At 34.1% G+C, this 62,762-nt stretch overlaps 7 protein-coding genes across 19 annotated transcripts; 4 read left to right on the forward strand and 3 right to left on the reverse strand.

Moving 5' to 3' along the window:
- Positions 1 to 3,880: 3,880 nt before the first annotated feature.
- Positions 3,881 to 4,498, reverse strand: LOC114732957 (probable transcriptional regulator RABBIT EARS). Its single transcript, XM_028920359.1, has one exon. It carries the CDS (start codon positions 4,496 to 4,498, stop codon positions 3,881 to 3,883), a length of 618 nt encoding a protein of 205 aa, XP_028776192.1.
- Positions 4,499 to 10,814: 6,316 nt separating this feature from the next.
- On the forward strand, positions 10,815 to 14,121 carry LOC114732958 (uncharacterized). The gene is made up of 3 exons (XM_028920360.1): positions 10,815 to 11,636; positions 12,896 to 13,444; positions 14,002 to 14,121. The coding sequence occupies exons 1-3, from the start codon at positions 10,815 to 10,817 to the stop codon at positions 14,119 to 14,121; spliced, it is 1,491 nt and encodes a 496-aa protein (XP_028776193.1).
- A 504-nt stretch (positions 14,122 to 14,625) lies between these two features.
- Positions 14,626 to 21,402, reverse strand: LOC114732932 (ARF guanine-nucleotide exchange factor GNOM). Of its 3 annotated transcripts, XM_028920325.1 has the most exons (4): positions 21,246 to 21,402; positions 19,490 to 20,310; positions 15,170 to 18,881; positions 14,626 to 15,089 (listed from the first exon to the last, which is right to left on the reverse strand). In XM_028920325.1, the coding sequence occupies exons 2-3, from the start codon at positions 20,222 to 20,224 to the stop codon at positions 15,219 to 15,221; spliced, it is 4,398 nt and encodes a 1,465-aa protein (XP_028776158.1). In that variant the 5' UTR covers positions 20,225 to 20,310; positions 21,246 to 21,402; the 3' UTR covers positions 14,626 to 15,089; positions 15,170 to 15,218. The 3 variants fall into 3 exon arrangements, with proteins under 3 accessions (XP_028776158.1, XP_028776159.1, XP_028776157.1); XM_028920326.1 differs by having other exon boundaries at positions 14,626 to 18,881; positions 19,490 to 20,307; XM_028920324.1 differs by having other exon boundaries at positions 14,626 to 18,881.
- Positions 21,403 to 22,390: 988 nt separating this feature from the next.
- Positions 22,391 to 25,951, reverse strand: LOC114732933 (thylakoid lumenal 15 kDa protein 1, chloroplastic). The gene is made up of 8 exons (XM_028920328.1): positions 25,830 to 25,951; positions 25,589 to 25,723; positions 25,337 to 25,432; positions 25,161 to 25,233; positions 24,728 to 24,789; positions 23,859 to 23,940; positions 22,896 to 22,956; positions 22,391 to 22,805 (listed from the first exon to the last, which is right to left on the reverse strand). The coding sequence occupies exons 1-8, from the start codon at positions 25,923 to 25,925 to the stop codon at positions 22,754 to 22,756; spliced, it is 657 nt and encodes a 218-aa protein (XP_028776161.1). The 5' UTR covers positions 25,926 to 25,951; the 3' UTR covers positions 22,391 to 22,753.
- Positions 25,952 to 28,063: 2,112 nt separating this feature from the next.
- On the forward strand, positions 28,064 to 32,502 carry LOC114732934 (signal recognition particle 19 kDa protein-like). Of its 2 annotated transcripts, none has more exons than XM_028920330.1 (4): positions 28,064 to 28,301; positions 29,767 to 29,947; positions 30,105 to 30,204; positions 31,974 to 32,502. In XM_028920330.1, the coding sequence occupies exons 2-4, from the start codon at positions 29,771 to 29,773 to the stop codon at positions 32,105 to 32,107; spliced, it is 411 nt and encodes a 136-aa protein (XP_028776163.1). In that variant the 5' UTR covers positions 28,064 to 28,301; positions 29,767 to 29,770; the 3' UTR covers positions 32,108 to 32,502. The 2 variants fall into 2 exon arrangements, with proteins under 2 accessions (XP_028776163.1, XP_028776162.1); XM_028920329.1 differs by having other exon boundaries at positions 28,065 to 28,280.
- An 8,680-nt stretch (positions 32,503 to 41,182) lies between these two features.
- On the forward strand, positions 41,183 to 44,573 carry LOC114732963 (AT-hook motif nuclear-localized protein 15). Of its 10 annotated transcripts, none has more exons than XM_028920366.1 (2): positions 41,183 to 41,635; positions 41,879 to 43,686. In XM_028920366.1, the coding sequence occupies exon 2, from the start codon at positions 42,208 to 42,210 to the stop codon at positions 43,198 to 43,200; it is 993 nt and encodes a 330-aa protein (XP_028776199.1). In that variant the 5' UTR covers positions 41,183 to 41,635; positions 41,879 to 42,207; the 3' UTR covers positions 43,201 to 43,686. The 10 variants fall into 10 exon arrangements, with proteins under 10 accessions (XP_028776199.1, XP_028776198.1, XP_028776207.1 ...); XM_028920365.1 differs by having other exon boundaries at positions 41,892 to 43,686; XM_028920374.1 differs by having other exon boundaries at positions 42,180 to 43,686.
- An 11,832-nt stretch (positions 44,574 to 56,405) lies between these two features.
- Positions 56,406 to 58,660, forward strand: LOC114732965 (AT-hook motif nuclear-localized protein 15-like). The gene is made up of 2 exons (XM_028920375.1): positions 56,406 to 56,781; positions 57,205 to 58,660. Exon 2 carries the CDS (start codon positions 57,334 to 57,336, stop codon positions 58,321 to 58,323), a length of 990 nt encoding a protein of 329 aa, XP_028776208.1. The 5' UTR covers positions 56,406 to 56,781; positions 57,205 to 57,333; the 3' UTR covers positions 58,324 to 58,660.
- The last annotated feature ends 4,102 nt before the right edge of the window (positions 58,661 to 62,762 follow it).

The following is a 62,762-nucleotide window of genomic DNA, read 5'->3' on the forward strand; positions in this document are numbered from 1 at the left end:
ATTTTTAATCAATCTCCTCTTGTTGTGCCATTGTAACTTTTTTCTTTACTTATTTTTTTATGACTCATCCCTTCAAAACTTTGGGGACTTGATTAAAAATTAAGAATGCAAATTAATATTTTTGGTACATGTTTATAGATTTTGCTGACTAAAAAATTCACTCTTTCATCAAAGTCACCAAAATTCTACGTCCCAACTACCGAACCTATGATCACATTTAACATTAGAAATAATTTGCATTCTTGTCGTTTCAGTTTCCTATTTGCATGACTATAAAAGGTTGACTCAGTTAAAATTCTGGAGGGAATAATATTTTTTTAATAATTAATACTATGGATGCGTTGTCGATTAATCAGGCACCGTGGCCAAAGTCAACGTAAAAGTTACAACTTCTCTCCAATCTACGACACGTTTCGTGGCTTTCCACGCTAAAGAAGAAACGTGAGCTGGCATGTCCCCAAACACATCTCTTTGCGACTTTTAGGGAGATTCTTTTCTTCATTTTCCTAAAAAAATAAAATCTCACAAAATAATGCAATATACAATTTGGACATCAAATATTTATCCCCACACAAACTCGGAAGCTATTGTCTTATTAAACTCATAAATAAAAAGGATTCTACGAGTGATTCCCGACTGACCCGGTGACCCCCATTTTATTTTTGTATATGTAACCATAAAATTCTTCAATTAAAACCTGATAAGTATAAAATCCCGCAATCATGTCAAAATAATGAGATATATATTGAATCAAATCATTTAATGACGATATTTTTATAAAATTTATATACTTAATGTATTTTGATTGAAAAACCCATCACTGCCAGTAAATTTGAGAAATTAAAATGAGATCGTTAATTTACAACATTTTATGTGATATATTATGCTTACAATGACAAAGCAGGCGTACTTTTGGGCCTACCAAGCAAGCAAGGCCCAAATGCCACAAATTTTCCAACTCCACTGCAACAAGGTTCTAATCTGATTGAGACAGATGTCCATATTTAGTGCCTGACAGTATCTCAAATGGGATTATCTCTAAGAAAAAGATGCCTATGTTTTAGCAGTAGTAGTAGTAAAAATAAAAATGCGGATTAGCTCCCTAAGAAGCAAAAGGAAGATATTGATAATAAAACGAGCCATGCATATCCTGATAAATGTAAATTACTCCTATAATCATCCATTTTTGTGCTGGTTAATCTATCACTTAGCATAACCCAACAACAGAAAGAAAAAAACAGAATCATCAGTGAGCTCTTATTCCTTGAATTTATATGCTAACTTCTAGGCGGTTGGTGATGTGATTAGTTTATCTTCCTCAAGAAGTGGCATATATGTGTTTTTGGGTTTTGAATTCTAAGATTGAGCTGATTTAGGCGTTCAACCAGGAACATCAAGGCGCTAACGATCGAAAGCAATTATTGGCTTTGAAGAGTGTCCAGAACATGCATTTAGGTGCGTATATAACTGATATAATCCTTTCTCCTTTTTGTCAAAGGAACAAAAAATGGGACCATGCGGAACATGCTATTATATTACAACTCATTCGAGGTTCTGGGACTTTGAGGTTGAAAAAGATAGGAAGAAGAAGAAGCTCGTGAAGTGTCATTCATGATTCATGCATATCAAGGGTGTCTTTCATTACCCCATCATGCAGATTAATTATATGACGAAATGTCTGTGTAGTTGTTTTCACAATTCAAAGCTCTAATTAATATCTACACACACACGTGCTATAGCTATAGCTATGAACTTGCATTTGTCAAACCCACCCTCTAGACTCTCTCCGGGCTAGCCAGATATATAGAGATCAAGCTTTCGTCTACTTCGACAGGTACGAAATATCCACTTCATTCTCCAAAGCATCCGAAATAAAGAAACAAAACTTGCCATAACGTATATATCCCCAATTCCTCATTCTCATATCTGAATTCTTCTCTCATTGATGCCCCAAAAGAGACATTGAAAGCACACACACATCATCATGCCCCATGTGAGCTCCCTGACTAAATCTGCGAGCCACACATAAGATACACTCTCAGAATCAGACCCTGTAACCCCAACTTTCTATCTTCTTCATTAATCACTCTTTCTCCTATGTGTCTCTATGTGAACCCAGGTAGAGGAAAAGTAAACTCGTATAGTCAGAGGCTATAATGGGAAAAATATTTTGTGAAGGGGGTATATTGAAATTATGGCAGGAATTATTAATTCCATTTACACAGAGGAATGCCTCTCTCTCTGTTGTTTTTCTCTCTGCAAACTGAGAGAAGAACATCAAGTCAAAATAGATGTTTCATCAAATTTCCTTACAGAGAAAGATTGAAGAAACAGACAGTAGTATGACGTCGCTGTGTATTCTCTACGAACCGTCGGTATCATACTAAGGTGGCTAACACTGTTTTTTACATTACTATAAGAAGAAAAGCCTCGAGCTTCGAAACATAATGAATATATGGACATTTTCAGGCTCCTACCTAGTTTGTTGGTTGAGGCCTTTGGCCGGTGTAACAAGAGAAATTCTTAGTAGCTACATAGAAACTCACTCAAGTGGATATATGTGCTATCAATTACCATCCGAAACATTCATTTCACCAGCGCACTTGATTAGATCATTGTATAATCTGCTAGATGCTACATTCTTCTTCTGTAATTATTTGTATGGATCTGTTTTAATTTAGAGCATCCGAATACAACACGGATATATACAAATCGCGCCAATGGTGAAAACAATGACTCGCTAATAAAGCCAATGATGTGATATATATTGTCCTCTCTATGCCGAACTAGCCAGCTAGCTAAATTAATATTTCTGTACTCTTTGATATATTATATTCAATTTGATTCCGTGTGGTTGGTTGGAGTTTTGGAAGCGTTAGGAAAGAGTGGTGGGATACAAACAGCAAGCGATATTGCAACTTAATTATAGGAACGAACAACGAAGTCAGGCATGTGCATATTTGATAAAGATAACCTGTAGTATAGTAATACATACAACTGTACACGGGTTATTCATTTTTTGTATGTACTGTTAGTTTTCTGGAATATATCTATGTAGATATATGGCTGAAGTGACTTTTAATTGTCATGTACGTACTGTCAGTTCTTTATCCTACAGTCAAAGTTCCTTCCTTTTTGATCACTTTCTCACTTCTGTCTAAACTTAAACTAACAGTTAACTGCGGGTATCGTAACTTCTTGGTGTGAACTGTACTTGAATGCAGAAGCATATGCGACAAGACGCAAAGAAATCTTTCACTTAGTTTTGAAAAACGAATTAAAAATTAAATATCTCTCCACTTGATTCATATATGCATTTTTTATAAAAAAAAAATCCATCTTGGGTGTTTCTGAAGGCTATCTTTTGTTCATCTTTCTTGGCATCTGTTTCTATTTGGAAACCCTAGGGAGCGGATTAGAGTTGTCCAATTCAATATTTCGTTATATTTTCAAATAATTTATACATGTTATTCCAATATTTCCACGCAGTGAGATGAGCTGGAAAGGAATCCAGTCTTTATAGTTATATAGCTAACTTCTTATTCCTTTGTCTTTTGCCGTCACTGATCTGCGCGCAGTTACCATACCGATGATTCTATGCTCAGAAGCAGAAAAGAGAAGACAACTATATAGATATGTACATGCAAGAAAACAATATAGAGATATGATGAGCGAGCTGGAAACAGAAATAGTCTGCAAACATTTACAGAAAGTAAACCTTATCATGCTATTCAGGTTTAGTTTTGGAAATTATGAGTTCCAACCCACATAGAACTCAAATTGGAAAAGAGAAAAAACAAAAACACAGAAAGATAGACTAGGAGTTGTGGAATTACATTATATAACACCAACAAAACATAATGTGTGGTGTAACCTAATATCACTTAACTTTCTGTGGCTTCCCCAGCCTGAGTTCAAGATCCAAGTCTTCCATCTTAGGCTTATTAACTCCGATTACCATTTCTGCAGATTGGAAAACCAGGCTTGCGTGATCGTTCGAGAATGGTTTGATGAGGACAGGAAGCTGTACTGAAGAAATATTGGAAGTCTTGGGTTTCTTGCAACTTAAAGCTTCTTCAGCTGATGCAGGTAGTAATCCCACGGACAGGTCTGTATCAACATAATTATTATTATTATTCCCATGACTGAAGCCTGCAAAATCTTCTTCCCTTCCATTGACGACGATTACATCTGAATCAGAAGATCCCTTAGGAACACTTTGTTGGCTCTGTTTGAGCCTAGCTCTATCCCTCCTGTGAACATTCATGTGACCCCCAAGAGCTTGTGCAGACCTGAACTCTCTTTTGCAGAAACTACAAGAGTAGGATCTCGGAGGCCAAACGTACCCACCAAGTATCCTAGCTGCGTCTTCTGCAAAAGCCCTCTCTTCCCATGGTCTAGCCGCTTCAATATGTGACCTCAACATTTGCTTCCTCTTCAGCCACATCAAATACTGATGATGATGGTGATGATGATGATGAAGGTGAGATCCCTCCATTATTCTGAAGGTGAAAATGTAAGAACAAGGTCTAATGATGGAAGCTTTATATAGGGAAAAATAGATGGAGGGGAATTGAATATATGAAAGCAACTTAAGAGTGTAGCTATATACAAGAGGGGGAACGAAAAAGCTGAAGAGGTCAGAAGGAAGGAAAAGGTGTGTGGCGTTGCAATAAGCTTTGCGTCTCTTTTGGCTTTTCTAGTGAACTATAGTACTGTTGGTTTTTTGTTGGGTTTGCTATAGTTATAGAGAGAGCCCCTCTTAAATTAATTGTATTATTTTTGGAAATGTACACAGTGGGGTCCCATTAATGAGGCAACTGTCTTGCATCACACGAATGAAAGAGAACCCTAATTGTTTAATTATATATATCATTGCAATAAGAAAAATTGAGTATATATGATGATGATGATGATGATACTGATGATGCAAACTGCTTCCTCTAGGCTTTCACCAACCCTACAAACACATTCAGATTCTCTCCATTCGCAATTAAATGCAGAAAATACATATATTCAAGGAAAAGTATAGATAAAAATATGAAATTCTCTTGTATTATTTTCTCTCAAATTAAACTGTATGAATATTTTTTTGGGGGGGGGGGGGGAGAATATATCACATGTCCACGCTAAATATATGAACATTAATTGGAGCATTTAAATCTGTGCCTACTGTTTCTGTTCCATTACAGTATCATGTATATTAGAGGGCACGTCTGATTTGTCTGTTCCTTCTCTTGACTTTTTGGTTCAAAATAAAGATAAATGGCACGAGAAAGAAGCCGAAGCTAGCCCAAGAGAAAATAAAAGGGGGAAAAAAAAAGAAAGAAGCAAATATGTAAACAGAGATATATACTGCAGGAAAAAACTCGTTTGCATGTGATATTTCAAAGTGTTGCAGTGATTCCTTTTCCATATGAAAGAAGCCTCTTTTTTTTTGCTTGTAACCTTGACTTTGTTCTTTTGTGATTAATGAATATACTGTTCAAAAAAATTAAATTTAAAACATGAAGTTTATGAATGTTTTGTTAACGTTTTTTTGTTAGTAATATTATAATTAAAATATTAAAAAGATATTTTATAAAATTAAGAGGTTAAAATAAAATTTTATGTAATTTCAAAAGAATAAATATATATACAGGTGGATTCATTTAAAAGGAATTATTTTTTTAGTATGTTATGATATGTGGCAAAGCGCAGGAGGGTCGATGTAGTGAAGCAACAAATTACTTGTAAGACTTAAATTTGGATTTGGATATTAAAAATTTACTCCCTTCTTTTAGATAAAAAATCTAGACCTTCCTAGCTAAGTACTCCCTCTGTTCCTTATTATAAGAGACATTTGATGTTTATGGCGTGTTCCCATATATAAGAGACACTTAAAAGTTGTCTCTATTTTTTTTGTGTATTGATTTCCTATTTTACCCCTATTTATTTTGTCTCCAACTCATACTCTCTCTCCCTCCCACTTCTCTTTCTTTTAATAATTTAATTGTTCTCTCTCATACTCTCTCTCCTTATTAATGGGGGCATTGTTGGAAAAAATATTATACTTTTTACACATTAATTGTCCTCAACTAATTTTAACTGTTTTTTTTGTCAACGTAATTTGTTTATTTGTCTCTTATAATAAAGAACGGAGGGAGTATTTCATTTCCTCGGGATCCTTACTTGGATCTTAAATTTGATTTTGATTAGAAAAAAAACAAAAATTTATTGTTCTACACCAGTTAGTTAATCAGTAAAACCTTTGATGGTCCTAAAAAAATGCGTCGCATAATATCTTCAAGTAGTAATTAAGAGGCGAGAAATTTGAGAAAAATCTCCCAGTAAAATTTTTATTGAACCTAAATTAGAATAGTAGTATATTGACAGTACAAAATTTACATGTTATCAGTATTTTCTCTGTATAAAAAATTATAATATTTTTTTCACTAATGAAACTTTTAGTGGAGAATTTTTCTCCGGTTTTTTCTTAACAGGCCAGTCATCAAATTTGATTTTGTTTTTTGCTCAAAAAAATCAAATTTAATTTTTTAAAAGGAATCTTTATATTCGTTCCTAATTAATGAGCTAGGTAATTAACTAGTTAGACAGTCTACCCATATACTTAGAAAACAAAAGCTTAATAATGTTGATGAGTGTGATTAATGTTTTCTTATCAAATTTTGTTATCTGTAAGCATCACATACAGTAGTCAACTTGCTGATAAAAAGTTGGCAAAAGCTAGTTCTTGTCCGTTTTTATTATAAACTTAGTGGACTTTCGGAGACAGAAGAAGAATATTATAATAGCAAATGGTCCATTATATATTTATTGATTAATCAGAGCCATTCCCTTTAACTGGCTTAACTACTAGGAGTAATTAACTAAATATAATAAACCTGTCAATTTGTTAAATGTTAATTATTCCTAATCCTAGCGGCACATAGGCCACAATTAATTAATTATTCTTGACAAGTGATCCAATTAATATTAATATTTGTGTCCATGACATAATGCAACTGGACGTACTCACGTATTTATGTTCCTGTAAGTGCATATTTCGAATTCAAAACCAATCATTACGCGACAGATATGTGATCTTTATTTAATATTCACACTCTTTGACTATTCAAGCCCGAGGCAGCTAGTTCCTTCATCTTTAGCAGTAATTATTATATATTATCATGAATGGTTTATGTACCAGATATAAATAATTGGTGGGGCGACAATTGAATGCCTTATAATTACCTGGTTCCCAAGCTTGAGGTATATTCGTAACCATATATCCCAGTTACTTATAATATTTTAATTAATTGTTTCAAGTCTTGATGACTGGCAAAATTAGGATTACCCACATTGTGTTTAGTATATAATTTTACTATTCAATTAGAGGAATTAGGTTAACTATCATTTTCATATTGCACGCAAGAGTCAGAAAGGAAGGGTTTGGATTCCACGAGCAAAGTAACACGTGTCACAATTGCATCCATGAGATTTCATCAAAGCTCGAGAATTGATCTGTGACCCGGAGAATTAAGAAAGAGAATTAACCTGTCTATATTCTTATATATTTTTTATTCCTTTTTATCATGTAGTTATAGTTTTCCCTCAATAGGAACCTAAAGACTTGGAAATTAATTTTTTTAGAATTAATGTAAAAGTATAATTCAAAACCCATCTATGTAATATATCAGTATTTTATACATTAATATTTATAGTAAACCACAATTTTTCAGTCCTAAATTCCAGAAGAAAACGTATGTAGTTTCTAAAAATAAGGTGAAAAACACATATATATGGTGTAAATATTTGCATATACGTATGTAAGCAAGAACATGCACAAGAATGGAAGGAAAAATGAATTATTTTTCTGATGTTGTGAAGGAGATGTATTATTTGACTCAGGAGACTAAAATAATATTACTGTTTTGAAAATTTCTCTATGTGTGTCTTCTTCGCCCTGTCTCACAACTTGATGATAATAAGAGAAACTGAAAAATAATATAGGCATATTAAATTGATCAGAAAACAACAGAGCATGGTTTAATGCAAAAGACAACATATATATATAGAAGATTAAATTAGTGGCCAGTTTGTCATTGGAGGATAATCATAAAGATTCATATGAGTGGGTCCAAATGCATGATTTTTGTATGGGTTATTTAATAAAATAATAAAGCTACCAAGTAGAGATGTATGTGTGTTCCATACATTTTTATCTCTTCTTAATTACCCAATAACTTATTCATAGAAATCGTCTTGACAAAAATATAGACAAAGGAATCAAAATTATGTCACATTAAATAATCACATATATATTAAGGATTTTATAATTAATTAATAAAGGTATTCAAATATTACTAAATTTCTTTCAAGTAAGATGAATGAGAAAAAATTGATTTTTAGGAGAGTTGTTTCAATTTTCAATTGGGTTTAGCAATATTTAAATTTAATTTAACAACATTCTGTATTAGACAATCGTTTTGAAAAATTGGCAATCAAGTTTTGGCAAAATACAGATGATCAAACAAGCCTATATGAATATGAAAACATCATTATTGATAATTTAATAACATACAAAGACAAGTTACCTGCAATTCTAGTCGTTACGTTGCATATAATAACAAGATTAGTCAGCATGGACTTATCAATTTTAAACTCAGCATTAATTTATATCTTCTGCCTACATTATATAGTAGTATATACTAATTAATTTATATATAGTTGTTTGATTATTGATATAGATATCTTCTTGCTCAATTTACATACATGCTCCAATAATTTAGGTATGCTACAAAATGCAGCAGCATCTAAAGTCTATTTACAATATTAATTAAGTAAGCAAGCTACTGATAGCTCCAAGTTCGAACTTTTTATTAGTATATTGGCCTGCATGGATGCTCATCTATCATCATCCTCCCCGCCAGAAGGTCTCTGGGTTTTCAAGCCAGCCCATCGTTTTTGTTATTTTGTATTTTATCATTTTTGTATTAGTTTTATTTTTTTGGCAAGAGAAAATAAGTTGATTTGAAATGTCTTTTTTTGGCAGACAAATGCCTTTTTTTTTCTAAACAGAAATCCCAACTAACTTAATTCAACCACTTTGGCAAATAAGGTCCAATCTCGCTTATATTTTAAATTATTAGCTTGTCCATATTAGTTTTTTCTTTTTAAAAAAAGAGGTTAAAAGGATATATTGTTCTTCATCAGGATTAATTCAATACATTTATTTTTAAATATAATGGCTTACTTTATTTATTAGAAAAAGGCCACACAAAAAAAACAAAAGAAGCTGGAGAGAAAGGCTAGATCTCTAATGTAATCCACTAATAGATGAATAACTAAAGTGAACTAATTCTAGCAAAATGAGTCTAATCTATTACAATATGACAAATTAAGATGTGAATATATGTTAAAAGATATGTTTATATTTAGTGCCTAACAGTATTTTGAATAGGATTATCTCTGTAATTGTACCAAGCTGTGCTCGGGACATATGTCAACAATCCACAAACTCAGGATGTGGAAAGGACGACCCACCTCTTCAAAATTAAGCTTCTTCCTAAAAAAACAAAAATATTTGGGGTTGGGGGGTATCAGAGGAGATGTGGGGCATAATCCATGGTAACATTACTTATTAATAAGTTTAAAAATCACAAAAATTCAAAATGATTAACTTAAAGAAGGAATAATAGTACGAAGCATTAAAAAAAAACGAAATTCTTCATTAAAAAAAGGAAGGAGGTGGATATGTTATTCCATGCGCATGAGAATTTAGCTTATCATCACAAGGTTTGACATTTTAAGTTAGGCTGTGTTTGGTACAAAAGTTGAATTTGAAGTAATGAAAAAGGTGAGGGAAATGATTTTCATTACTACATTTTATGTGGATGACAAAGTGACTTTCTTTTGGTGGTGGTGGTGTTTTTTTTTTTTTTGGGGGGGGTTTCATGCTCATTCTCACTTTGTTCTAGTAAAAAAAAAAAAGAGTATATTACTACTTTTGTTTGGTGGTGTTTTTTTTTGGGGGGGTTTTCATGCTCATTCTCACTTTGTTCTAGTAAAAAAAAAAAGAGTATATTACTACTTTTGTTTGTAGTCTTAGTCTACAAACAAAGTCTTATAAATAAGACAGGAGGGAGTATATAAATGTGTACATAAATTATGCAGTCCAATTAGGCGCCCAGTAATTTACTATTTAAATCTGGAGAGTTTGGCCGTTTGGCCAAATTTGCCGGCATATTTATCGTATTAATAATGGCTTCGTCTTCCTAACATCTCAAGTATAGGTTCCACTTTTAGAACATGCCCCTTGCAGCAATTGAATTCTGAAACTTCTTCCCCCACCTCTCTAATCATTTCTAAATTACTCACAAGAACGAATCATATGGCAGAAAGAAACCTTAACTATCTTTCACGTACGTAATCATATATTGGTCGAATCGATCGTGACAGTTATGGAAGAAACACAAGCTTCGATGATGGAATCACTATACGCGTGGACATGAAGTTGCATGCATGCATTTATATATTCATATTAAAAGGCCCTTCCTTTCCTACGTTATCACGCGGAAACCTGGGAGAACTAAGTTTGTGTAACGATATAGGTGCAGAATTAATGGAGATTCTATAGCAGTAACCAGAAGAAAAACATGGCAAAGACCAAAGACAGAGGCAGGGAACACATTCGTTCGCTTCTTCCGATGTTGTGAAGTACGTCGTCGATCGATCCTATTAAAATGTTTTTCATTTTGACTATGTGTGATTTTTTGTGGTATGGTTATCTGAGTAATTAACTGTCTGGTTTCATGTGATAATGGAACAGGAACATGAGTCACAATCGGTTGCAACAATCTAGTCCAGACCAAATTAAAGCGCCTAGATTCTTTCTAATCTCCGAGAACCCTCGTGATATCTTCGTAATTTTGATTAGGTTAGGGGTTCTGGTGTGTCTTGTCGTCTCCATTACGCTCGCTCTCTACTCTGCATTCTTCAAACCTTCCCGTTGGTTCTTCCCCGACCGCCTCCAGGCCAACGCCCGGGCCGCCGCCGAAGATGAACGCCCTGCCCCCACCAACATCTCTCATATCCTCTTCTGCATCGCCGGGTCGGAGAACACGTGGCAAGAGCGCAGCCGCTTCAACAAGCTCTGGTGGCTCCCGAATGACACCCGAGGCTTTGTCTGGCTCGACAAGGAGCCTCGGTACGATGTGTCCGGCGCCATTCCGTTCAAGATCTCGAACTACCGGTGGAAAAGCTTCGTCCACGGCCAGGCTGCCGTACGGATATCTCGGATATTCAAGGAGAGCTTCAAGCTTGGCCTTCCGAACGTGAGGTGGTTCGTCATGGGAGACGATGACACCGTGTTTTTTCCGGCGAACCTGGCGACGGTTCTGGGGAAGTACGATCACAGAGAGATGGTATATATTGGAGATAATTCGGAGAGTGTGGAGCAGAATCTGTACCATGGGTTTGCCATGGCTTATGGCGGTGGTGGATTTGCGATCAGTTCAGCGTTAGCGATTAAGCTATCAAGGATCTTTGATGGATGCCTTCGGAGGTATTACTATTTCTATGGCTCTGATCAGAGGGTGTGGGCTTGTGTCAATGAACTCGGCGTAACTCTCACCAGAGAACCGGGCTTCCACCAGGCATGTAGTACGCATATATTACATATACACTCGTTTTATTTTTTCTCAATCATAATCTTATGTTTAGGAGAATAGTGAGCCAAGACAGTGAGATTATATTGGTGTGTGTGTCCACGACCTATTTCTTGTCTTGTCTTTACATCGATCCCATCCCCTCTCAAATTGTTTCACCTTCATAAAAAGGAGCACATATATAGAAACCACTGGGAGAAGGGGAGAAAAACAGATGATGATGATGATGATATAAGATATGGGATATGAGTCTTGTTAATACATTACTATCTTTTCATATTTAATATAAGAACTAGTTAAAGGAAAGGAGGTATTAGCTGCCTGTAACCCATCTGGCCCTTCATTTTGGAGCCCTTTCCAAATATTTTTTTAAGCTTCTTTTCATCATTAAATTCTGAATGAGTGGCATTTTAATATTTTATATTTGTAAAAAAATAGTTTAGTTTTCAAATTTTTAATGATTTTTCAAAGATTTAACACTTTAAGTTAAAAAATATCACTAATTTTATGTAGATTATTATTAGCTAAAAAAATATTTGGGAAGTGTTCCAAAATTGATTGGTAGCTACCCATAGTTAGAGGGTTGGGTTTGGTCATAAAAACCTTAATCCACTTCACCTTTCAAACTCATAGTTTTTGTTTTAAAATATCCCTATTGATTGTAAGGATTTTTTACCAAATGATAGTTTTAATACACATAATTAGAAGGATAATTTAGAAAAGTCATCACACATTTGTTACAACAAACCAACCTAACTGATTTTTTAAATTTCTTTAAATTAGTTGTCTAACTGTTATAATAAGCATAGACGAAGGCGGTATATACTCAAAATCTTGCGTCCCCATCATTTGGTTCCACGTACATCCTCCTCCCCTTCAGAAAGCAGGCCTAGATTATGTATATAATAAGCCTCATAAAATCTGTGACGTGGGTCTCATCCTATTTTTTCCTCCCTATATGCATGCCCCTATATATCAAGTTTAATTTCTCCTGTAGGGCTTTGGGTTACACGTATAGAGAGAGAGAGAGAGAGAGAGAGAGAATTAGGTATGGTGGGCGCTCTGAAACTCCTATCTTTCTGGAGAGACTTCTCTTATCATATACACTGTGACTGGATCCAAATTCATGCTTTAGTGCAGTTATTCTTGTTGATATCTATAGGAGATATTGATGCAAGTGTAATCTTAATTAAAGTGGGCATGAATTATTCACAGTGCTGTTTCATTCTGTGCTTATGGCTCATCAGCTTGACATAAAAGGGGACCCATATGGGATTCTGGCAGCACACCCACTGGCGCCATTAGTATCACTGCACCACCTTGACATGCTAGAGCCAGTGTTCCCAAACATGACCCAAGTGGACGCCATACACAAGCTCATGGCTGCCTACCTCATAGACCCTTCCAGAATATTGCAGCAATGTTTCTGCTACGACCATAAGCGTCACTGGTCGGTGTCCATATCGTGGGGTTACACGGCACAGATTTATCCAACGTTGTGGACTGCTAAGGATTTGCAGACTCGGTTTCGTACGTTTCGAACCTGGGGAACTCTTAGTGATGGGCCTTTCATGTTCAGCACTCGGCCCATGGGCCCTGACCCATGCGATAAGCCCATTGTATATTTTCTGGAGAAGGTCAAGAGGATGGGGAATGGTGCATGGAGTTTCAGTAGCTATAAGAAGCATAGGGAGGGTGAGGATGCTAGAAACTGCACCCGACTGAGCATCACTCCTGTGGAAGTGGACAGAGTTAGGGTTGCTGCTTTGAAGCTTGACCCCAAATACTGGAAAAAAGTAAGTTGCTTCATGGCTTCTCATTCTTACTACCTTCTACTCTCAATTTTATGAGCAAGATAAGGAGTTTGTTTTTATTATAAATATATAGAAGACCTCAATTTACTTTGACTCTAAATTTATAATTTTTTTTGTCAAAATATTGCTATTGAGTGTGCATGGTAATGAGGTTTTAATTAAGGGGAAGTTGCAAATAACTAACAAATATTTGTTACAAATAATTAGCTTAGCTAATTTTCTTAATATTAACAAATTATTTACTTAGTTCTTCTATTAAAAATCAAAAGAAGAATTTGGCTCTTGAGACTAATCTTCATTATAAAAGTGCTCATCATCATAATATCTTGGAAAAATTTAGTTTACAAAAAGGAATGTAATTTCTTAAAAACATTTAATAACAAGTAGTAGTATGAACCTGTTATCATTTATTACACTAACACTTATCATTTCGTAATTTTTTTTGGGTGTGATTACACTTGTTTCTTATAACCTCATAGTAATTCTCCCTAATATTTTTGCTGTTGCCAAACAACTGTGTCATATCTATAGAGTAATAGGAGACAACTGACAATAATGATGTTGATTTGGGTGGGAATGAAGCAGGCCCCAAGGAGGCAATGCTGTCAAATAATGAATGGAGGCGAAATAAGGAATGGGACACTGCGGCTCAGGATTAGGAATTGTGGCCCTCGTGAATCTGTTACAATTTAATGACTAGGGATTATTTGCTCCCCTCCCCCCTCCCCTCATGGGCGGATTGCTGTAAATTGATGAGAGCCTTGCTGATATGGCTTATGGCCAATTACATTACCTTTGTAATTTTGTAGTTAGAACAAAATCCATATCTCATATTAAATCGATTTTTTTGACAACCATATTATTAATATTATTAAAAAATATCAGGAAACAAAGTCAGAGCCATATTATTAATGTTATTAAAAAATATCAGGAAACAAAGTCAGACTTGATATGGATAGATTTTCCACTTTACACTCATACTATTCTGTTCTCTCTCTCTGTGATTGCAAGTTTTCTACCAACACATACTGCCACAAGCACATATGAAGACACATTAGTGTTGATGAATCAGCTTCACATATATAAATACAACCTCGCTTTTTAATTGAAAGAAAGCAAGAACAACAACAAATTGTATTTTCGCACATCTCTAAGCAGAGGTGTTAAAAATGCAATTAGACCTTTATATAATATTTGTATTTTCTACAAATTTTATGATCCACATTGAGGGGCTTTTTGCCTGAGATACTGTAGGGGAGATTTGAAGGCCACAACTGAGAACTCTTTCCCCAAGGGAAATACATCTTTCAGTGAGGAAAAATTTCTAATTCTGTACAAAAAGATTATGCTTCTAAATATGGCAGTTAGCTGTCCCTGGCGTAGCGCTAACGGCATAGGAAATCTCCATGGTACCCTATTAGAAGGGCAGAAATCTAATGGTACTCAAAGCTATAACTATCACATATACTCATTCAGGAGTTACAGTAATCTCAAGCGTCCGTGAGGCAAATACAAGGGGGAATACCAATTAACAACAACTATCATTACATGGTTTCCCTCCTTTACTAGTTTGAACTAATAGCTCCAGCCAAAATTAAGATGTGAATGCAATCCACAATATTCTGCAAATTCAGTATAAGAACCCAGACAACCTTTAATGAGAAGTTAAAAATTACCAAGGCACGGATGGGATCATGAATTCATGCAGGCAGACAGCAAAATTGGTTCCGGAAGACTTGCCATTAATATGCTATAATTAACCAACAAGGGCAGAATCTTCACGTTTGGCTGTGTCATTGGGACTAACAGAACCCACTTCAACAGGCTCCAAACCTTCATTCGAACCACCCTTTTCATGTTGCAAATGCTCAGAATCCTGCTCAGGATACACCTCAGATTGCAATGATGGAGCAATGTTATTCACATGTAGCCATGTCAATTCCCATAAACTATCACCGCCTAAGGCACTCCTCTGCACCAGAATGCCCCTTGTCTTCATTACAAGTAAGGTATTTTTTAGAAGCTCAGGCACTAGCTCTTGAAGCTTCTCACTCTTCTTACCCCTAACTTTCACTTTCATATATTTTTCCATTCGGCTCAGCACCCCCAACCATATTTTGCAAAATGTTGACAGCTGTGATAGGTCTTGGAGTAACTGAAGATATACTTTAGACAAGAGCTTCATCGCAAAGATAAGGGTTCCTTCCATGTTGCGGTAATCCTTTTGAGACTGTCCTTGTGCAATTTCAAGTAGATCATCAAGCACAGTGAAGATGACCAGATCAAAACACTGCAACCACACACTATGCGAGAGATAAATACCATCAACTCCAGTCAAGCACTTCTGCAGTGATAATATAGCATGGTTTCTAACCTCCTCTCTCTGGTCTAAACACACTTTCCTTAGTCCCTGCACTAGCCTTAACCACATCTCTCCAATGTCCTGAGACAATTTTGACACTTCCTCCTCCCCCATTGTCTGTGTAGCCTCACTAGTCCACTGAACTAAGCAATCGACAGACCCTGCCATAAGATCCAGTGCCCGTACAGACCGCTCTGCCTGTCCAACTCGAGATTCAGCAAAGTGCCTAGCAGCTTCTACACAGAGAACATAATTAGCTGGTAGCAAGTGGGCTCCATCTGACATTATGAACAATAGTGCCTCAAACCCAACCTCAGATGCTTCTAGGTGCTTAGCTGTGATGGAAAGTAGTGATGTAATTGTACGCCATCCTAACTGTGATCTGATATGAGAAGCATTTGCCTTCACAAGGCGATTGACTTCCTGTGTAATCTGTTCACAGTACGCATCAGCAACTCGAGCATCAAGCTTCAAAACTAACTGCAGGGACCTCAGAAGTTCATCAGCAATGCTCTCCTTGTAGGGAAGCAACCGCTGGCAAATCTTTAGAAGTCCAAAAACAGCCTTCTCTACCAGTGCACAAGGCATTACAGTTGACTGAACAATATTGGAAATATGCTCGTACACACCCTGCCAAAGTGTTCCAATTCTATCCCTATTATTCAAAGTGATTGCAATCAACAACTCCAGGCAGAACACAGCAGTATCTTCATCCTCAGGTGTGCTACTCCCCTTTTGAGGAAACCCTGCTGCCCATATAAGTGCTCTTGCAAGTTGCAATAGAGATTCAGCTTGCAAAAATTTACTCTCGGTGAATATGCTGTCAATGTGACATTTCTGTATTGTTTGCAGGGTTCGCTGATGAGCAGCAAGTTGTTGTTCAGTAGGTTGTGACCTTGGCTCTTCAGTTTCAAGAGACAAGAGCTGACTAAACCTCCCCATCAATCCTGAGGATCTCCTCGGAGTACCAATGGATGGCATATGAGCTGATGACAAAGAATTTGCTATAGGTTTCCCATGCCCAGTCTCAGTAGAAAGCTCTGACTCATCAGCTGCGTCACTGGCTACACGGGCAGGAAGAAGTCCTAACTTGTGTAATCTTAAAATACAATCAAGTATATTTCTCCATCCTGTGCGGATGTAATCCCCATACCTATTAGCAATACTAAAAACTGTTACAGTCGCCATTCTTGCTTTTGTGTCATCTCCAAACGCTAGGACCGGTTCCTCCACTGACGATGGGTTCAAAAGGGTAGTGAACTTACAAAGAGACACAACTAGATCATCCAGAACATCTTCAAGATGATGGCAAGCTGAAATTTTAGCAACAGCTAAGAATCCATCCACACAAGTTTGGTATACTTCTTCATGTTCAGCATGATCAAATACCACAGATATGGCAGCAATTGTTGGGCCTGACATTATAGCAAACATATCATGATCAAGGTAGGCTCTGGAATCTGATACAATAAATGGAGCAGTTTTCTTTGATTTGTGCATCAGATCAATCCACCGACTTGGAGTCATTTCAGGAAATCCAGCACCCTGATCAGGGGTAGTGCGGATCTCATTCTTACAAATTGAATGATAAAGCTCCAATAGGAACTCTCGAGGTAGATCATTGCCACCATTTATATGCCTATTATTACGAATAAAGTCTTCTTCTGTCATCTTCTTCTTAACTTGCACATTGTGCTGATCTGTATTCAGCAATATGAGTGAATATGACAATACAAGGGCAGCATCCTTGTTAGCAAGAATATGTGGTGACTGCTCATAGTATCTTTCAGAAAAGGCTTCAAGCACTCTCTGGATCTTTTGCGATTCTCCTGGTAGTCTGAATGTCTCAAGAAAGAGACGCAAAGCAGTGTCTATATTCATATCTTGGAAATCAAATGTTCCAGCAAATTTATGAAGAACCTGAACACAAAATTCATCATGATTTCCTAGGAAATCACCAACAAGATTCTTATCCAGCCCAGCAGTGTACCTGAAAAAGCAAGCAACACTTTGGGGATCAAGTTTGTCAGGCAAAAGATGTGTTCCTTGTAGAAACTCTAGACCTTTCTTAGGGTCCCGATTAAAGTGGTCAGCTCCAATCATCAATCTTCTCTTCATGTACTTCCTTCGACGGACAAAAGGGACCCAGTGATTTGGATCGTTGTAATTCTCACACTTAACCATCCAAAAGGGAGTATACTCTTCAAGATTCACAGGTGAATGTTCTGAAATATTAGATCCATTGCCAATCCTTTCAGCCATTCCTTGTATAACAGCAATGAGACCATCTAAAGCAAGAATGTGCATAGAAGACAAAGGGCAGTTTACAGGAAATGCACTTTTTGACAACAAATTAGCAAGGTCTTCAAAGACATTACTGCAAGTAATGTCACAGTCAAAGTTAGCATACATATCTACCATGAATGTTTTTTGCCTGCAGAAGTCAACAACGGCCTCCATGGCAACCTCTTGCTGCTGGTATGAAGCGCCATATCTGCTTTGTGCAAGCCTCAAAATGACACAAGAAAAAAATGCTTCAAGTTGCAATTTTAGTTCAGCTCGGAGATGATGGTACAAGTTGAGAACAATGCTACACACCATTGAAAGTATAAGGGCACTTGTTGATAAACCAAACTGCATCAGACTACGGAACAATTCATCCTGAACTAAGCTCAGCAATCTGGGGTGTTGGCGAATGGAAGGCCCTCCCAATTCTATCGCGGCATTAATTAAATTTAAGGCAAAAAGGGGAACATCTTCATCAAAGGCTATTGTATTTGATCTAGGACCCATATCCATATGCTCAGCATTCAGCAAAGAACACAGGAAATGAAATATTTCCACCATGCAGGGAACTCCATATGGTTCAGTCATAAGATGCATGTCATAAGGTACAGTCCCCTTGCCACTACTAGCAATAGCTGTGTTTTCATCAATCACAGTTGCAGCACCGGCAGCAGAGTCTGTGGGTAACGACTGATTATCATATTCAGAATTCATGCTCCCATTCTCTAACTGTTTGCTTCCAAAAGCATACTCGTTATTTAATGCTCCAATCTGCACAAATAATTTATTAACTCATATACACTGTAACATCAAAATTCAAATTATGGGCACATAAACTGTTCATTTCAGGGAGGATGATTAAAAGATTCCAAATGAATGTCTGCAGACTTCACAATTTAATGTTAATATTAGCAATTTTCCACAACCACACCCCCCCATCCCATCTACACATACACAACCTTAAACAGATTCTTTGTGTTTCACTTTTGGGGGATTTTTTTGGTTTTTTTTTTTGGGGGGGGTGGGTTTGAGGGGAAGGAGAGGTTTCTACAGTCCACTTTAGGTTGTGCTAAAAAATTACAATCCAGTTACAACTATACCGTAAAACACTTCCATGATATATCAATTCCTCAAACCCATCATGGACAGTCACCGTGGCTTTCTTTATTTGCCAGATCAGAACCAAATAATAATTGATAGCCAGCAATAACTCTTGCAAAATAGAAATAATAATAAATATAGAAGCAAATAGCCCTCAAATTCTCTCTAACAATCCCTTTGATTATTCTTCCCCCTCATCAGTTGACATTAATCAAAAAATCAGAAAGAAAAGAATGCAATCAAAAGAAAGAATTATAAATGGTGTGCAAATCTTATACCTCTTGTTTTAAAGTAGAGCTTCCATTTACCAATGCATGCTCTGTGTTGCCAACATCTTGAAGATGCGAGAAAATACACCTAATAAGTTCATGCATTGTGTGGCGTGCTATCCGCTGCAATAACTCACTTTTTGCTCCTGCTTGATGAACTATTCGATAACAAGTATTCACTAAGGTGCAAACATGTTGGTTACTCAACATCACAGATGCTTTGCTTTTCATACATGCCACAAAAACTTGTAGTATCTTCATTAAAACCACTTCTTCTGATGCAGGATCAGTCACCTCAAATCTGCAGCTAGTGACAGAATCAACCACCAGGTGCATGGCATCCTCAACATTGACAGTGTTTTGATCAATCACATCAAGAGTTAAGATCTTATAAACAGATGACAAAGCAACACTGGTACTTGGTGCACCAGTTTCATCTGATCGAATTACATCCAGAAAAGGCTGGAGATACAAGGCTGGGCTGATAGCATGCCACTGATGCTGCCATGAAAATATTTGCCTCTTTAAGGTCTTCAAAGATTGAATAAGGGAGTGCTCCAGCTGATCATCACCAGACATATAACGGCCTCCCCATCTAACATTTCTTCGCATGACTGACATAACAGCACCAATTTCAGAATTGATCATGCACGCTAAAGTAGTTTTGCTAGGATATGCATCATCATATTCCTCAGGTTCCTCCTCTATTGCATTGATACCAGCTTGTAGCTTTAAACGTCCCATTTCTACAAAGTTCCTTGAAAAGAACTGATCTTCTAGAGGTTTACCAGTGGAAAGCTAAGATGAACCCAATTCCTCACAGACGCCTTCTATGAAGTCCAAAGAGACAATAGATTCAATGAAATAAGGTTACTTTGCGCTAAATAACTTGAAAACACCATATGAAAATTAATGTGCACATATATGCATTTGCAGGTGACAGAATTAGACTAGTCCAGTTTTCCGCATGCAAAGACAGATCAAGCTTTTTATCCCCTTGACATAACCCCTATAGTTTATATACGTCAAGTAAAAGAAAACTGCAACATAGCTAGCTGCCAAAATGTAACCCGACCTCAACCATTGTCCAGCCATCCTTCTTATGTTACTCGCGCAAAACTGATCTAATTACCAAGTCTTCCACCACTCTCAAAATTTTAATTGGATCATCCTACCTTTAGTTAAAACAGCATAACGTAGTTCAACAAAACATCTAAAAAATTGCATCCGAGTACAAAAACGATTGCTAACGAACTTTGATCAGATACTCTGAGAAATTGGCAAGCATTGGATTCCAAAATTTCTACCCAGGCCGTCCAAAACAGCGCGCGCACAAACACACCAGGATGTGCAGAATAGCTAAATTACATTGTCGTGCCAAGTACTTCATATGCACTCAGCTATAAACCATGATCACAGCTTGTCCAAACCTCAAAATCCTTAGATCTAAATGTAAATCTTACTTTTTTATTCAACCCATAAGTTTTTCACTCTTCAATGATGCAAACAACAATCTTTTTTGCATCCACAATTTTTTTTTTCTTGGGTTAAAATCCGTGCGGCACCGAAAAAAATTCGGCATAGAAAGGTCCGCAACACTATGCTCGGTGTTTGATGCCAAATTATTCTAGTATGAACGTAAATAAAATGATGATGAGCATATGTAAAAGCTCAAAAGAAAAAAAGAAAGGGAAAAAAAGCAACAACAAAGCACAAATGATGAAGATGGAGATCAAAACGCACGAAGGAAAAGAAATTAACTTACTTCGATCCCTCGGTTAAGCCCATGAATCTGAAGCCGGAGAGGCACATTACAGAGAAATCTCGCCCGGGACGACTTACCTCAAAACTGGAAATCTATGCTTGAGGAGTGAGGAGCTCCCAATAGTCTTTGTTGAGACCTTTCTCCTACTGCCGTTGAACCTTTTCCCCCAGACCCATACGTTTTTTTTTTTTTTTTCCCTTTTTGACCCCCAACTATATTTTCCATTTATTATTTCGATCCTCTCGTTGTACTCGTCATAAATTTCTGAAAGAGACTCTGCTCCGTCTTTGTAATTAACCACTAATTATCATTTTTATTGAGAATTAATCTATCCATATATTTTATATTTAGTAAGATTAAAAATAATGTGCTTATAAAGTACAAACTGGTTATAAATTATAAAATATTTAACAAAAATAAAACGTGCAAAATGGTATGATTTGATGGAGAAGCGCTTCATCAAAATTATTTTGAAATTAAATTTAATCTAAAAGATTATATATTTTTAATTTACCAAAAAAAATTCTTATTTTTAAGCATATATTCTAAATAGTTGAATAATCATCCCCATCAAAAGGAAAAAAAATTGAATAACCATGGTGTTGATCCTCAAGTAAAATTTACACAAACAATTAAAAATAATTTAAGAATTATAATTATAATTCGATGAAAAGGACATTGAAAATTTTTCATTTAAAAAATTAACATTAAGAGAATAGATTATTACTTACTTCTTAAAATTTGTAGTTTAACTATATCTTAATGTCATACAAGCAGACTATTCACCATTCTGTAAATTATGTGGAGTTATTTATATACATATAAATATATATAATATTTACCTGAATTGTATTGCCAAAGAGATATTTATTTGAATTTGATTATTGAAATATTGTCAAGTAATGTAAAGAAAGGAAAAGCTTTCAAGTTTCAACAATATGTAAAACATTATCAACTTACGTTGTTAGCTCAACGGTGCAGAGTTTTGACTTTTAACCTCGTGAGGACCTTGTGCAATGTGAAGGATAGATTGCGAGAATGTGGATGACGTGGCAGCTTCACGAGATGCCACATCATTGCATCTTGAGATAGTATAATCAACCAGTTTGGCTGAAGACCAACTTATATTAATTTTAACCGTAAGCTATTGGAAGTAAACATGGTATATAAAAGAATCTTTTACCAATACAAATAACACTAACAAAACATTGGTTAATCATAAATTCATTGCTTTTGACTTTCATAATCTGTCATGTCCAGTCTAGAAGACATCTACTTGGTTCATTAGTGTGAAAACTGGGTAATAATCAGAAAGAACGATAAACCAGAAATCACATAAATCATCAAAGAGTATTGTGTGACACGTGGCATGCAACAGGACAAAATCCCTTCCTCCCCAGTAAAGCAGAGATCTATTGCAATGATTCAAAAACTGCAGCTGCCGAGAAGCAGGATATCCATGAATGGCCATTTGACTCAATGTAGCGATGTTCTCAGCAAATGGAATGCTAATTGCAAAGCAATGTCTCACGCGTCTCATTTCCAGTTGTTGGGTTCACCCTAATGCAACAAACAGCTTTGTTACTCACTGAGTGAGTTATGAAGCATATCCAGAAAAATCAGAGTGCAAATATATGAGTATGATCTTACCCATCCGCAACTTTGCACAGGTATTCTCTTTGGTCGTCCCTTAATGGCACATCTGTGAAGTCTGGTCATTATAACAAGCAGACAATCGATAACTGTCACTAGAACTCACAGATACATTTTAAAACTTCAGATTGTGATATAGAAGTTCACTCTAGTGACTGATCAGCAAAGCAGAGGAAAATAAAAACATTGGTCCCGATGCGCTAACGGTCTAAACAGCAGCCCGAATGGGCTAAACCACGAGATACTGAAATGTATTTTGCCTTCAATTTAGTAAGCGTCATTTGTATAGGATTATCTATATCTAATTGACCAATTAATAAGAAATTGAAAAGAATTCATTCTGATAATGTAGAATGCTATAATTGACCATGGTTTGGCTGCAAAAAGAGGTCTCATACAATCAGATTTGGAATTCTTTTCATCAGCAAACATGCTTTCTAATAATTTTTTCTCATCTACGTTCTCTTCTTTCTCTGAGCCCAGCCCTCCTCTGCTTTAGTCCGTGTCCATTGGTGCCCATGATCTTAATTGTACATTCATTAGTCAGCCAGGAAAAGGGGAATAAATCAACGGTAACGAACTATTTGGTCCCTAATTATGCGTTCGCTAATTTCAGGTACTGAAGCCAAATAAACTTGATAGTTCATAGACCAAATTGTTTGTATACTCTTAAAGCCCCATTAGGTAACAAGGGTCAAAAAAAGATTCTCTTTTTACCTTCTCTGTGCAATGTTTATTATATCTCATTACTCAATGGTATAACATGAGGGTCATTTCCCATCTTCAAAATCACTTTTTTCATTCTATTTTCCATCCCATTCCTTTCTGCCTCCATTTGTTATGTAATCCACCAACCAATACAAGCATCTGATTTTATAATGCTAAAAGATCAATTCTATGTTTAAATTATATCACCCTTAAATACAATATAAGTACATAATAAGTGGTACATCTGCATACCAGCGCCAGTTATAATTGTTCCCTTGAAAGACGTGTTTCCGGTTGCAAGGGCACCTTCCAAGTTAGCATTGCTCAGATTTGCCTGCACAAAGTAATGATGCATTCAGAGGACACCAGATATTGTGAAATTGGGCTATTAACACCTGATAATCTACAACCCTTCCTTCTCATCGTATGTGCAGTTAAGATATTCTTAAATTTTAAATTGTGGCTAGATTATCATATGAATGATCTGTCACATCAACGCTATATCTCATATTTATCAACACTTGTTCTTAAATAATACTACCTCCAGTCCTTAATATAATACATCATTTGACTTTTATTTTGGTCCTAAATATAAAACCCCAATCCACTTTATCTATAATATTTATGCATTTTTTCCAAAGTAGTCCTTCTAATAATGGTAGTTCTAATCAACACCTTTGATTAGCAAGGATATTTTAAAAAAGACAACACCTATTTATTACAAATAACTAACTTAACTTACTTCCTTAATCTCCTCAAATTTGTCAATTAGCTCTTATAATTAGGACCAGAGGTAGTATAAACATAGAAAGGAACAGGTAGCAGTCAGTCAAATATGCAAATTTTCATAAGCTAGTGCATTAAGGAAAGCAAACAAGGAAAAAAAAAGGGGAACATAATCGCATTGATAAACTGATCTAAACTGTACCAGATAGGAGTGAGAGCACAGCAGGGCAATAAAGAACTAATTAAGTCTTTATGCAAATTATTCTAAACTATAGTCCATTAGGTCCTAAGACAATATATATTTAGTCCTTCAGCACAAATATCAAAACAGTTAGATGTAACGATAATTTCAGTGACACACTGGACCGCCCTATCAACACAGCAAACGAGTTTACCTTGTTCACATTTGCCAGAGAAAAATCAGCACTTCTAAGATCAGCATCTGAAAGATCAGCCCCTGACAACACGTGGAAGCAGTAGTAAAAAGGCGCTTTTATTAATTGCATGCATATGAAGAAACAGCTAAGTCTAAAGAGAGACGCAGGGTAGTCCGAGGTTTGTTATGTAATCACTTAGCTGCTTGGTGTTTTTCATTCGAAATTTTAAATAATAAATAACTTCATTGCCAAAAGGGCGTTTCATTTGTCATAAGTAGTTTCTTAGGACTGTGAGAATTTCAATTTCTGAATGTAGCCTCCCGTTAGTATGATCAGTAGCTTTACAAATGCAGATAAGCATAGAATGCCAAATTAAAACACTACATAAATCAAAACTATATACGATCTACGGGTAATTGAATCAATAAATGCTATCCGCTTTCAATCATACCTGTTAAATCAGCATCAAAGAAGCTAGCACCTAGCAACTTCGCACCTTTAAAATTGGCCTGTCTCAATATAGACTGGAGCACATAACGGGTGACTCATTAGCCTTCCATCAAACACAACATATGGTCCAATCAGATTAACTCTAATTTTTCAAAGAACTAAAAGTGAAAAATGCACCGTCTTGAAATCTTGCTTGATCAGAGTCTTGCCACTAAAATCCTTCCCAGTGAGATCTTGCCCTCTTGTCACCTCCTGCCCGTATGGTCCTCCACCCTGCACTTTAAACTCATGATTGCCACATCCATCAACAAAACAACAATTCCGAAGGCAGTAAATTACTGTAGAAACTGAAACCACAAAACGGGTCCTAATTTTTTAAGGGTTCAAATTCTCATCAGGAACAGTTGCATTTTGGATTAAATCAAATACCTTGAAGGCGAGTGCGGGATCAACGACGAATAAAGAAACAGAAAGGAGAGCAGCCAAGCTTGCAGTGGACACAGATTCAGTCAATGAAAGTGCAAGTTTTTTAGAAGCTTCGGGGCGTTGCTTCAATGGAAGAGCCTGTAAAAGAAACCCACATCACCAAACGGAACGAAGTGCAACAGTTCTTCAACTTCAGCAGAGAGAAACCAAAAATGAGAAAGACGGGATAGCGTAGACTACCAACCAGAGGCGAAGGATAGTCGGAAATGGAGGGACGAGGGCACGTGAGGAGAGGTTCTGCAGGGAATTTGGAACTCATAGAGACGCTAAGAAGAGCCATTGCTCACAGATGGAGTTCGCGAGACGTGGGTTGTGACTGGTGAGTGGTGACAGGATGAAAGCTATGCCAAGACCACGTGGGATTGTGGATAATGTTAAATACTTTGTTATCGCGATGTTAGGTTCGTTAATTCGTTATGCGCTTTTAAAATACGGCGTCAAATTACAGCCCAGGACCAAAAAAGAAGCAATAATTATTAGGGAGAGTTAAAATGATTTTCCAAGAAAAAAAATAATTATTACTAAAATCCTAATAACAATAACTAAAATCCTAATAATAAGTGAGCAGTTGTCATTTACTATTTTGAAACTTGTTATTGTAAATTGCTTTGTTATTATTAAAAAATTTTAATAATTATATTTCTTATTTACAATTTCATTACAACTCTCCGTAATTATTTTTATTATTAAAGACCTTAAAAATTGATTATACTAAATAACCAGAGAAGCAAAGCAAGCACGATATATGAAAAGATCATACATTTCTCATACTCAAGCAAAATAACCCCACTCATACGTCGATATTTTATTGTAAGTTTTTAGGTGAAATTGAAATCACATAGTAAAGCAATAATAATTCCTTCTCCTAATCAGCACCAATAGATGGCTCCGGGGGGAGGAGAATTAATTCGCTCTCAAGGAGGAGAAGATGCAAGTTCAATGTTTGTATTGTTTGTTCGGAGATACTTATGTTAAGTGTTTATGAGTACATTTACATAAATCAAGGCAAAATTCTGTTTATATCTTTATCTTGTATTTTATAAATTATGATTTTAAAAAAATACTACTCCTCCGGTCCTTAATATAGGACCCAATTTTTGAGTTGGTTTTGATCCTAAATGTAAGACCCATTTTTCATATTTATCAATTTTCTCTAAATTACCCCTATAGATACTCTCTCAACCATAATTAAGTAGAAGAGAGAGGGGGTATTAAGAAAGATGATTATGGTGTTTTAGGAAATATGTGTCACTTTTCTTGTAATTGACTAACTTACCTAATTTTCTTAATCTAATCAAATTAGTTAAATGGGTCTTATATTAAGAACCGGAAGAGTATTAAAGAAATCTTACCATCATTCCAAATAATTCCGTGGATGGCATTTCCAAACACCACGGGAGGCAGCTGCGATTTATTTATTATGGTTTATCTTGTTTTAATCTAGACCGAAGAGGATTAAGTAGTCCTTTCATATCTAACTCTTGTACTTAGGTGTTAATGTAATTATAACTTATCAGCATTTTTTTAAGTTAATCTCATTTTGGTTTTAATGTATTTAAACGAGGGACTGATTCATTTCTTTAGATCCAGCCCCATTGTTATTCTCACATTCATTCTTATCCGAAGAATATGTCTTGTTACCCGTTTCTGTGTATTTTTTTTTTTTTTGGGGTACTAACGAAGGCAAAGCCCAAAAATACAACTAAGTCCCAAGCTCTCTTTTTGCACAGTAGCCCTTAACTACGCTTCCATTTTCCTCTACTGACAATTCCGGCAAGCACCTGGAAAGAGCCAGAAATCATTGAAGCAGTTTATAGAGTTCGCATCTCTCAAATGCCATCGGGTACCTTTATCAGTTACTTCCTTTTGCTGACATATAAACTTGCACAGCTTTGAGTCTCCAGAAGCTGCAGTGAGCAAGTTGTCCTCATTTCTAAGCATGCATTTCTGGCTCAGAATATCCACCCAGAATCCTTCCTCACCAAGAATAAGCTTCCAAGCAAGCTTTGCTCCACAAGCAGAATTAACAGCAGATAAACGCTTAAAGCCTAAACCTCGAAGAGATTTAGGAGGCGTCACTTGTTGCCATCCTATGGGGATGGTAGCCGTGCTTCTCTTGGTTATTACCCCAGTGAGATTTCTTTTGAATCTTTCCGCTTCTGAACAGATTTTTCTTCGGCAGCTGAGTCACTCGCATTGGATGGATACAAAGGAGTCTTGTTACCCGTTTCGTTTGTCACGGTAGAAAAATCAGGCCTTACCATTTTAGCCCGTTCTTACTGGGCCCTTAGTCAGCTGAGGCCCAATTCCCAAGCCTTTTTCTCTTTGGGTCGTCGATAGCCCTCCCCAATAAATAGCAAAAAAAAAAAAACTAGGCAGTACCCTCATCCGCGACAATACGACGTCGTTTCAAACCCTCATTGCCTCCGGGTTCGATGGCCTGAGGCTCTCCCGCGGCCCTGGGAAGCGTTGTTCCTGCGATCGAGATATCTTTCTGCGACTGGTCAGCTGGGGCTTCAAATCGTGTGAGATTTCAGGTCTTGCAGGTCCTCTTCCTCGCAAACCGTGTGCCCCGGGGCTGTCCTTCGACCTTCAGGTTTCGAGCTCGCAGAGGCTTTCCAGCTTATCATCCAAGGTCCGTGCTCTTCCTTATCCGGTGATTTTTGTTTAACCTTCTCCTCCGTGCAAGGTCTCTTTGGCTTGATTGGTTTTTCGGCTGAACTGTTTTCCTGCCTTGTTTGATTTGCTTTGTTATGTGAATTTAATCCTTGTTATGCCCGTAACACCCGCACCAAAAGCAAGTTCGAGTATTGAGGAGATCGAGCTTAACTCAAGTGTTTTTGTTCAGTTGTCATTAAATGAGATTAGCCTAAATCTGGAACTTCTTTCTCATACATATTGTTGAGGACATGATGCTGCTTGACTGGCAGCTCATTTTCAGTATGTTGACGGATTGCCAATATTCCTGTGGATCGTATGGGCGCAGACTTTTGCATCGATTTTGTATCTTAGGAAGTCCCAGTAGCTTAGAGCTCTTGTCCTTGCGACTTGTTGGGAGGTCTATTTCCACACTGATGCGTCCTTTCGTCTCCTCTCTGTCTTTCATTCTTCCTTTTCCTCCTGAGCTAGAGTTTTAAAATCCACTTTTAATCTCTTCCCTGTACAATTAACCAGCCTGGTATGGAGATGATGAACATGATATTTGAATGCGTAGATTAGAAATCCTGAACCAACTGGCAAGTTTTCTTTGGCAGTTGGGAGTGAAATTGGGTGACCGCTTCCGAACAGCTATTTAGTGCTGTAGGATCGCCCACGGCCCCCTGGAGAGGATCCTTTGGCAGGCAGCAGGGTCAGGAGTCCTAACAATACGGCAATTATTTTGAAGATGAATAAGCTCTAACTTTGGTAGGCTCTATGATAACAAGTGCCTCATTCCTTGATTGACAGTAGATTTACCATTCTTCATCAGTCACAAGGGTGGTGGGATATAGCTCTAAACATAAGTTTCTTTATTTTTTAGGAGTTTCTATTCTGCATCATCACTGATGCTGATACCAGTATCCTTGCAGTCTCTCTCAAGGCCCACACCACTATAACCAATCAATGAGTCTCAGGGGGTGTTTGGCATTTGAGAACAGTGCTTTTAAAAAGTTTTTTCCCGCAAATCAAGGCAAACTCCTCTACATATTTATTTCGTATACCATAAAATCATTTTTGAAATCATGGTTTAGGTTCCATCCAAACACCTCTTTAGTAAAAGTCGCTTAGCACTAAGGCAGGCCCCGAAAGCTAAATGCCTTGGGTGCCTTTTCAAGGGGGATCAGGCAAGCGCCTTTGGTGACTGCTCTGATTGTGAAATATGATCTCATAACTAAAATTGCTTGTTTCTCCTTTTTCTTCCGAGATTAGTGACTATAATGATCTGAAATATGGTCTTTCTTCTGTTGAACATTTATTTCAAGTTAGTTTGTTTTCTTAAAAGAACATCTTTTTGGCAATTAGTAATAAAAGAAGTGGTCATTATAGTTTATTGTTGTGCCTTGCGGGATTTTCTGCTCTCATTACGCATATTTATGTTTGTCTTAGCCATATTAGTAATGGTCTTGTAAAATTTCAATCAGGACCATGGAAGGAGAATTACCCAATATAAAGAAGTGGATTGTTTTGTATCCTGTTTACATGAATTCAAAAAAGACAGTGGCTGAAGGAAGGAGAATTGGCTTGAGCAAGGCTTGTGAAAATCCTACTTGTGCTGAAATTGGTGATTGCTGCAGCTATCTTAAACTTCCCTTTGCTATTGAGGTTTGCTGTTGTATAATTTGACCTGTTGTTGTTAAGTTTGAATTTATTCTGTGCTTTATCTTCCCAATTCTTTTGTGTATCTGCATGTTCCCTTCATATGCTGTCTGTTGACCGGACTGTATGTAGTGGGTTAATGTAACTTTTTTGACAACTGCAGATAGACAAGGCATACCCACGTGATTTTATGCAACGAGGGAGAGTGCGGGTATTGCTAAAAAAGGAGGATGGGACTCTATATAATCCTTCCATTACATCCAGTAAGATAGCCATATATACAGTTCTTAGTGCGGTGCTTATAATACATGGATTGTCATATAATCTTTGAGTGAATCTGAATCATCACTGTAATTTGATCACTTTCATCCAACTTCTTTTTTGCTACAGCCTTCAGCATAATGTGTCCTAAGCAGTTGTTCTTTTGTTTTCAAAGAAACGTTGGAGAACTGAAAAATTAAGGTTTCAGGAAATTATTGATTTATATGGTATTTTCTTAGAAGCTAAAATCGGTAGCTTATTTAGAAACACGTGCCAATAGAAATGGGTACTTATTTTCCAAGCATACAGTAAAAGGAATAACGGGAAGCTTATTCAAACAAAGTGCTACTATTCATTGGCCTTCGTCAGGACTTGACCTCACCTTTTTTTCTTTTTTTGGTCAAAAGGACTTGGCCTCACTTACCAAAACAAAGAAAAAGTGCAATCAAAATGTATTTGTCAAAATCATCTGCTATAGAATTTGACTTTTATTGTTGAAAGATATCTTTATGCTGGTCCTTAGACAATTGGAAAGATGACTCTTAACCTCACTACATTTTTACTATGTATCTTGGGTACTTGGCCTCTAGATATGGATGATTTAACATTGATATCGATATTTTTCCCCTGCTTTTGGGTTTTTCAATTTCTAGGGTGGTAGTTGGCCCCCAAAGGGGGGGGGTCTACGGTAGTGACTTTAAGCATTGAACCCAATGACCAAATCAGAAGATTTTCTTAAAAAAAAAAAAGGAAAAAAGAAGTAGAGCAGAGAGAAAGGAAGAGAAAAGTGAAAAATCCAAAGGTGGGCAGGTTTTGGACAGAGAGAGGCTGGTGTTTCAATTTTTCATGAAGATTGTTTATACAAATTTGTTGATTGCTTGAGTAGTTACTGTCTTGATTGGATATTTTACTACGTTAGTGGTTAGTCCAGCAAAGTAGTTGATTCATTTGTATCTAGAGAGATCATTACTAACGCTGTTGTATGTTTAAGCTCCGAGGATTTGCTGATGTGCAAATACTCTAAGTGCAATTCATTTTCATGTTTTCTGTGAAAGCCGTATTTTGGGTTGAACTAGCTGTATGGATGATTTTAAGGTTCTGCACCAAAAGTCCTAGTAATGTTACATTCTAGCCCTTGAATTAGAGGTGGTACAAGACCAGATACCAGTCTTTCACCTATACGTCAGAGAAGGAAAGCTTAGAACAAGACAAGATAATGTTGAATAAAACTATAAATTGTCTCTTACGATTGGAAGTCTGATTAGCAAACTTGAATATAATCATGCTCTCTATGGTCTGAGAATGGTGGACTAGTCTTAATTGCCAAATCTGGTTTAGTTCATCATGGAAGGTAGATTTGCTAATTTATTTAAGTAACCTGGGCTTGGACACTGTTAATGTAGTTACTAGTGTTAAAGAATCTCAATATCATCTGATCAAGCAAGTTGCTTTTTAATGGATGACAGCCGTTTATGGAAAATATTGTTTATCAAGAAATGCCTTCTGGGTCCCGTGTTTCCCATGACATCCAGGGTTTTTAATCTGTGGCAGTAAATAGTTTCACCTATACGCCAAAACTACTTGTATTAACATTGAATTATGAAAACGCTGGTGTTAAGGCCCAGTGTACTGGCAATGCTTAATTCCAATTATCTTTAAAATAATCATGGAGTGATGGGAAAAATAATTTACCCAAACCTTTCTTTGCTCCATTACTACCTCAAATTGGATGATACTGAGCCTGTCGCTCATTTTTCGCTTTGTGTTACAGGAAAAAGTCTAATGCTTCGCATTGCGGAAATGGTACCCAGACACCATGGAAGGGCAAAAAAGCAGGAGCCCGTGTCAACATCAGCCGGAACCTCCAACAACAAACCTGGGAAAAGTGGAAAGAAGAAGAGATAAACCCTGTTTTAAACATTGGCCCAAAAAAGAGCGTTGGCCGAAAACAAAATCCTGTTTATCAGGATGTCTTGCTGAGTTTCAAGCTTTTCCGTCCCAAGATGTTTGTTGAGCAATTGCAGAGTGTTAGCCATCTAGACTCGAGATTCTTCCTCTTGCTTGAGGAACCTTTGAACCTTTTCTTGTAGGATTCAATTTTGTAGGTTCTTCCAAACTGGCAAGACTTACCCTGTAGATTTGTATTTTTCAATTCCAATGCTCTGATGTTGCATTGCCTGATCTTCCTATGGTTCTTGTAGAGATGCACCATAGGAAGTAATGTCAATACAGATGTGATATCAACCAGCTCTATGGGGCTTACTGAAAATAGAAAGCTTCAAATACAGTGTTTTCATGAATATTGTATTGCCTTTGGGTAATTAGCTGTCAAATTGGTGGAACTGGAGTCGTTAAGAAACTCTTCACAAGTTATGTTATAATCACAGTGGGGAAAAAAAATGTCATGATCGCACGGCTCACTGGGATTGGTGTCCTTGAAAGAACCACTGAGAAACTGTAATAGTGAATAGTGGGGCTGGCGCTTGGAAACATTAGTCCTGCTCAAATTTTTAAGCATCCGTATCCCCGCAGTGTGCATATTATTATTTCCCAAGGTCGATGGGAAAAATTCTCAGCGTGTATACAGTATACCAGTGGCATTATATCAGAACAATCAGTCTCGTCGCTTTTGTTTTTTTTTTTTTTGTGAAAATCACTTTGTGATTTGTTCTTGGAATAAAAACGACATTTTGGCACTGAGAGAGATAGATAATGACAATTTGAAGGCTTGGTAATTTTAAAACGTCAATTAGGGATCTTATTTAAGAGAACTCAATTCCTAGAATAGATTCAGACCCAGAAAAAGAGATCCTACAATAGATATATCCCCATACAAGCCAGAAATGTTGGAAGTTGAGTTGCGCTTTATTAGGTTCATGATCCCCAATCCCACTTCTTAATATCAGTATAAAATATAAAAAATTTAGTAAGTTATACATAAGTATGAATAATGAGGAGTCATTCATTAGATTTTGCACAACTTTTAAATATAAAATAAAAGGTTCATAACGTGCATATTTGCAAATATTCTTATCTTCTTTTTTTTTTTTTCAGTTCTTTACTTACAAAATGTTGTGCCTTCCTTTAGAGCCGGGAAAACGGGCCGAGCCCGTCGGGCCGGCCCGTTTAAGCCCGTTTAAGTCGAGGGCCGGGCTTGTATTTTGGAGTCTTGAAAGGGAAGTCGGGCTTAAAAGGGCTAGCCCTGTAGGGCCGAAAAATAAACGGGCCGGCCCTGTAGGGCCGCGGGCCGGCCCGTTTAGGCCCGCCAAATTATTTTTTTTTAATTTTTGTCTTTTTTTTTTAACTTAAAAAAGAAAACCCTAACATTTTAAACATAGCATACTCTTAGTTTTACTTATCTTGGCAGCTCACATAGATAGCATTCACAAAAAGAAAAAAAGAATCACTATAGTTGTGGGAAAAATAACCAAAAAAACATGAAAATTGCAAAATTTAAAACTAGTATATTCATAAAAATATATTGTTATTTATAAGTTGTCAAAACCTATTAAAATACTGTATCTATAATTTTTACAGTCTTTATTTATCATTCTCCCATATTTTTTATACTTGAAATATAATTGATCAAAAAATCTTTTAAACTAAAATAAAGATCTATATCATTTTTATAGTAGAAACAAATTTAGAACTAAGAATGATGGACTTTTTTCTTTTTTGTCGGTATGATAAATGATTATTCTTTATGTATACTATGTTTGTTAGTTAAACTTTTTTGTTAATTATTTATAATCAAACTAGATTATCCGCATTGTAATTATCTACTGAACTTAATGCTTATTTAGTTGTTTATATTTGTCCTCTATTTAGTTTGTTTATTCAATAGACTTTATTATACTGTAATATATGTTTAGACATGATAATATTTATATTTGTGACTCAATTTTATTTATATTTATACCTTTTATTAGTAATTTTTATTGTTTCATTTTTATTATTTTGATAAAATATACAAAAAAATAAAAAAAATTATTTTAATTTAAAAGATCAAAAGCCCGCGGGCTAGCCCGAGCCCGTCATCTCACGGGCCGGGCTTGAAAAAATGACTTATTTTTTAAACTCGGGCTTAAACGGGCCGGCCCGTTTAAGCCCGAGCCCGTCACGGGCCGGCCCGTTTTCCCAGTACTACCTTCCTTTTCCAAAAATAGCAATTTAAACTTCGTTTCCTTCGTTTTCCTTCTTTGGTGGGGCAGGGGGGTTTAGGATGAGGGGCGACTTCTGGTGTGTGGTTGCCTTAGTCAAAAAGGATCAAACTCGAGGACTTTGCTTATAAGAATGGACTTCCAATTCCCGCTTAGAGAGGGCCCCAAACAGAGTCCACAATGTTTTCTTGTAAAGGTCACGTGAAGGTCACATGGGTGAGCACCAAAAATTCAAGCATCTTGACAAATCAAATGTTGCCATTTAAGATTTGAAAAGTAATTCGAGAAATTAATAATTTCAAACTTGGGCCTCAAAGTCAAGCCTACCATGTACCAAACAAATCTACTTTGTTCTCCTAGTTGACAATTCACATATATTGTCATACCAACTTCAATTGCCCAATCAATACCATAGACCCCACCACATGCCCTTCTGTCTCAAATTGTACGAATGAGCATTCTAGGAGTGTCCACTTATAATCCCAAAACGAGTTTAATCAAGTTAAACCCTAAATAAACAGATAGCATTCTTTTTTTCATTTTATTTTTTGAATAAACTAATTTTAAGTGATTTTATATTAGGTTAAGGTGTAAATTTATCTCAAAAGTTTTCACTCATGAGTACTAGGTAGCTGAAAGTTTTTTAAGAGCAAATTTACCCAGAAAGTTTAAAATCATAACAATATTACTCTCTACTGTTAAAGTAGTAATATAAACAGTTAACATTTTTAACATTATGAGAGAATATTGCTACGATTTTAAACTTTTAAGATAAATTAGTTACAAAGAAAAACTTTGGGATACTCAATGTTTCGTGAATAAATAACCTTTTTGTATTTTACAAGGCAAACATGTGAAAATATGAGAAAAGTATTGCCTCTAAAGCATTCATTTTAAATACTCCAAAGTAAGCACTAAGAAGAATACAACTTTCTCTACCATGATCCACGTTTGCTATTAGCCCTTAATTCTCATTGCTATGAATCTTTATTAGTATTTAAATAAAATGTATATTTTCTTAATCCTAAATGTAAGACTCGTTTTATAATGCAGAATCACATCAGTTTTATAAAGAAGAGAGAGAGAATATTTATTATATCTTTTATATTGATGTTGATTTATTAAACTTCATTATTTTTACCAGAAAATAATCAAACAGACATTCTCGTGGTTCTTTTTGTCTCATTCTCATTCTTTTCTTCATCGTGGCATTTGAAACAGCAGTGTTGTCCTTCAATACCTCTTTCTTGACAATTTGTGTTTTTTTTTTTTGGCCAAAGATAATTTGTGTTTGAATAACTATAATGTCTAACCTATTTGACATTAATTAAATTTTAACATTGCAAAAAGCCAAAAAATAAATTAAATTACCAAGTTAGTTAAAGCGAGGAGTTAAAGATTTTTCGTTCTTCATTTAAAAAAAAAAAAAAACCAGCCACATGAAGAATGTGAAACTGGGAGGCTGCCCTGCATTCTCTGACCAAGCTATCATCTGACTCCTATAGTCAATACAAAGCCTCAAAGTCTGATCTATTCAAATGAGTGCTTTCAAAATTCTTCAATTCCACCAATAAAATTGACACTGACTATACGCATAAAGTCACATTATTTATTAATTGTGGATAATATAATTATTCTGAGGTGCTTTTAGAAATATCCACTTCTGATCCGATATATAGAATAGAGAAAAAAAAAAATTAGTTCTATTTATAAGATAGAGAATTTTTTTTTTATAACTATACAATTTTATCATTTATTTATTATTATGTTGGTTTGATTCTCATTATGACGTATACTAAATGAGAATAAAATTAAAAAAAATTATTAAATTTCAAAAGAATGTTAACGAAAGTTTAACATATGTTTTGGTATTAGAATCAGAACGGTTAAAATTACCCAACTTTTATAACATGCTCGTTTCTCTAGCCAAATCCAACTACAGAGTATAAATCTCACTTGTTGAGCATCGTTTTACCAATTCTTCTATTGCTTTTCTTTTCCTTTAATTTTTAACCAGAGTTATCTATTTTACATATTTATAAATTTTTTTAAATTAACGTCATTGATATTCGCTCAACAATAATTAAGTAGGAAGAGGAAATGAATTGAGAAAGATAATTAAAATGTTTTAGGAAAAGCATACCATATTAATTAATTTAACTAATATAATTAATATACTCAAATTAATTAACTAGGTTTTACATTTAGGACCGGAGCATTAGAATTGATTGATTATAATGTTCATTAAATAAGTTAGGAATGGGAAAAATGTAAGATCCTATTTGGTACGAAACATCGAAAATAAGAGATAAGAATTGAAATTTAATTGAGAAAAATCATTTAAAAAGTATTTAACATGAATAAACACTTGTCAGTTCTGTTAGCAGAAGCAAGCTGTGAAACATTGTCTCCACTGCTTACATGGGATTAGATAAACTCATATAGGTGAAATTGGAAAGTACCATCTGCTCCCCATGATATTTTCTAATCACATATATATATATATATATATTTGTCCAATTCTATATAATAAATAAGTTTTCATACTAAATATTCTTTTAATAATTTTTTTTTAATTTTAATCCTGATTCGTACTCCTTATTTTTAATGCTCAGTGGATTCAAATTTCTTTTCCGAGTTTTGAGCTCTCTGTTTGTGATTGGACCACAACAACAAAGTTGAGTTTGAACTTTGAATTCATGAAAAGATCACAGTAAAGGTGGAATATGTTATTATTAACTATGGGGAAATAATTATATTTTCTACACCCAAAAAAAAAAAGAAAATCGTTATTAGAAACAATTTTAAAAAAATGACAATTGAAATTTAAAATTTTAAATCAGTATTAGTTACTACATTTATAAAGAAAATCATTACATTCAAAAAAATAAATAACAATATATTTTTATAGTAATTTTTAATTTTAAAATTTAAATTTTAACGGTTATTTTTTTAAAGATTATCTCTAATTATTATAGGTTCCCGTATCCTCACGCCATTTGTCATCGTTTGATAAAATCGAAGTTGCAAATTATCAGATGTGAAATTACATATTTCATAACTGTTTAAATACCAGATCCCTTTGTTTACAAACTTTTCAAATTATCGGACAATTATGAGGTCAAAGAGAAATTATCTGAAAACTATTTATTTTTTCAATTTAAATAAGCATGCCAGCAGCCAAATTGGATAATCAGAATGTGAGTTTTGGCTGTGGATAGAGTGAAGATGGAACAATCTATTATAATGATTACAATAATGGGTTTATAAAATTAATTTTAACAATTTAAATTTAATATTATAAATTATAATATATAATATATTTACAGCAATTCATTTTATAATGTAAATTACTACCTCAGGTCCTAATTATAAGACTTAGTTGACTAATTTGAGGAGATTAAGAAAATAAGTTAAGTTAGTTATCTGTAATAAATATGTGTTTTCTTTCCTAAAATATCTTTACTTATTAAGTTGATTGGCTATGACTATCATTATTAGAAGGACTATATTGTGAAATTTTTACTAACCCTAAACTTTATCTCTCATATTTATGTATTTTTTTCATTATAGTCCTTTTAATTTAATAATAGTAGTCCTAGCCAATCAACTTATTAAGTAAGAATATTTTAGGAAAGACAACACATATTTATTACAGATAATTAATTTAACTTATTTTTTTAATTTTTTTAAATTAGTTAACTAACTCTTATAATTAAAATAGGCAGCGTAAAATTTCAAATTATGACTTTTGAAGGTTCAACAAAATGGTCTTGGTCCAGACTGAAGAAATGTCAAAGCATGGAGAAAGTGACGGCTAGCCGTAGGCCCATGTCCATGCAAGCATCCATATTTTTCGTTCTTTGTTCTTTTTATTTAAAAGGATAAGTACTAATACGTCATCGAATCCACTGCCTCCGTATACGCACACTAATTTGGTTTTATATTCAAGTCATCCATTAAAAAAAATCCTAAATACTACCAGTCTTTAATATAATATTTTATTTAATTTTTATTTTGATTCTAAATATAAGATTTCAATTTATTTTATCTCTGATATTTGTATACTCCTCCGATCCTAAATGTAAGACCCTTATACACACTAGTATAAGGGTCTTATATTTAGGACCGAGGGAGTATTTTTTTCAAAGTAGTCCTTCTAATAATGGTAATTCTAATAAACACACTTGATTAGTAAGGATATTTTAGGAAAAACAACACCTATTTATTACAAATAATTAATTTAACTTATTTCCTTAATTTTCTCAAATTAATCAATTAGCTTTTATAATTAGGACCGGAGGTAATAGTTATTATCCAACGATGACATATTAGTTATTAATATAAAAAGCCGTTAACTAATTAGTTAAATTAGTTATTTATAATAAATAGGTATTTTTTTCCTAAAATATTCTTGTTTCAAATATATATTAGTTATAACTACTATTTAATGGAACATTTAACATGTGTAATTATTACAAAGATTATATTAAAAAAAATAGATAAATATAAGAGTCAAAATAGATTGGGTTTTTATATTTAATATTAAATTAAAAATTAAATTAACTCTTATAGTAAAAATTAGAAATAATATGTCGTAAATTATCATTAAACACCAATTTTAAAAGACGCCAATCTTGTTTCAAACAAGCTCTTGATTCATATGAAAGATAAGTCACTGATCATACATGGCAAGGCAGTCGTACATGGACTCGGCTTTTCTCCTTTACCTCTTTCCTCCGCCGCCTGTCCGCTGCCTAAGACGACGTCGTGTGCAGTGCAATAAAAGGCCAAATGAGTGAATGATTGGATCGGAGAGGAGGCGCAGAGTCGGAACTTGGAAGAAAGCTAGTTGTTCTAATAATAAATTAATATCCTCCTCGCATGCATTTTATAAAACCACAAAAAATTTGGCTTTTATTAAAAAAAATCGCAAAAAATAACAAATGCACTCTGCAATATTTTTTCCCATAACACTCAGTATTTTAAAGTAATTATTTGTACATTTAACACCTTAAAATATTTTTTCAGTAACAATATGTATCCTAAAATATATTTTTACAGCATCAGGAACTCTAAAATATATTTCTAAAAGCACCTAGTATCCTAAGTTTAGTGTTCTTATTGCTACCAAGAAAATATATTAGAAGTTTTTTTAGTTGTTTTCAGTATACTAAAGTAACTTTTGATGCATATAATATTTTAGAGTATTTTTTAGTAGCACCCATATCATAAAATAATTTTTGACACAATCTTGTCCTTAAAGTATTTTGTCAGTAGCAAATAAGCACATGAGCACATTAAACTTAGAATAGTGGGTCGTTCTAAAAATATATTTTAGAGTATTAGATGTCATAAAGACTTATTTTAGCATAAACTGTTATTAGGAAAATATTTTAGGACGTTGAATGTATAAATAATTACTTTATAATACTGAATGTTGTTAAAAAATGCTTTAGACTACTGAATGTTACTTATCTAAGTTATTTTACTCAATTAATTTATTTTTTTACTTTTTTAATGAAAGACAATTTTTGTGGTTTTATAAAATGTATATGGGGAGGATATCAATTTATTATTTTTTTGCCGAACAATTCATTATTGGAATACCTAGCTTTCTTCCAACTCAGCGCCTCCTCCGCCATTGAATCATTCACCCATTTGGTCCTTTATGGCACTGCGCACGACGTCGTCTTAGGCAGCGGACAGGCAGCGGAGGAGAGAGGCAAAGGAGAGAAGTCCAATTGGTCGTACATGGGGAACTCCGATGTATGTTTGGTTTCCCCAAAAAATGTTTTAAAAGTATTCTCAGACAAATTTTTTTCACACACTTATTTTTATATGTCATAAAATTATTTTTAAAATTATAATTTAATTTTTACTCAAATTTTTTAGTAACAAAATATTGATCCCTTTTATCTGCAATTTTGAGATGGGTAACAACTCTTCGTCCTACCTGACTCCAGGAATTAGGAACCGCGCCTACGCCTCCACGAGGCAAGCGAGCGCAAGCCGCGTACCACACTCCCCTCCTATTTCTCGCTCCCCACTTTTTTTTTTTGTGTGTAGAGAGAGAAGTTTTTCAATTTATTTAAATTTTTAGTATAAATATATCATTTTATCTTTTATTTATCGTGACAGTTATTACTCTCAATCTATTTTTCATATTTAATAACTTAATTAATATTTTTCACACAGATTGGTTAACAGCTTTTATTATATAAGCTTTTTCTCTCTCAATATGTTTTGTATGGAAATAAATAAATAGATACAAAAGAAAGTACTACTATTTTCCGTTTTCCATATAAAACTAATTAATTAATTTCAATAGATTAAAAAAATTAGTTAAATTAGTTGTTTATAATAAATATATGTTATTTTTTTAGAATGTTCTTACACACTTTCAAGAGAAAATCGTAAAAAAAAACTACTGAAATAAAAAAATTATAAATAGAAACTCATAATAATAATAGTATGAGTTTTGGCAGTAATTTTTATAAATAAATCTTTATGTGTAATCTTTTAATTTTCAAGATTTTTTTTAATAATTTTTTCTACTTTTAGCACTGCTACAAAAACTATTTTTAAGAAAATAAATTAAATTCAAATATTATATTTAAAACTAAATTGTAAGTCATGCAACCCATTCATTGGAACTGGATCACCAGCTTCTATCGACAGCACCCGCAGGCCAGCGTGCGCCATCGCTGTTCCACGTGTTGCGATGGCCATCCCCTTGCGAAGCCCACGAGCTGCCCGAGCTCTTCTTGTCTCCCCTCAATTATGAAGCCACCCCGTTCCATTATAATCCCCCTTTCAAGGCACCAGACAAACCAAATCCTGAACTCGCTTCCCCCACCGCCATCCTCCGGCCCTTTAACGTAATTTCACATCTCCCTCTTGGTTTTTCCTTTTCCCCTTGGTCTCATCCAGAATCATCTACTTTCACACGTCTGAAAGAAGCCAAGTGGTCTGGTCTCTTCAGGGAACAGCGCCGACTAGTGGGGATCATTGAAAGTCGAAAACTTTGAACACCCCACAACGAAACTACTTCCCGAGAAAATGAAATCAGTAGTACAGAACATTGGCCAGCGATTCAGTGGGAGAGATTCATCATGAATTAATGACTCAGTCAACTCGGAGACCCACCAGATAGAGACTAGGCGTGGCGGCGAAGAAGAAGAGCAAGAACAAGTCAGCTTCTGCCAACGCTGTTCCTGCTTGCTGGCCCGTGCCAATCTGTAACCCTCTTAAAGGCATTTTATACGTAGAGGTACAAAAGAAACAAACACTGATGTTTTTGACATCTTCGATAATCTTACGGTGGTGTGGATTTGAGGGTGTTGGGGAAGCTGGGATTCGGATAAGCCAACTGTTGCTACTGTTTCTTCTGTTTTCATCTTGAATAGTGGAATTCGTTTTTGGTGTCTGGTGTGGAGGAAGTGGGTTTTCTGTCAAAATCATTATTAGGTAGATGTGAAATCGGATTCGAAGGGCTTTTTTAATGTGTGGTTAGGGTTTTCATGCAGTGGAAGCAATACCCATGTGCTTGGTGTCTGATTTGTGCCGTACGGTTTGACATAAAATCGTATTTTGGATTTTCGGATTGTGTTCATTAGATTTTCGGGTCGGTTGTGGAGATCTGAATCTAGTACAGAAAAAAGTAAAGCTGTAAGTTGTTTTCTTTTGTTTACTTTTCTTTCTCTTTTGAGGGATTGAAGCTTGGTTTTGTCATGTTTATCTTTGTTTAATTCATAGAAGCATCCAGAAAAGAGAGTGTGAAGACAAAGGTCTTATCTTGTTCCTGTTCAGCACAGGCTCCATTTTTATCGGTGGTCTTCAAAAATGGCGAATCGGTGGTGGGCTGGTAACGTGGCAATGAGACCGAAAGATCCTTTGTCGTCTTCTCCATCACTTCATCTGAGAAACCCGGAAGATGATCATGGTGGGTTGAACCGGTTCGGTGCTGTACGAGTACAAGACTTTCTGGAAAACAATAATAACACCACTCCAACCAATAGCAGTAACAGCAACACTAACGCCAACACAAACACCACCTCGCAGAGCCAGAACGCCGACGACGGCGACAGCCGAGATAACGGCCGCGAAGCTGATGATCAGAACCCGGGTAGCCATGACGGCACGGAGCCGGGAAGCACTGGTCGGCGCCCTCGAGGACGCCCTGCTGGGTCGAAGAACAAGCCGAAGCCACCTGTGGTTGTGACAAAGGAGAGTCCTAATGCCCTCCGGAGCCACGTGTTGGAAATCTCCAGCGGCAGCGATGTTGCTGAGAGCCTCGCCACCTTCGCCAACCGGAGACACCGTGGGGTGTCAGTGCTCAGCGGAAGTGGCATCGTAACCAACGTCACTCTCCGGCAACCGGCAGCACCAGGTGGAGTCATCACACTAAATGGAAGGTTCGAGATTCTGTCTCTATCCGGCGCATTTTTGCCTGCCCCTTCGCCACCTGGGGCCACCGGGCTAACTGTGTATCTCGCCGGCGGCCAAGGGCAGGTTGTCGGTGGAGCTGTGGTGGGTTCACTGGTAGCGTCGGGTCCCGTGTTGGTAATTGCAGCCACATTCGCTAATGCCACTTATGAGAGATTGCCACTTGAGGATGAGCCATCCGGGGAAGAAGTTGAAGCGAAAACACAGCAACAATCAGCAGGAGTGAATTCAGCAACTTCTGGGCCTCCTCCTTCAGCATCTCAAGCTTTGAACGAACAAGTTTCGATGCCTATGTTCAGTAATTTGCCTCCTAATTTGCTACCAAACAATGATCAAATGCAACATGACGTGTTCTGGGGGAATCCTGCTCGCCATCCTCCTTCTTACTGAGATTAATCGAAGAAGTGGAAAATGAAAGAGGTGTTTGTTCTTTTTACTGATGACAAGTTTTTTTGTTCATTTGTTATGTTTATGAGAATCTCGAAAGATTGTGTTTTTTGTGTAGATCCCTCTTGTACTGGTTGTTGCTTCGTGTTTCCTCTAATCTGCCCTTATATTTTTGCGTGGAAGAGCTTCATTAGTGAAATGACTGAAATAGTAAAATGCTTCAGAAAGATGCAGGTATTGACGTTTATGGAAGGTAGGCAACCAGAATCGTTGAATCTGCTTGCTTTTTGCTTTTGCTAGTTTAGTAGCAAAAGCAGTAGTAGAGTTGCTGGAAAGTCATGTAGTGTTGGTGAGATCAAGCTAAAGTGTGTGAAAGATGGGATAGACTGTGGGCTGCTTTTAGAATTTTGAGTTGCTCAAGAAATTCCAAGTTCTTTGCACCTAAAACAAAAGGTGTAAATATAATGAAAGACTATCTTGTTTTGGACCCTTACCGCGTTTATGTAACGGGCCAACGAGAGAGGCGCCATGGACGTGCTCTTTGCACCTAAAACAAAAGGTGGAAAACGCCTATGGTACGGAATCAGTTTTAGTACTTATTTAACTTGTCAGATTTATATCTTTATATTTAATTTGAAGAGTTCATATTTAAAATTTTTAATTAATTATTTTTAAATAAAAAAATTATTTTCTGAAATGATGATAGTTAAAAGATTATTTTTATTTTAGATTTTATACAAATTAAAATAATTATTTTTAATAAATAAAAATAAAAAAGAAATTAAATCTGAATCATTTAAATGAAATATGAATGATTCTAATCTGGTGAATTTAGGATACTTGTTAAAATGATGAGTACTGAAACTGATTTTTTAATGGCCCACGCTTAAGTGGATAAAGCCAAACCCCTGTATAAAATCTTTTGTATTAAAAAAAAAGTGTAAAACTATTGTTCTCCTAGTTTCTTTTTTTTATGTGACTAGTTGATATTTGATGGCGCCATGGGGTCATTTTTTAGAATTCTTGGATTTAATTGCGAATATCTTTTGAACGTATTTTCTACATTCATACAGATAAACCTCCTTCTCAAGTGCTGGGAGCATCTTCTGCTAACCAACACTCGTTCTCATAGTTCTAGGTGGAGGCCGAAACGGGTGGGAGGAGTGATGGATTCAGAGTTGGCTGGCTTGGGCTGCTTTTGGGAAAAGGAATCTCAAAATTTTGTTTTTTTGTTTTTTTGTTTTTTGCTGCCAACCTGAAAACTGTGTAGTAGTCTCCTCTGATTTTTTGATGTTAAAGTCTTTACATAATTGAACTAAAGGGTTACTCGTTGTTTATTCATAAATTTAATTTTTGTGTATTTCATTCCATTTTTCTATTATGACCATATTGTGTTCATAAACCAGTGAGTTTTGGGGGAGTGTAAAAATGAGCTGCAAAATTAAATTTTATAATGAGACTCATTAAAATGTTCATCAGATATATAGGCGCGCCCCTATATGAATCTTAGTTTTGTTTTTTTCCAAGGGCTTTGTATTGTACTCCCTCCGTTCCTTATTATAAGAGACATTTGATACTTATGGTATGTTCCTATATATAAGAGACACTTAAAAGTTGTCTTTACTTTTTTGTGTTGATTTTCTATTTTACCCATATTTATTGTCTCCAACTCACACTCTCTCTTTCCTACTTCTCTTTCTTTTAATAATTTATCATTGTTCTCTCTCATGTTCTCTCTCCTTATTAATGAGGGCATTTTTGGAAAAAAAATTATACTTTTTACACATTGATTGTTCTTAACTAATTTTAACTGTTTTTTTTATCAACGTAATTCGGTTATTCGTCTCTTATAATAAGGAACGGAGGGAGTATCATTTTCTGGATCTGCTTACATTAATCACCGCGTTTTTATATTATTGACCAAAAATAGTATGTAGGAGGGGATTTACTTTAATTCAAAAAGCCAGATTCGGCAAGTGTCCTGTGACTCAGTTGTGTCCGTTGTGTACTGTCCTAACCGACATGCCAGGGACATGGGCCCCTGTGCTCGGCTTCTACTGCTTGTCTTCTTGCCGATGGGTGCCAGTGCGACTCAGATACCAGTAACATCTGGCGTTCATCCGCCGTTTTAATATAAAATTTATTTAATTAATTTGAGTAAATTTGAAAAAGGAGAATCCTAATCAAATTCACCTAAAATACCTAAATTTCAATTTAAACATACACTTTTAACAAATTTCTGAGTAGACCATGAGATCTAATTAGGGATTTCTGGATATTGTTAAATAATTAGAATATCCTTCTTTATTTTACCTCTTTCAAGTGATCCCTAATCTCTTATGATTATTTTTTAATACCAAACAAATGTATAAGTAATTTTACAATGTTTGTAATTTGTATATTAACTTACAAAAATAAAAATATTTTAAACAAACATTTTAAATTACAAATATAAGTAACATTTACATAGATATTTTCACTTCTTATAATTTAGGTTAGTTTTATTTAGGTAAAATTAATCTTTTACTCTTTTAACTTTTAACTCACTTATAACTCAGTTTCTTAACTATGACTCGGTGTGACTTGGTCCCTAAACTATTAACTTGATTATGATCCCAGTCTCTCACCTTTTCATCATTTTATATTATCATCCTTTTCATCTACAGCTCAACTTGAGTCATCCTACGTGACAATAATAAGTACTCTTTCGGTCCTTAATATAAGATCCATTTAACTAATTTGATTAGATTAAGGAAGTTAGGTAAGTTAATTAATTATAAGAAATGTGACACGTTTTTCCTAAAATACCATAATCATCTTTCTTAATACCACATCTTCCTCTTCTACTTGATTATGGTTGAAAGAGTATCCATAGGGGTAATTTAGAGAAAATTGACAAATATGAGAAATGGGTCTTATATTTAGAACCAAAACTAACTCAATAATTAGGTCCTATATTAAGGATCGGAGTAGTAATAAAAATGATTCCAAGTCAGCTCCATTTAACCGGTGAAGCGAGAATTGAAGACAAGAAGAAAAGGGGAAAAAAGAAAGAAGATTAAGCTGCATCTGAAGCTCGAACACGCAGAGGCATCTACTCCTCTATACTCTCAGATCAATTACGTGGAGATGAATGAAGCGGCCTCTCTCCATGTCTATAAATTTATCTACCTTTGATCCCAACGAGGCTTTCAATAAAGCTTTGCTGTTTATGTAAATGGCGGCAGCCATTTACTCTCATTCTTGCTCGGAATTGGTTATATATTCTATTCATGTTAGCAGCCATATACCCCATCCTTGTTTTCTAAATTGATTGTCAAGAAAATACAATCTGTTGATAATAAGTTGAATATCAGTTTGAATTCATGAATTGATTAATTTTCATGACCTTTTTTCATTGCTGGGCAAAAAGAGGGTAAGAGAAGTAGGCGAAGGAGATTAAAAAAATGAACTGTTCAAGAGAGATTTAACGTGTGTTAGGTAAAGATAATGGTGGAGGAGACCGCGGTGCTGAGAATAAGAGTGGGGAGAAGGAGGAGGTTCATCTACTGCAAGCGAAGGGAATGATGGATTGGATCTGAACCAGCCAATAGAGGAAGTGCGGCAAGTTTCTGCTGAGAAGAATGTTAAAAAAAACTCTTCAAAATTTGTTCATAAAATTGTTTTCTTTAGATGCTATTTATTTATCTGCGTGAATGAAATCAAAGCCCTCCTTGTACTGTGTAATTCAAATTCTTCTTCGTAGACTATAGTGGTTCGTTGCCTCTTCTTTCTTTTTCCCCTCTTCTCCGTGTTCTTCGGTTCTCTCTTCTCTTTGATTATGTGAAGCTGACTTGAAATAACTTATTACCTATTATTACCATGTAGGATGACCTAAGCTGAGTCATAGATGAGAAGGATGATAATATAAAATAATGAAAAAAATAAGAGACCGAGTCATAAACGAGTCTAAAGTTTAGGAATTGAGTCATACCGAGTCATAGTTGAAGTACTGAGTTCTAAGTGAGGTAAAAGTTAAAAGATTAAAAAATTAATTTTTCTTTTTATTTATTTAAGTAATGTTCGATCAAACCAAAAACTTAAATTATTACAAATTATTATTAAATATTTCTTATAATTAAAATATTTTAGAATCTTAAAACAAACATTTACCTAAAAATATATATATATAAGTTAGTTATATTATAATTTAAAATGTTTTATGAAAATATTTTGAACGTCTTAGTTATACCCCTCCAATTTTTACTATAGGTCCCTTTTTTTTCACTCTGTTTTGTATATACTCATCTGATTCTTCACATAACACCTATTTTTTATATTTTTCATTTTTTTAAAATGATCTCTATTAATATTCTCTCAATCATAATAAATAGTAGAGGGATTGGGGATATTAAAGAAGATGATTATGGTATTTTAGGAAAAATATGTCATATTTATTATAATTAACTAATTTACCTAACTTCTTTAATTTAATCAAATTAATTAAATAAGTATTACATGAAGAATCAGATGAGTGTATACAAAATAGAGTAAAAAAAAAAGGACCTGTCGGTTCAACCGAAAAACTGGTCAGTAGTCTGGTCTGGTTCATAGACTAAACCGACAACCGATTCGAACCGGATTGAATCAGTCAAACCAATGAAAACAGGTAAAACCAGTGTGAACCAGTAATGAACCAATTTGAATTATTATATTGTTATTTGTCTTATTTTTCTCATTCATTTCCTAATATATTAGTCATTATAGATTTAAATGAATTTTAATGATAATTTTGATATCAATGACTATTAATTTTAGTTATTAAGGAATCATAAAGATCAATATTCTTAAAATTATTGTACTTTATTATTGTTACAATTAAATTATTATTGTATTTCCTTATATTATTAGTGCTTATTAGTATTGTTATATTTTGTTATTTTCAATCAAACTATATTATTTTAATGTGATCGGTTTGATTCCAGATTGACCTTGATATGATCCATTGACCCTTAAACCACTATTTCAACCAGTTTAGTGTATAGTCTGATTTTTTATTCCTTCACACAAAATTTCAAACACTGAAAAATTATTTATATTTTTTGTCTAAATATTAGTAATAAGAGATGATGAACCGCCTCAGATGGATAAAATAATCAATTTTCATTTTTAATTAAAAAGGACCATTATGGTTATTTAACAATACTTAACAATCCCTAATTAGAACTCACGTCGTGGTTAGGAATTTATTAAAAGTTAGGCCTCAATTTGAATTTAAATATTTCAGCTAGATTTAATTAGGATTTTCCCATTTAAAAAATTCATTAAATTAATTATTTATTAAAAATATGCATGGGTGTATCTAAATTAACTTTTTTAATTATTTGTATTGAAACTATTTCCTAATGTAAACTTTCTTCACACATATATTTAATAACGATAATTTGAAAAAATTTATAAGTATGAAAATATAACAAATTGAAGTATTATGTTTAAGGCTAAATTTAATTTCTTAACTAGTTTTTATAGAATTTAGATCCTGTTTGGTACAAAACATTAAAAATAAGGGATAGAGACTAGGATTGTAATTGAAAAAAATCATTAAAAAAGTTTTTAGTATGAGTAATTACTTGTTATATGGGATTAGACAAACTTATGGAAGTAGGATTGGAGAATACCACTTCCCCCATAATATTCCTCAATCTCACATACATGAATTTGTCTAATCCCATGTAACAAGTAATTTCTTATGATAAATACTATTTTCTCAATCCCAATCTCAATCTTGATCTCAATCCCTTATTTTCAATACTCCGTACCAAACCATACCCTAAAGGTAGTTCAGTAGTATTTCTTACTATCTCCGGTCCTTAATATAAGAACTAGTTGACTAATTTGAATAGATCAAGAAAATTGGTTAAATTAGTTATTTGTAATAAATATATATTGTCTTTTCTAAAATATCTTTATTAATCATGTGTATTAGTTAGAACTATTATTATTATAAGAAGTGTTTTAGTTAGAAAATACTCCTCCAGTCCTTAATATAAAACCCATTTAACTAATTTGATTAGATTAAGGAAGGTAAGTAAGTTAGTTAATTATAAAAAATATTACACGTTTTCTTCTAAAATACCATAATCATCTTTCTTAATACCCCCCCTCTCTCTTCTACTTGATTATGGTTGGGGGAGTATCCATAGGGGTAATTTGGAAAAAATTGATAAATATGAGAAATGGATCTTATATCTAGGATCAAAACCAACTTAACAATTAAGTCCTATATCCAGGACCGGAGAAGTAGATAAATATGAGAAACAAAATAGATTAGGGTTTTATATTTAGATCCAAAATAAAAATTACACAAGTTCTCATATTAAGAATCGGAGGAGGTAGTATTAGTTTTGTTTGGAGAGTGACATGTAATACGTTCGAAGGAAAGAAATCGTTGGCGATTTTTTTTTATACTTATTTAAATACAAAAGTATTCTTGTTATTTGTTAACGTAATTGAATGTACGTAATAGGGCGTCAATTATGACATATATTAAAAAATTCATTTTGTTCTTTTGTTTTTCTTCGTGTGTGCAATACCCGCCCATGACTTCATCAAATATAGCGAAGTGAATAGGAGAGAAGCCACCAATTTTTTGCCCTGCCAAGCAGGTTATGGCAAAAAGAATTTTAAATTTTCAAAGTTATTTGATAGTAATTATAAAAAAATTATAATTTTTTTAGGTGGGTTATTTATCCACCACCTTTCTTCATGGAAAAGAGAATTTTCAGTTTTCATTTTATCCACCACGTTTACTTGTGAACATCACGTGGTGTCGACAAATAAAATGTTGTGACTTAAAACTTAAGAAATGTTTTAAGAAAGTTAGTTATGTCAAACTTGGGACCCCATAAGTCAATCCTACCAATTACCAAACAAAGCTCGATTGTTATCACAAACAAGATTCGAATATATCATCATAACTACCCCAATTACTACTAATTAGCATGGACGGCTGTCATTATCCTCATTAAAGTCTTCCTCATAGTGTTTAAATACCGTTTCGGTTCAATTATAACATATCCCACTGGACATATCCTATCTAATTTTCTCCTCTTTCTGACCAAATATGTCCAGAGTTTCTTATGTTTCTTACTCCACTTTTAAAACATTCCTTTATATGCCAGGATTAAGTTGATAAAATTTTCTAATTTTTCTCTTATTAAAATTTTCTTCTCTACATTTACCAATTCTCATATCTGTCCCTTCTATCTCTCTTTTCAATGCTAATTAAGCAAGAATAAAATTAAAAAATAGACATTAAAAATTTAATTAATGACTTACATTTAAGATCAAAACTTTTCCTTACAAGTAATTTATATTTAGGACCGGAATTGTGTAATACAAGTTTTAATTTTTGCGTCTCGTGTTTTATTTAGAAGTTGATCATTCGACTAAAACTTAAAAAAGTTTACGACTTTCATTAATTGAAGAAAACAATATGCCAACTGGAATAATTTGTACCGGGTGTTTAAAAAATTAAGAGCGTTGCTATTGCTTACAGATATGGTTTTGGATAAAATAGGTACGATTTTGAAGTCACTTTAGTTTTATTTGGGTGGCCCTAAAATAATATTCTGAATAAATCATAATTATAATACCAATATATTATATTTAAATATGGATCAATTTCAAGAACAAAATTCGATGTTATTCATAAACTTATACTTACTCTGATAATATTTATAAGATCTTATCTATAGTATAAATAGGATCGGAGGTGGTATGTTATTAGCAAAAACGCAATGAAGGGGTTGTGCTAAGAAGAAATGGAGCGCATGTGAGCTCAAATTCACGTGGGGCTACGAAAAACATGATAGAGCACAATTTTGTCCTTAATTAATATTGGACCTTTTTTTTTTAACACTTTTGGATTAACGTTACCTCGAAAAAGAAACTATCGGAGGCACAAATATTTACGGAATAAAATTACCCTTCTAACTCATACTACCCTTTTTAACTCTTGTTATCATAATTTGTAAATTTACCATTTTGGTTCTAATTGGAAGTTATTTCTAAAAAAAGGTTTTCATTTTAAATATAAGTCTTAGAATATCAGTTACTTGTAATATATTTAATATTTATTTTTAAAATTTTATGTTTATTGAGTTCTCATTGGAAATAAGGAAAAATAAAGAAATATAAGAATGATTTGTAAATATAAAAAAGGAGAGAAAAAACTTTAATAAAAATAAAATTAAAATTTTTTGTCAATTTAATATATTTTTAATATATGAAAATGTTTTTTCAGATAGCTTATACTTCCTCCGGTCCTATTTATGAGCTTCAAATTTGAAAAGTGTGTGGCCTATTTTATAAGATTTAATTTAGCTTTGTCTTGACATTTAATACATTTTTTAATGTTACCATTAATTACTTTTCTCTTATTATATTTTTCCACACATTCTCTTTTTTTAAAAAAAATTTATTATAAGGATATATTTAAAAATAAAAATTTATTTCTGACTTATGTATTATTTTTAATTAATTTTAAGTAATTATTTAATTATTTAAAGTTTATAATAAGTTCCGGACAAAGGGTGAAGGATCGGATTGTTACAGGGATGTGCAAGTCGTGCCTTCAAGCCTTCCAAATTCATTGCATCTCAGTGTTTTATGTTTGACCTGCGTCACGTTAAAGGCACTCATTTATTAAACAATTAGTGCGAGTCACATTTTACATCTCGTTCTCACTAAAAGATTAAGTAATACTACCTCTAATGTTTAATGTAAAAGCTGCATATTTAGAAATTCATAAATATTAAAAAAAATTAGTTAAACTAGTTATTTTTAATAAATATGTGTTATCTTTTTTAAAATATTTTTATTAGTCACGTGCATTAGAATAAAAGCATTTAAACATATACAATAATCATGAAACTACTTTAAAAAATAATAAATACAAAAGACAAAGTAAATTAAAATAGTATATTTAGTACCAAATTAAATTTCCAATTAATTTTTAATTATATGTAGAATTGGAGGTAGTACTTCCCTCCTTTCCAAAAAAAAAAAATACAAGTGAATCCAATACTATGATATTATTTTTTAGATGTATTTAACATATTAATCTTATTTATGATACATAAAACAACCTTATTTTTTTAACATATTTAACATTCTAATCCTATTTATAGTTTATTTAGTATTTTAAAAATTAAGATACTAGATGTAATTGAAAAAATAATAACTTCTCTATTTTTATTTAATTATCCTCGTAGTGAACAAAGACAATAAAATCTGTGTGCTCCTTTCTCTCCTTTCTCAAAGGGGCACATATGTCACAAGATTTTTAGGATAAGATGAATGTTTTTTTTTTTAACCTTTTATTGTAAGTTATATTTTGTACTTGTTTAAAAACTTAATTCACTGTGTTTTATTTTTACTCAAATTGATTATTCTCTTGCATGTTTTTTTTTAATTGATTCTATCATCTATTTTACGATTCATTCTCTTCATCACGGATCCCCTTCAATAAGAATTCACTTGATAAAAAATTACTTTTATATTTTGCACTGGCAAGCAAGGATTATATTTTTTTAGTGTTATCCTCCATTTATGCCTCCATATAAAAAAGCATTAAAAAAAAGATAATTGTGTCTTAAAATTTTAAACAGAATATATATATTTAAAAATAAATAAAAAATTAAATAAATGATAATGGGAAAATTAAAAAAACCTGAAATTAGCATCTCCCAATTTAAACACTTAAGAGTTAAAAATGACAGAGGAAAAAATAGTGCTTGATATGGTATTTTGCAATATAGTTAAATGACTAAAATGTCATTGTACTATATTTGAAAAAAAAAACTATCAAACTACTAGTACATTTCTTATCATTCATTGTTTAATATTTATTATTGTCAGTTTACAACTTGTTACTCCTCCGTCCTTAATATAAGACCCTTTAATTAATTTGTTTAGATTAAGGAAGTTAGGTAAGTTAGTTAATTATAAGAAATGTGATTCATTTTTCCTAAAACACCATAATCATCTTTCTTAATACCCCCTCTCCATCTTCTACTTAATTATGGTTGGGGGAGTATCCATATGGGTAATTAGAGAAATTGATAAATATGAGAAATGGGTCTTATATTTAGACCAAAACCAACTCAACAATTGGGTTATATATTAAGGACCGGAGTAGTAATAAATAACTTGTGATTGTCAATACATTTCTTATGACTTGCTATTTAATATTTTTCATTATCAGTTCAGAATTTATTAATAAACTTTTTGATATAAAAGTATTTTAGTTATTTAATTATATTTGTAAAATATCATATTAGACGCCACTTTTTTTCCTGTTATTTTCAGCTTTTAGATACACAATTTAAAATACTACCTCCTGTCCTTAATATAATATCTTATTTGACTTTTATTTTAGTTCTAAAAATAAGACGCTAATCTACTTTGTCTCTCATAATGGTCTATTTTTTTCTAAGGTAATCTTTCTAATAATGATAATCCTAACCAATATATATTGGTTAGCAATGATATTTTAGAAAAGATAACATATATTTATTACAAATAATTAACTTAATTTATTTTTTTAATATTATCAAATTAATCAACTAATTATTATAATTATGATCGGAGGTAATATTGCATTTTCAGCATTCATTGTTTGTCATTTCCCCATAAATAAATAAGGAGTAATTATTATTTTTTTAATTAAAGGAAAAAAAATTCAGCCGCAAGAAGAGAAGCAAGAAAAGATAATGATGACGAAGGAGCATGGGGGGCTGCAGTCTGCGACCAAACGATCGTCTGTCCGCCACACAACAGCTTACCCTTTATCTCTTTTTGATGCGGCTGCTTTCCTGTTTCTCTCATTTCATATTTTTTTCACATTATAAATGATTGATTTTGTATCTATAAAGTATAAAAATAAATTATATTAAAGAATTATTATATCATACTTCTTTTTGAAACATTACGGAAAGAAAAAGCTCTTAGTGTTGGCCTATTTTAGGATAAGTTATTGCAGTATCTGAGAAAAAATATAAAAGGAAGAGGAATTATTTCATTCAACTATATGCACTACGTTATTAATAGAATATGACGATTAATTAATCATACGCCCTTTAAACTTCATCTATTTGATTGATAAATTTTTACTTTAAATCACATATAACACTAAATTTTTATAAGAGCTAGTTGATTAATTTGAGTAGATTAAGAAAATTAGTTAATTTAGTTATTTATAATAAATAAGTGTTGTCTTTTTTAAAATATCCTCATTAGTTAAGTATATTGATTAGAAGTACCATGATTACAAAAATTATATAAAAAATAGATAAATATGAGAGTCAAAATGGATTGAAATCTTATAGTTATGACCAAAATAAAACTTAAACGAGCTTTTATATTAAAAACTTAAGGTAATTTTTTTAAAATTTGAATGCACTAAAAAACCCAACAAAACAATTAATACATGCTAGGAAAATTGTTCTTTTACCAAATTAGGAAAAATGATACTTTGGGATTTTATAAGAAAAATAATGATAATTAAGGAATGTTTTCATTTGAATGCTCATGATTTCTAGTTAGGCTTTTGTTATTCTTGATTTAATTTGTTGTCATTTCTATCAACCATCTTATCTTATAATTCATTAATATAGATGGTACGGTCTTATAATTAGTCTTTTATGGTCCCCTGTTACTACTCATATCATTATACTCTTCCGGTTCTAAATATAAGACTCTTATACACTGTAAGGATCTTATATTTAAAACCGGAAAAATAGTATGCATGGTAATTTATTAATAATTTTAGTCGACAATAAAAACTTGTGTTGTTGGTTTGATTAGAAAATTAATATACTCTCTCCCCACCATAATATATAAACTAGTTAAAGGTTAAATTTGCTCCCAACTATAAAGTTTTAATTTACTTTGTTTTTTATATTTATAAGTTTTTTTAAAATTAATTTGATTAACTTATAAACTCATATATAATCTAATGTTATGAAATAATTAATTGATTTATTTAGTTTCCTTAATGAGTTTACTCAGATTAATTAAGCAACTGTTATCTTAAGCGAAGTGATAATGGTATATTTGATAATTTTAACGATTTGTAACACAATGAGTGGTTTTATCATAAAAGTAGTGTGATTGATGAGTATAAATTTTACAATGTATGATAGGAATATAAATAAGTACTTGTCTAAAATATTTCACTTTTTCTACATATATTCTTTAAATTATACTATTCTGGTCTTTAATTTAAAACCTAATTGTAAAATTGATGTTGATTTTATGTAAGGTATATTTTACATGTTTATAATTTTTTTCTCTTCAAATTAACTATATTGATATTTCCTCAATAACAATCAAGTTAAAAAAGAAGGGAGTGAATTAATGAATATGATATTTTAGAAAAAAACATATTATATTAACTAATGAGCAAACATTTTTAACCTATCTATATTAGTTAATTAGATTTTATATCAAGAGAGGAATGTAATTTTAATCGAAACTGGTCCGCCCAAGGTCCAGCCTTTCACCGAACCAAGTATCTCTCATTGCATAGTCGGTTATGAGAACGCTGCCGCAACACTGCCGCAGTGCCGTTAAAGAAATACGTATGCTTCCATCATCGCAGAGACTGGGGACTGTGCTATTATTGTCATAGACGAGACATCGGATATAGAGTGTAGTGGGTTGGAAGAGCTCCGAAATGTCTAGTCACTACTCACTAACAAAACTCTTATGACATACTTCGAATGTACTAATTTTTTTCAAAAAATTAATCCAATCACTTTTAATAATTTTGGGGACAAAAAGCATGTGACTTCACGCTCTAGCTCTTGTTCTTATATACAAGGATAACCGCGAGCCAAAAGGATTGACCTTAAATTAGTGCAAATTTTTTTATTGTTCATATGTGTCTCTATCATTATTATTATCTTGTGAAGGACTAGTACATCTTTATTGACTAGTTCAAATTTTGTCCCAGTAGGAATTCATTGCACTAAAGTTCATTTGGGAGCAGGGAGCAGCCATCCGCTTCCAATACCCCGCTGGACAATATTGTCTACATAAGTCAGCAGCAAGACAAACAAAACAAACTTGTCCACCGCCAACTCCAAGTCACGGAGGTCGAAAGGTAATTTCGCATTTCAATTATATTTTCGTTTTTGTGATGGTGTACCATACTCTATATGCAGTGCAGGTTGGTCAAAACGATAATAATCCTACTTTGAACGAAGCAGAGTGGCCTCTGGAGCAGCAGCCCCATCAAGTAGAGGGATGGATCTGTCAAACATGAAAAGTCGAAAACATTGAACACGGCACAAAGCTAAAAACTGCTTCCCGAGGAAAACCGAAATGTTAGAGAACGATTCGTTAGGGAGAATCATCACAAAATCGTACATTTAACCTTCCTGGTTCAGTTCCTCGGACGCCCAGATAGAGAAAGACACTGGCTTGGAGGTGAGGTCGACCACAACAAACACTGGGGGACCCCAGCCAGCCTCCTTCTATACGGTTCGAATCTGCTGAACCGTACCAATCTCAGAGAGACCGTTTTAGAGGCATACAGAGGTACGAAAGCATAAACTTCCGTTTTTTAACCCCTTCGAAAAGATTACTCAAGTGTTTATCGGAGAGTTTTCGGCCTGCTGGGTTTGCTGATAACCGACCTGCAAGGACGGTTTTGCTCAGTTTGATTTTGGATCTTGGAATTTACTTTTAGTGTTTTGTGTCGGAAGTGGGTTTCGCGTCTTAGTCATAATTAGGTGAATGTGACACCGGATTCGACGGGATTTTATATGTGGTTAGGGTTTTCATGTGCCGCAAGAAAAAACCCATGTGGTTGATGTCCTTAATTTATGCGGTGAGGTTTGATAGAGAGAAAGAGGTTTGGGTGTTAGATTGTGTTTATTAGATTTTGGGGTTGGACTGTAGAGAGATCTGAATCTAGGAAACGAATTTAGAACTTTCAGTGTTCTTTTCTTCTTCTGGAAGGGTATTGAAGCTTGGTTTCGTAGCGTGTTGTCATTTTCCAACTCAAAGAAGCATCGAGAAAATAGAGAGAGAAGAAAGGTGTTATCTTGTTACTTGTCGTAGGCTTCATTTGATCGGTGGCGGTCAAAAATGGCGAATCGGTGGTGGGCTGGGAACGTGGCAATGAGACCTAAAGATCCCTTGTTGTCATCTCCATCACTTCAGCTGAGAAACCCAGAAGATGACCATGGTGGGTTGAGTCGACTCGGGCCAAGACGAGAGCAAGACTTTCTGGAGAACACCAATAACAACACTACTCCAACCAATAGCAGCAATAGCAACACAAACGCCAACACAAACACAACTTCCCAGAGCCTGAACATCGACGAAGACGAGAGCCGACACAACGGTCGCGAAGCAGATGATCAAAACCCTGGCAGCCATGACACCGCCGAGCCGGGAAGCAGCGGCCGACGTCCACGAGGCCGCCCGCCTGGGTCGAAGAACAAGCCGAAGGCACCCGTGGTCGTAACAAAGGAGAGTCCTAATGCCTTCCGGAGCCACGTGTTGGAAATCTCCAGCGGCAGCGATGTTGCTGAGAGCCTCTCCACCTTCGCGAACCGGAGGCACCGTGGTGTGTCAGTCCTCAGCGGAAGTGGCATTGTGACCAACGTCACACTCCGGCATCCGGCGGCGCCAGGTGGGGTTATCACACTAAATGGAAGGTTCGAGATTCTGTCTTTATCCGGCGCATTTTTGCCTGCCCCCTCGCCTCCTGGGGCGACCGGGCTAACTGTGTATCTCTCCGGCGGCCAAGGGCAGGTTGTTGGTGGAAATGTGGTGGGTGCATTGGTCGCATCAGGTCCTGTATTGGTGATAGCAGCCACCTTCGCTAATGCCACTTATGAGAGGTTGCCACTTGAGGATGAACCATCTGGGGAAGATGTTGAAGCCAAAACAACACAGCACCATTCAGGTGTACATTCAGGAACTTCTGGGCCTTCATCAGCATCTCAGACTTTGAATGAACAAGTCTCAATGCCTATGTTCACTAACTTGCCCCCAAATTTGCTTCCAAATAATGATCAAATGCCACATGATGTGTTCTGGGGGCCTCCTGCTCGCCAACCTCCTTACTGATGAGAGAGACGAGTTAAAAAAGAAAATGGTACGTACTGATGACTTATAATGCATTATGTTCAAACGGTTTCTTGTAAAAGCACAGTATAGTAGCTAGCAAAGTTAGGAATTTTGTGGTCATTTTGCTTTGTTGTTTCTGAAAATCTTGGGAGATGTTGTTTTCCTGTTATATTTCGGACTCTTCTGTACCAGTTGTTTCTTTCGTTCGCTTCCTTCTAATCTGCTCTTTTTCTTCTTCTCACTAGAGCTTCATTAATTTATGATTGTGTTGCAAGTGTTAAAAATGTCCGGTAATGAGGATTGAATCTACATAAATATATGCAGTCATTTATAGTAAGCACAATTATTCAGCAAGTTTATGATGAATCTGCGGTGTCTGAGAGGTCATATATATATATATATATATTTATATGATGGGCATGAATGGTAGCTATTCTGTGTGCTTCTTTCTTCAGAAACCTTGTGCGCTTATCTTAGGGTATTAGTGTAATGTAAGGAGCCAACGCGAGCTAGTGCACCAAATTGTGGACGTGTACATTGCACCAAACAAGCGAAGTGATTTTAGGCGGATTAGATGAATTACTCGAGAATTTGTGCAAGTTTTTATTCATTTGGTGCTATTCTGGCTATGTATAAATATAGCATGTCGTGTCGTGCCAAATTTGGTCTCTATAGTGGTCTAGTGGATGCCTTGTGTATTGCTAAATGATTTTGACCTTTAGTTTGCATTGTATCGTGCTGAAGCTTGAACGTTGAAACCATTATAGCCGCCACATCTTATCAGTTTCCTAGTGCAAGAGCAATAGGTTCTGATAATGGGCACACTACACAGTCTTGGCCATTTGGGGTCCTATTTCTTCTACTAGGCATAGGCGAAATTCGATTTTGCTACTAGCTAGGTTTTCCAATGAACACGTGGAAACAAGTTCGTTCTTTTATGAAAACATACAATATGCTGCTGTTGATACGTGAGTGTTTGTTTGGAATCATTTATACAAGCATTTAATGAGCACTTTTTATGTAAATGAAAACAAAACTATCATCGGATACTTCCGTAAATGATGTTTGATAAGTTGTTTTTCAAGACTCTTAATGGTAATTCCAAACGAGTCTGATCTTTCTTGGTCACTAGAGTGATTAAATACGATTCATTCGACTCGAGGTTTTCTCCTTTTACTTTGTTAGCTTCTTCGTTTTGCTCAACACAAATTCGTGTCCCTTCCCATGATTCTATCGTTCTTCAGTCGAAGCTTTGTCTCCACTGGGAAAATTGGATACGAAGCAATTCGTGCAAAGAGCTTTTCTGTGTTGTGAGCTGAAGATTAATAGAGGTGTCCATTTGTATGCCGGTGTCTATCGCACGATAACATCCCTTTTATTTATTTGTCAACGGATCTTGGTCTGTTCTGTTTGGATTACATTTTTTTTCATTTAAATCAAATTATTATATACAAACACAAATACCCATGCCATTGACAGAGTTGGATATGTATACCTTGTCTGTTTACGAAGGAAATGGAAGGGGGTGGGGGAAAGATTTCAATGAACTCAAATTTAAAAAAAAAAAAAAATAGTGTCACAAGATTCTCATTAATTTTTATTAAAATTTCAAAACCTAATTTCTTAATTTTTTAAATCAAGCTTACTAAAATTTATTTTCTTCTCCCTTATTTTCCATTTCCCTTGTATTAATCATGGGCTACTTTTCCTCCATTTTTGCTTATACTAAACATAGGCTAAGGTTCGATTGGTAGAGTTCTTCATACTTTTTTGAGTGGTCACCTCTTCTCAATGAGTATATTTTCTGAGAAGTCATGCTTGAGGATTGAAGAAGATTTTGTATATGTGAGTGTTTTTGCTTAACGTTTTTGTTTTAAAAAAATTTCAATCAAGTTAAAGAATATTTTTTAATTAAATATATTTTATGTTAAATATATAAATAACTAATCATCAATCAAGAGTCAAAATACTTGCTAATGGCATGTTTGGAAAAATAATAATGAAAAATCAGAGAAATAGTATTTAACTATTTTAGGTTTATTCGGTAAGTTACATTTTTATTAATAAAGATTGGTGAAAATCCAATTGCAAATAGTCTCACGTTCTAAATGTAAGGTGGATTAGAGAATTTTGGTCTTGCTAAATATAAGGTGCATTAAGGTCTAAATCTAATTACTAAATCATAAGAATGTCTCTTTAAAAAGGTATCATAATTTTTTTATATATTAAATACAAATTAACTATTTTTTTTTTACAAAAATTAACTTTTTTTCTTTTAAATTTCATGCGTATTTGGTTCCGAGAGGGAGTAGAACCTCGACGGATTATGACAGTATGATGAGGTTGGGACCGACTTGTACTTGGGTTTTGGCACGTCGCTGTCTTCTTGTTGACCGAATGACTGGATAGTAAACAATAAGGGTTGATTTCTAAAGACATTTGTTTATTTATTTTTATACTGACTTCTGTTTACTTGCAAGTATTATCCATAATCATCTACTATTAATTAACACTGTTCATGAAAACAAAATATATGCTGATATTTTCTTTTCTATCATTTTAAATTTAATTTAACCATCAAAATGTTTTCAGTCTAAGTTGGCGTGATTGGTCATGACAATATATTTTTTGCACGATACTTATGAGTTACTACTTCTGGCGGGGCCGCCGAGTTAAATGAGCTGGTCCGGTACGGTCGAAAATTTAAAATGTCTCATTTTGTCAGGTCCACAATTAAGACACGTTTGTGTTTGTGATAGCTTATAAGTAATTTTTTAATTGTGATTTACGAAGTACAAAGTAAATATGTGAGAAAAATTTTGTTTCGGTTTATGTGAAATGTGTTTATAAGTATTTTAATCGTGCTGGCAAACATGATTGTAAGATGATGGGGTCAAAGCCTAGCCTGTTAAAAAAAACAATTTTTTTGATATTTTTCACATTTTTATCAATAAAATAAAAATAAAGTAATGAAATTACTAATAAAAGGTATAAATATGAAAAAAAATTCACTCATAAACACAAAACATTATCATATATAAACATCCATCATCTAAGAACATCTAAAACATCCATCAACAAGACAATAATATCCAAAAGTTTTATCAACAATATAAATGTACAATAGACAAACACTATTATCAATTTTTTGAAATTTTGTTATTACTATAATCAATCGCTTGTTTTTATGAATATGTTCTTTTTTAGTAGCAAAAATATCTCTTTCTTCTTCATAAAAATTTTATATTTAAATTTTACAGTCTAGCTATTGTTTTATTTTAGTTTGACATGTATTATTGTTAAAACTTATAAATTTCTAATTCAAATTATAGAAGCACAAGTTATATGAGTATAAAAATACTCTCTTATTAAATATATATATGTAATTTAAAAGTACCAATACATATAATATAAATCAAATCATTATTAAAGTCTAAATCAACCCATTTTTTTTCAAAAAATTAATTAAATGAATTATTGTCCAAAACCAAATAAATCAAACCATTTTATGAAATTTAATTTCAAAATGATAATAATAACTGAATATTTAAAATATCATTAATAATGTAAAAAATAATATTAGCATTATATAAATTTTTTTTAAGAATTATAAAAGAGCATAAACAGGATGGTCTGTTTAAACTCTAGGCCCTTCAAGACCAGCCCTTTCAAGCTTGTTTCTCATTTGAAGGAGAAACTTTTAACCCCAGCTTTCACAATTTTTGAATATAAACTGGTCAGCCCAATAAGTTCGACTTGTTTTCCCGACTCTATGAAATACCACTTCCTATTCTAAATATAAACTTCACTCTGTAGTGCAAATTTAAGAGTAGAGGTAGTATACGTACTAGGAACAAGAGGCAGTGTGTGCATATATAGGGAGAATTATCAAAAGGTTTCAAGAAAGAAATATAATTATCAAAAAATCTCAATAAACCTATGGTAATTTATAGTTTAGAACTTGTCATTGCTTAATTTTCATTTGTCAATGGACTTTAAAGTAATTAAATTCCTTCTTCGGGACCGAATTATAATTCTCCCTTATATATTGTTGCCTTAGTAGTTTTTTTTTAATTAAAAAACTGTATGAGTAGGAATTTGATATTCTCTTTCTTGATATTTTTCTCTCATTTCCTATTACTGAAGATAGCTTGACATGGAGATATCAATTTGGGAGAATTACAATCAAGTCTTATAAGAAAAAAAATTACAAAATAAGTCATGAAGGTTGTCATTCTCTACATTATAAGCTGCTCAGATTGTTATTGAGACTTTTTAGTAATTATTTCTTTTTTGTTGGAATTGATTGTAATTCTCCCTATCAATTTCGAGTACCAATTTAATTTTTTAATTCATACTTTGTAAATAAAAATTACTCTTAAAAAAACTTATGGTTAGAAAATAATATTTATTTTAAATTTTATGCACATCAAAATATT

Source organism: Neltuma alba, unplaced genomic scaffold (assembly GCF_004799145.2).
Source record: "Neltuma alba isolate B1F8T4 unplaced genomic scaffold, ASM479914v2 tig00012957_pilon, whole genome shotgun sequence".
NCBI lineage: Eukaryota > Viridiplantae > Streptophyta > Magnoliopsida > Fabales > Fabaceae > Neltuma > Neltuma alba.

What these genes read in the sequence shown, in the direction of transcription:
- LOC114732958 (XM_028920360.1), top strand. Translation starts at nt 10,815, where the DNA reads ATGAGTCACAATCGGTTGCAACAATCTAGTCCAGACCAAATTAAAGCG. An exon ending in GAGAACCGGGCTTCCACCAG is followed by an intron (nt 11,637 to 12,895) that starts GCATGTAGTACG and finishes ATGGCTCATCAG; the next exon opens with CTTGACATAAAAGGGGACCC. An exon ending in ACCCCAAATACTGGAAAAAA is followed by an intron (nt 13,445 to 14,001) that starts GTAAGTTGCTTC and finishes ATAGAGTAATAG; the next exon opens with GAGACAACTGACAATAATGA.
- LOC114732965 (XM_028920375.1), top strand. Translation starts at nt 57,334, where the DNA reads ATGGCGAATCGGTGGTGGGCTGGGAACGTGGCAATGAGACCTAAAGAT.
- LOC114732932 (XM_028920326.1), bottom strand. Translation starts at nt 20,224, where the DNA reads ATGGGACGTTTAAAGCTACAAGCTGGTATCAATGCAATAGAGGAGGAA. An exon ending in GCTCTACTTTAAAACAAGAG is followed by an intron (nt 18,882 to 19,489) that starts GTATAAGATTTG and finishes TTATTTGTGCAG; the next exon opens with ATTGGAGCATTAAATAACGA.
- LOC114732957 (XM_028920359.1), bottom strand. Translation starts at nt 4,498, where the DNA reads ATGGAGGGATCTCACCTTCATCATCATCATCACCATCATCATCAGTAT.
- LOC114732963 (XM_028920366.1), top strand. Translation starts at nt 42,208, where the DNA reads ATGGCGAATCGGTGGTGGGCTGGTAACGTGGCAATGAGACCGAAAGAT.
- LOC114732933 (XM_028920328.1), bottom strand. Translation starts at nt 25,925, where the DNA reads ATGGCTCTTCTTAGCGTCTCTATGAGTTCCAAATTCCCTGCAGAACCT. An exon ending in CTCTGGCAAATGTGAACAAG is followed by an intron (nt 23,941 to 24,727) that starts GTAAACTCGTTT and finishes TACTTTGTGCAG; the next exon opens with GCAAATCTGAGCAATGCTAA. An exon ending in AACAATTATAACTGGCGCTG is followed by an intron (nt 22,957 to 23,858) that starts GTATGCAGATGT and finishes TATAATGACCAG; the next exon opens with ACTTCACAGATGTGCCATTA.
- LOC114732934 (XM_028920330.1), top strand. Translation starts at nt 29,771, where the DNA reads ATGGAAGGAGAATTACCCAATATAAAGAAGTGGATTGTTTTGTATCCT. An exon ending in AACTTCCCTTTGCTATTGAG is followed by an intron (nt 29,948 to 30,104) that starts GTTTGCTGTTGT and finishes TGACAACTGCAG; the next exon opens with ATAGACAAGGCATACCCACG. An exon ending in TAATCCTTCCATTACATCCA is followed by an intron (nt 30,205 to 31,973) that starts GTAAGATAGCCA and finishes TTTGTGTTACAG; the next exon opens with GAAAAAGTCTAATGCTTCGC.